Raw genomic sequence first — 60,948 nt, 5'->3', positions numbered from 1 at the left:
TAATGGGGAGCAGATGATTGGCTAGGCCTTGGAAGATGATTCTTTCATGTTCCTTATGGCTCAAAAAGTTAATGTTCAAAACATTATGCCTGTTTGGGATGCTTTTGCAATTGCATTAGACTTAGATATTAATTTCTAAAAATCATCCCTGATAAGCTGTTTTGAGATTGATTTGTTGGTTTTGGGATGGATGGGTAGGTCATCAAAAGGTGCTATATCACACATCACTTGGGCTATCCGATTGGAGTTGACATTGATTCTTAGACTTGCTTGCATGCATGTATTTCTACTAGGATTCATGACAAGATGTGCATTGGAAATCTCAGGGTTGTCCTATGCATTTTCACCTCAAAGTGGTGCACTCCATAATGGTTAGCATGATATGTTTTTTCTTGCCTTTATTACCATGGGTGACCAAAGCTTTGCATTAAATATAATAGCCCATTAGATTTATGCTATGAAATAAGCAAGCAATAAGCCAAGACAAACTTGGATTTCTTGGGAAGATGCTACTATTCCTAAGAGGGGCAGGGGGGTAGACCTATTAGATGTTTGATTACATATATTCACTAGGATATGGCCTTTACTCCAAGATATGTGTGAGTCTCAAGAGTAGGTGGCAATGGCTAAAGCATTGAGGCAGTTAGCGGACTTATGCATGGTAGAACCAAGATTCATGGTACATGGTGGGATGTAGTGAATGGTTATCTATAGCTTTGGGTGGCAACTTCACCTCTCCTTTCTCATTCGACGATCTCATGGCAAGAGGTGTTGGCACATTTTACATGGAAGCACTCTAATCAGTGGTTGTAGCTGCATTCTATGGTAGGTGATGGACTGGCTACTTCCCAACTTCTACAATGGCTTGACAAAATTCAATTGAATGGCTCAATTGGGGTTATTGAGAATTGGGGATGCGTAATTGCCATTCAGAGGCCATTTATTGTCATTTCAAAAAATAACCAATACTTTTGGGTTCCTCGTGTACAGTCCGACATTCCTTAAGAGGACAGTGAGCAACCTTAGTTGGATTGGTCATTTAGGAAGCCTCAAGATATAGTTCAACATATAACAATCAAGTATACCAATGATGGTGAAAGAGAAGCATTGGCTCACTCACAAGGCTAATTGGGTATGGCATTCCTAGAAGAGTAGGGCCTCGTGGAAGGAAGTACATTTGAATAGTTGTTGCTCTAAGATCCCTTATCAAGGGAAGGTGTTTATATAGTGCATGCTCGTGGGAGGCCTACCCACAGGAGACCAATTGCAAAAGCAGCGTATTGCTTCTGGTAATTGTGTGTTTTGTACTACATGCTTGGAAATTTCTCTACATCTTTGCATTTCATGCCCATTAGCACCAAAGGTATGGGGTCTCATTTCTTGCATATGGACTCTATTGATCAATAGGCACGTAACCAATTAAAGACTGGGTTTTTGGCAAGATTCTGCATGGACTAGAAAACCTAGAATATGTGGTCTTCTTTCATCTTTTCAGATGGATATTTTTGGCATTTTATTTGACAAGGAATGGCTTTCATACTTGATGAAAAGGTTGGTATTAAAGCTCACATAGGTTATCAAAGGGCTACTACTATGGCAAGTCTCTTCCTTAAGGTCATCCCATGTGCTGGAGAATGACATGGCTATATATTGGAAGAGGGGGCACTACAAGCTACTACACTAGTTTAAAGTTCTTAGGGAGTGAAAGTTTGGAGTTCACTTGGTGGCCATATAACATAATTTTTTTTTTGAAATATATCTTATTACGAGAGAGAGAGAGAGAGAGAGAGAGAGAGAGAGAGAGAGAGAGCAATGACACAACAATTCATGTACAAGATGTACACTATGTTCCACAAATCTCCAAAGTAGAGTAATTCCAAAGTGGGTATATACAAGTAAAAGGTTAAGGGGATAAGGTCCCATATATCCCACATGCACATGATGGTGCAATTTCAATTCTTAACAAATGCAACTTGGAGGCATCATGCATGTATCATGTATGCACATGCATGTATCCTGTATGCACATGAGTAGTGCAATTCAATTCTGAACAGATGCAACTTGGAGGCATCATGCATTTTTAAAAGCCATGAAAGAGGGGAAATATTTTTGTTGTTGGATGATTGTCATGGTTACTCATTGATTCATGTCTAAAACAATGTGATAAATTATATTCACACTATGGGAGGAGGACAAGAATAAATGATGATACTAGCTAGTATAAACAAATGGAATTTCCTCGATTTTGTAACTAGGTATACAAATTTATTTGCACAACTAGTATTCATATATAGTCGCATGCATATGCAAAGTCTTTAGTTCTCGTGAAAAAAAACTATATAATTACTATCAATTGTTGACATGCATGCAAGTGCCTGAAGAGTTATTGACAAGGATATGAAAGGAAAGGCCATACAAGATGATCCTTAGATGGAGGTATGCAAAGTCTTTAGTTTTAGGGGAAAAAAACTATTTTTAATATAATTACTATCAATTGTTGACATGTATATGCAAGTGCTTGAAGAGTTATTGACAAGGAGATGAAAGGAACGGCCATACAAGATCATGATCCTTAGATGGAGGTATTAAAAATGTGCTAAAATCTAGTAGGGCCCTTCATGCCATACATTCACCAATGATGTGGCCTCCTGTGTTGGTCTCCAATGCTTGTTACTTGGGTTCACAGTTGGTCCCCTAATTACATATTAATAACTTAAGTACCCTTGGCATCTAAAAGAGGAAAAGAAAAAGGGGGGGGGGCATAGATGGGAGTTTGATAATGATTTCGTGTTGTCAGGAGAGGTGGCTTGCGCTCTCCTAATTAGTCCACACTAGTACAAAGTATGTGGATGTCAAGATAAAGAAATATCATTTAGATAATGTGTTTGTTGTGACTTGAGAAGGATCCCATAAAGATAGACCCTTAGACCCATAATGTATTTGTTGTGACTTGACAAGGATCCCATAAAGATAGAGCCTTAGACCCCCAATGTTGTCGAACCATAATGGCTATGCATTAAGTAAAAGGTTTCCATAATAGCTATAGTGAGGTTGACTTGCTCTCTCCTTGATAAATTCTATGTGCAGCAATGTGGGAGAGAGAAACTTTAAAAATATAGACAACTGAATACTTACATTACTTAGTCCAGCTATGAGACAATATTTTACCATTTTTCAATTGGCCACATCCAAAGGAGAAATTTGTCATGTTGGGAAGGAAGGACGCAAGGTCCTAAGAACTTGGCCTAACAATGTGGGCACTGGTCTCAAGTGCTCATGTCCTACTTCAGTTGTCATAGGTCCTATAAGAATTCATAGGTACACTTAGGCTAGGTACAAGGGGGGAAGAAACCCCTACCTTTGCCTACAGCGGCTTGCATGGGTGAGAGTGTGATGTTAACTTATGAGGTGACTAAAAAGCTATCTTCAAAAAAAGCTGGACCTTTATTTGGGTGCTAGTAAGAGGATGTCGCAAGTAGATACGAGGTTGTTTGTGGGAAGGTAGATGACATTGCAAAATGTGTTTTGTGGCATACGACTTTGCGTAAGGGAGTTGTTTGCTTCCTTTTTCCTTTATGAATGCCTTTCTCCTCCTTGTGACGATAGCTCGAAATTTTTGAGTCATTGGCACAACCTCTTGGAGTTGCTTAGCTATTAGATTCATATAGGGGAGTGGGGGAACTTTGTTGTTGCCATAGTGGCATGCAATCGGGGTCCCTATAGGTATGTTCTAAGGAGTTAGGTAATGATCGATAATGGTCGTGGCTTGGTGTTGTAGACATGCTTGAGTCTAAGGTAGCAAGCCTGGCATGGGTATGGTCTTATGGAAGGCTAACGCATGTGTGACATGGGCCATGTAACGATGATGGGGGTGAGGCCATTTCGAGCTTGTGCCTGTGTGAGAGAGATGGCCAGGCATGGGGTTACTATGCGAACTTTCTTCTTACCCCTGCATATGGATAAAGTGTTCTCGTGCCAAATTTTTTTGACTCTGGCTTGTCTGGTTTCAGAGGCGAGAGGGCAAAAGGGGGATGGGGAAGAGGCAAAAAGGGGGGCAAACGAAAAGGTTGTTTGGAAGGGAAGCAAGGATGACGTGGAGGGGGTGACACGTAGGGTGCCACCTGGCCCACGGGAACTGTCTGCTCTCCTTGGGAGAGTCTTTCTGTGTTGCTTTCATATACTCTTTGCCTCTATGGCTATGGCTTTGGCTTTGGCTATGGCTATGGCCCAAACCTCGCTCAAGCTCCTCTGCCCATGGCTATGGCTTTTTGTTGAGACCCTTCACCTTCTCCCAAGCTCTGGCTATGCCTCCTTCCTTTTGACCCTTCATCTTTAAGAAGCTCAAGCTCTGGCTATGGCTGTGGCTGTGGTTGTGGCTATGGCTATGGCTTCCTCCTCATCCCCTCTTCTAACTCTCTGTTTCTGACTATGGCTCTCTCCTTCCCTTGGCTATGGCTTCCCCCCCTTCTTCCTTCTGATCGCACCCTCTAGCTATGGCTATGGCTCCTCACACCCCTTTTTCAAGCTCTGCCTAATGGCGATTGAGCCAGCCTCTCTCCTTCCCCCAAGCTCTCCCTGATCCTTCACCTCCATGGCTTCCCCCTGACTCTCGCCCAATTCGCCCTCCATGTCTCAACTCCGTTGCCCCTATTGCGGGGGTAGCGACGGCCGCTGCACCACCTCCCCTGCCTCTGGCCGCTTCGTCACCGAGTGCAAGTCCTGTGGCCGTGTCATGGCGGAGCACCGCTACGAAGTCGAAGAGATCTTCGTAGAACGAGCCCAAGACTCCCCCCTCTGCATCGTTACCCCTGATTTCAGCGAGGACGATCGCTACCGCACCCCTCCTCTTGAAGACGACCCTTTTGAGAATATTGGGTTCATCACTGCTTTCAGCACTTGGTCCCTTGAGCTCGCCCCTCTCTTCACGACTACAACCTCTAGCTTCTGCGGCCACCTGGCGGAGCTGGAGCGTGTCCTTTTGGATCCTCTCTGCTCGCCTGGAGTAGTTAATCCAGAGTCTGCGGGCGGGACTATGAGCATGGTGGACAATTTGAGGGCTTACTTTCAAATTGTGGAAGTGTCTTCTTTGCTAGTCCTGGAACGAGACATTTCTGATCATGCTCTTCAGCTCTTCCGAGATTGCTCTTCGACTGCGTACATGAGGAACCGAAACATCGAGGCTCTTGCAACAGCAGCATTGGTGCAGGCTATGCGCGAGGCAAAGGAGCCTCGCACTTTACAGGTTGGCCCCTAAATATTCTTCCGTTAGTTTTTGTTAATAATTAAAGCGATATTTTCTTTACTTTGTCTTCAAGTCTTTTGCTTCTCGTGAAGTAAAAATTGTAACTTTCTTGAATAAATTTCAGGGGTACAGAGTTCACTTGTGTACCTTTATGAAGCATTTTTTTCAATCATGTAAATGTTTTCACAGAAGGCCAGGCATTCATATATTCTTAGGTAGATAGGTGGATTGTTTATGGTTATGCACTGGATGAAAGGACGTCTTCTGCCTCTTGACAGACTCAAGTGTAATGCTTCTTCTGCCTTTAAATACATTGGCAGGAAATATCAACAGCAGCCAATATTCCCCAGAAGGAAATCCACAAATACATGAAAGTCCTTTCTGATGCTCTGAAGTTGAGCCAGCCTATTAATAGCAACTCTATTTCTGTATACATGCCACGTTTTTGCAGTATACTCGAGCTGGAAAAACCAACACAGGTCAGCATGCTTGTTGAAGTCATCTTGAATTTAACGGAGATTCATATGGACTGAAGTTTCTATTCGATATTTGTGCTAAAATGAAATGTTAATATTCTGGATCTGTCACATCGGTAAATGAATTCTTAGGACCTGGCAACTCACATTGGGGAAGTGGTAATGAACAAAAGTTTTTGTACTCGGCGGAATCCAATCAGCATATCTGCAGCTGCCATCTATTTGTCATGTCAACTTGAAGACAAGCGAAAGACACAAACAGAAATTTGCAAAGCAACAGTACTTACGGAGGTGAGGTTTGGTTAATGTGCAGTTTCCTCGTCCTATCCTCTGGTGTGTATATTTTACCTGGTTCTTTGTTGGTCTTCAGGTGACTTTGAGGAAAGTATACAAGGAGCTGTTGGAAAATCTTACAGACCTTTTGCCTGCAAATTATACTCCAGCTGTTCCTCCAGAAAAGGCCTTTCCAGTTGTAGGATCAGCTCTCGGTCGTGCCTGTGGAACCAGGGGGCCTACCCCAGGTGGAGTGGTGTCAAGCATGGCTCCTCTTGCAGACTCCTCTGTGGCAGCTAGTGCTTCTGGGCCTGTTCTTTCTATGAGCTCGTCAACTGTCCGAGGGACTGGAGGTGGGAATAATGAAATGAGCTCTGGAGCGGCTAGCTCGTACATGCTACCATCACCATTGACCTTGGTCCAGGGATCAGGCTGTCTTGGATCTTCAAATAGCATGCCGACCTCTCACATAAAAAATCCAGTTTTGTCTCCCATCAATGGTAGTGGAAATACCAACCATTCAGTTGCCCCCTCGGTTAGCACTAGCCCAGCAGAGGCTGCATCCCAGGATAGAGCCAATCCGTCTGACATTGTGAAGGGGAGAGACTCTGAGTGGGCCAAAGAGGAGAGAGACAGGATGGATACTGACTCAACAGCATTTGGAGCATTAAAGTTGCCTTCTTTAGCAGAAGGTAATAGTTTTGGACATCCATTCAACCCATTCCAGCCTTTTTACCCAGACTTAGCCCCTGGTTCTTGGCCCCTTCAAGCTTTGTATGGAGCTTCCCCAGTACGGCCTGATGAAACTGTGTCTGGAAACAGAGATGATAGAGGTAGGGAAGATGGGTCATTACGTTTGGGATTGAAAGGGTCGCAATTTATAGGTGCCGCTCCCAGCTCAGCAAAGGAAGGCACCGCAGCCATGTCTTCACCCATGAAGCCATTTCAGTTGATGGGGTTTACGGATCCATCCCTTGTTGAAAGGGATTTGAAGGACACCCGGGAGAGAGAGAAGGTGAAAGGGCAGGAGGCGGTAGAGTTTGATAGACGAGGTGATGCAAGCAGTCCCCCACTGTCTCAAGCTGCTCCTAGATCTTTGGCGGGAAATTTTAACTTTGTTGCACCCACTGCAGCAAATATAAGGTCACCTTCCTTTCAAGGCTTCCCTCTGGGGATGTGGGGTTTCAATCCAGCAGTTTCCATTGCACCAGGTGTCTTCCCCCAACAGGTGTTGTTGCAGCGTGGAAGTTTGTCACAAGGCTTGTCACAGGTAGCAGAGGTAAATTCAGGTGTAGAAAGGGGAGCTAAGGCTGATGCGACAGCAGGTAAGTTGTCATGTCAGGGCCTTGTAGATTCAAGCGCTGATTCTATCAGCCAATTGTCATCCGGTCTAGTTACATCATTTACTACAAGCCAGCAAAGTATGTCACAGACCTCTCTCCCGGGTTTATGGCCTCCATTGCCTCATCGCTTTATGTCATCCACAAAGGCAACTAATGTTTCAGGTGAGGGGAATGTTGAAGGTTCTAGTGGTGTAAGGAGATTTGTGGGACCTGTGGATGGGGTTGAAACAAGTAGCGGGTTCTCCATAAGGTATCCATCCAGTGCAGCAGGTATTAGTCTGCCACCTCTGCCAACTACAGATTTTCTGCCCAAGCTGAGCATGGGAATCAATACTGGAATGCAGGCATCATCTCCCACTGATGGAACAGCATCACAGAGGAGTGAGGAGAATGGAAAATCTATGTGATTCATATACAGCTGCTGATAATTTTCTGGCATTGATTGTCTTCCAGCACATTTCTGCCTGCATTTTCACCCACAAAGGTGGCATTTTAATTACGGAAAATTGAAGTTTTGGTCTCTCTTGTGATTCTATGACTAATAGAAATTTTCAACTTCAATGGTTCCGTCCCCTTTGTTTTTTCACTACCCTCTTGCTGATATGGAGGCTTCTTCGAAAGAAGTGATAGAAATTGGGGCGTTTTCCATGTGTGTGGAGTTTTGAATACAAAGTGTGTGGTCATATATCCATCCATGTGATCTGCACCCACAATGAGGCACTGCTGTTGCAAGTAGGCATTGCAGAAGCATGTAAGTCACACTACTTTAGGGCTGGAAGCTGTGCGTGTTGATGATGATGATGATGATGATGATGATGCTGATGACAATAACGACAACACTAGGAAGAACTAGATATGGTCTCACCTCTCCCTTACGTTGACATTGCACTAAAGATCACATGGATAAAAAAAGATTTGCAAGCCATGTCAAGGCATGATACATGAGAACAAAATTTATACAAATGAACTAGGTGAATGTGTATTTGTTTCTCTACAATTGTAGTGGTGGTACGTGAGTTAGTAAGAGATAAATAAGAGAGCAAGAGAGAGCGTTGGCTTGAAGGCACGTGGATTTTCTCTCTGTTTTTTTTAAATTTCTGGGTGGCTCACTTGCATAGCTTGCTGTAGTCTACCCATCTCCATATCTTGTGAATATAGTCACTTAGAACTTTTATATCGTGTGACATCCCTACATACATGCAAGAATTTGTGCATCCATACATAGTCATGCATATATCCATGCATGTATGCATGTTCTTCCCATTGTGGTAAGTTTGGCAAGGGAGATGGGAGCTAAACAAAACTAGTAATGTTATTCGCAGCCCACAATTTGATTTTAAATAGAACTTGCAAATTTGTTATCCAAGGAAGTGTTGGAGTGCTTGTATAAGAGCACCTATTTCCACGTCCTTTGAGAATTTTGATGCCGGCAAAAGTTACGTATTGTGTTCTTGCAATTATTCTTTGGGAGGGGTGCCTAGGTGAAACAACCCCTAAGCTAGGGATCTAGGATCTCCTCTATGTGCTAACATGCGAGCATAGACCAATATCAGAATAGAAAGATGACACACATGTGGTATTGGAAGTGCATCACCACCCAATTGTAGTTCCCTCAAAATCACTCTCGAGCTAGAGGTCAAACAACCTTTGATCGTAATTTATCCCAAGGCTATGTGCCCCATACCATGCAGCCCCATCTGTGCACATGTCAATGATTACCCAAATTGCATCATGCTTATGAGGCGTGCATGGTAAACCTACCACAAAATCCATGGAAACACTACCATTTATTCTCAAGTATTTCCAAAGGATGCAACAATGTTCGATATCTTAGGCCAAAAGAATGTTCTTTTTCCAAAGTTCTTTGTACCCCTAGATATCTGGCATTGTTCTTAGAGCATAAAAAATATCCAAGAGAGGGCTCCCTCTCATATACTAGAAACTGTAATTACATTCTCCAAATCGGAGTACTCTATAATAATTTGGTCTTCTCATCGTTTGCTCTTTGATGAAGTGCTACCCTCTCCTTTGTCATCTTTCTTCTTCTTCTTGTCATTCACTTCTTTTTTCTTATGCTCCTTACTCCAAGGAGATTCCTTTGGCATGTGGCCTTCCTCTTGGATGTAGCTCAGCATACACTCAATAGAATCCTCTAGGATTTCACGATCTGTCTTGTCCTAGTCGGAATAATCCATGTTTATGCCATGTGTGGAGGGACACAGCCCCAGGGAGCGATGGTACATCTACCTCCCCATCTTTTATAATGTCATACTGAAAGTACAGCTCCCAAGTATGTTACCAGAGCTTCTTTGCTAGGGGCCATTGGGAGTAGTAGAGAGAGAGCAACAAGTAGTAGTAGAGTGGAAGGAGGGGAACGATGAGAAGGGAACGACAAGAGAGCGACAAAAAGGGAACGAGCAATAGACTGGAAGGGAATGGCGAGAGATATAGCAAGGGAGTGGTGTGAGATAAAGAAGAGAGGAGGGGAGACTTCAAAGGTTGAAGGAGGATGAAGTGGAGAAGGGAAAAACAAAGAATCAAACGTACAAGAGCCGAGGAGGATAAAGCGGATAGGGTGATAGGGGATGTGATTGGCAAAGATTGTGGAATAAAAGGAGATTGGATGCAATAAATTTTTTTGGAATTATCATTTTGGAATATATTGGCTTGTCAGTAGTGAATGTGATTGTTTGTACCCTGAAATTTTTTATAGTTCTTGTATGAGTGCCATGTAATGTGTTTTATATGCCCGTATTTGGTTGCTTTTTTCCAAAAGACCATAAATGGAACGCCCTCCTCCCTGATGGTCTTCCGTAAATCCCAATCTGCTTCCGCATGTTGCCACCATTCGGCACATGGATACTCTGCTATCACATGTAGCAAAAAAAATTGTGCATGATGTAGATTGGATAAAGTTTAATGTCAAAGTGCAAGCACGCAGGTGGGGTCGAGATTGATTGTCATGGGATTAGCATTACTTGAGGGTTGCTCGAACCAACTACGGGATCTCTGCAAGCTTTGGAGAGACCGCTTCGAGCCAGAAATTGACAAGGAGAAGACTGTCAAAGACATCATGGTTTGTGTAGATATCTTCTTGGACCGTGGGTACATAGTCCAAGAAGAGTTTCAATATCTATTAGAAGATGTGCAAGATGAGGTCTTGAGTGACCTGTCTAGCCATGAGGAGGAGGACAATACGAGGTGATAGTAATGCCTCGCATGGGGGAGCTCCTTAAGTCTCATAGATACGAATTAAGGGATGTTGTTAAGGAGGGTAAGCACAAGCCAGGGTGGGCGGACCCGAAGGATTGGAAGAGAGCGAAGAAGGATTACAAGGAGAATCGAAATGCATTTGAGCCTCAACGGAGGGTGGTGCGGATACGCCTAGAGATCGTAGGTCCTTTGCACCTAAGGACCGATTGCAGACTCAACAACGAGGCATGGGTGGTAAGTATATATTTATTCTACTGAATTTCTAATATGTTCAATCTGTCTTGTCATTCATATCTAACTGATTGAATTTGGATCCACAGGAATCTGTGATTGGAAGGCCTCAAGAAAAAGAGGAGTATAGAAGGGTGTTCAGGATTGGAGCCAAGGCATGGTTAAGGAGGAGGAGAGAGAAGCCATATCGATTGGGAAAGGGTGGCGACACATCATGTGAGTATACCCTATTCCTCGTCATTATCATTTGACTATCACCATTGTCTTCAATCAATGCTCTTAGTTTTTCTAACTTGTTTCATTCTTAGAGAGGCACGTTCGACCCATCTGGAGATCCGTATCTGAAGAAGAAGTGGTTAGGCTCGCTAAAGAGGAGGGTGAAGGATCAAGCGCATACAGAGAGAGACATGGCGAGGAGGGTGAGGAGGACAAGGAGGGCGCATGCAAATAGACCAAGGGCGAGGAGGAACAATAGTATGATAGGACATTTAGTTGTTCATTATTTTGGCACTTCTACTCTTTTATAGCGCTGCCATTACTTTGTAGACCTTCTTTGCAAAATTGTAATGTACACCTCCTCATTTGTAACATTTAATCATGATTTTGATGAAAAAAAAATTATGCGGGGCAGGATGGGATGGAAACAAGCCCCATTCTGCCTCATAGAATTGTTTTTTAGCTTTTGTAAAAATGTCAATATATACCGATGCCTGTACCGACTGCCTGTACCGACACTAGAGTGTCGGTATATACCGACAACTACACCGACACTATCAGCCATATTTTACTGACAATGACATCAACTCCCATATCGACGATTTCTTTGCGCCGTCCACACCGACGAACATTCCGACACTTTCCACTTGTTAAAAAAAAAACTTTGTATTTAGCGTTGGTATCAGTGTTGAAAAATGGCCTGTGTCTTCAAAGTGTATCGCATTTGCAATAGTTCAACGATCTCATTCAGTCTCAATTCAAGTTCAAAATGTGTAGATTAGTTTAGACACCAAGTTCGTCAAATTCTATTGATAAATGCAAAAGTTACAAATTGAGCAGGTCATCTATATGTAATCTGTTCCCTAAACTTTGCAAAAAGTGGCTATAGCCAATCATGCATTGGCTCTCCTACTAATTACACCATCTACATTAACATGTGAATGGCTTTTTGCACATCCATTGATTGTTAATGGTAGATACTGGCAATGCAAGACTATTCTCAAAGCGAGCTCTCTAGATCTTGGGTTGCTCAAAACCAAGGATTTAAAAAGTACTTTTTTAAAAAAAGTACATATCTTTCGATTAAACTTACACGGCCTAATGCCCTAAATGCTAAAAAACACAGTTCTTTACACCGGCGTGGAGCATACCGCGTGGTTTGTAATCTTACCGCACGGTATAATATCTGGATTACCACGTGGTATCGAGCCATACCAAGTGGTATGAGCTACCCTGCACGGTCCCCCATCAATACTGCATGGCTTTTTTTAGGGTGCCATGAGACACCGCATGGTAACACACTGATACCGCACGGTAGATGTCATATCGACACGTGCCATTGTGGATCGTCCGTTTCGAAACGATGCGGCAATCTCGAACGTTGACATATCGCGCAGTGTAGAAAGGTAGCGCATAGTGTAGCGGCAAAATCCTATAAAAGTACCCTGCCCCCGCCATTATCACCCTACTAATTACTAGTTGCTTTTTGCTGCAGTCTCTCTTGAGTTCTTGGGTGAGTTTCTATAGCCTTTAGTGTCGGTAAGTTGGGCCAGGTGATGAGTCGGATTCACCTCACCTTGGCTGACTGTCAGTAGGCTGTTTGAGAGAGGGAGTCAAAGAGGGAGTGAGTGAGAGAGAGAGAGGGGGGAGAGAGAGAGAGAGAGAGAGAGAGTAAAAGAGAGAGAGAGGGAGAGTAAAAGAGAGAGAGGGAGAGTAAAAGAGAGAGAGGGAGAGATGCTTGTTTATGTATCAATCAGGCCAGGAGATGATCCGCTTTGGCCAACTGGATTTGCCTCGCCTCCATTGATGTTTGTAATAATAAAGATTGAAGCCAAGTGATGGCTCGCATGTGCCAGTCGGTTGCCCCCATTTCGATCTTCTTGTATATCATATCTATCTATGTACATAGATGTCAGTAGAGCCGGGTGTTATCCGAATGATGGCCCGCTTTTGTCATTTGATTTATCTCGATAAAACTCTTCCCAACCGGATGTGTGATTGGCAAAGCTAATCTAGATCATCTTGGTTATGTGATGCTGTTATATGTTTCCTATTCTTGCCTCCACCATAGCTGATAGATCAATTGACACTCGATAGTGACTACAAAATTCGCTCTATAATAGTAGATCACGTAGTGATTGCTATAGTAGTGGATTATGTCATGAGATACAAATTAATTGATGTAATATACCATTGCCTTGGAAAGTTAGTAGTTTATTCTAAGGATCGGAAGTCGTGAGTCAAAAGTTATTTAGAAACGTTAATGATGTTGCATGAGGGTTGCATGTTCCATGTTGCTTTTGAGTAGTTTAGTTTACACTAGCATTGCAAATTTGCATGTGTATTTTGGATGTTCATTATTTTGAAGTCTAAGAGCTTACAAAATGATTGTTGCATGCACTAGATCACTACACACCCATCCTTGATGGCAACACAAGAGCAATTGAAGACTGAGATTCAGATGCTTGTCCGTAAGACAACGATCGAACACTTAATAGGATTGAGTGATGAAGAAATCCATGCCCATGCAAGCTCAAAATTTTACGCGATCAAATGGTATCCTGAATATTTGACCTTATGTACATGAGTTGGCCTAGTTGAATGGCACGGTCAGATGTTAAAGTGATACTTTATCAATTTATCCCTCAAGTGTTTGAATTGTATGCAAAGGTGAGCAATGTAGCCTTGCCTGTCAATTTAGAGAATAAGCTTGCACTCTAGACAACTGAATGGAAGGTGTCACAGATTTCTAATCGTTGAAAAATCACGAACGAGAAAGGGTCCATTGGAAAGGCAACAGCTAGTGCCTTGGCCCATATGACCAAGATGGCTAGTGGATTACAAGAAAATGCCAATCCAGCCCAAGCTGAAGGGAGAGCATAGATAGAACTATGTATTGCATTTGCCGACATGTGCTCCCACACAGTACACTTTCCATTGAAAGCATTGACCTTGCATGAACTAGTGGGCAAGGGAGGAAAGGGAGGGTATTTAGAATACAGGTTGTGTGTGTCCAAGGTCTTAGGCCAACATTGTTGAGAGTTATGGTGCCATGAGCACTTGTAGAGCAAAGGTATGAGTAAAGGGCAAGCTGCCACATGGCATGGAGGACATATCCCACATGTGAGCAAGCATATGGATGTAAGTACCGTCACCTATAAAAGGGAGGTTCATTTGAAGTAATATCAACCAAGCACTTTGCACTATCTCAAGGTTCTCTTTATGAGTCCAAGCTAATCTATCTTGGAACCTAATTGACTTGAGGTACATGTCATGAGCACTCTCTTCATCATGTTTCCACATAGGTTCCATCCACCTTAGAGTGCTCCATAGATCCTGAGGCACACATGTTTTGTCATGGTATCAGAGCATAGGTTTAGCTCTCCTAGTTTAGCTCATTAGGAGTTCACTAGGATTGCTCCCATTCCTAGATTAGTTGTAGGCATGCCTTAGGAACTTATGAGTTCTCCTAGATTAGTTTTAGTTTTAGATTGAGAGAATTCCATCCATGAGAATTTGAGATATCTCCGTTCTTGTGAGAGCTACATCAATTTCAGAGAGAGAGAGAGAGCTTAAAGCTCTGAGTGGCATATCGCGGGCCACTAGGTTCCTCCTGCAAAGATTGCTTTCAGCAAGAGCTTCGAATACGATATGCTGCAACTTCTATGCTGAAAACATTTGAAACAGCTTTGGTAAGCTACTACTAAGAGTTTCTTGACGGCACGATTGAGCCAAAGGCGGCCAAAGCTTCATCAATACCAGACTTGGCTGGGGTTGTTTATAAAAAAAAAAAAGGCAGTGACTCAGAGCCTTCGACTTAGAGCCTTGTTCATAGATAGCAAGAAAGGCCACAAATTTTGCAGTCCCAGTGACCCGGAGCCACTTTACTGAGCTGCTTCCAACGAGCAAGACGCTCCATATGCTGCAGCAATGACTATGCAGCTCCATCTGCTCTCCACAACTCAGACGCTTCTGCCTCTCTAGCAGCAACAAACTCTCGGCCATGCAAGCTCCTATCTACAACTAGCACCTCCAAACGACTCGCAGCACCTAAGAGCACTGAAACGACCCACTCCTACAAGGCAGCCGCAACACAGAAGGCTCTCATATGCCTCAACAACTAACGGACTCCATAGGCAACTAAGGCCCTCCGTCAACAAAGACCAACATCCACTTCACCATCAACAACTTAAAGACTTCTAGCTCACAGACCAGGCTATATGGGAAGCCCACGCGGGCAATAGCTCGAGCCACCGAATGGCTATGCGATGTGCCAAGCAAGAGAGAAGTTTGTGGTTCCTCTACGAAGCCTACAACAATGGCCGCTCTTAGATCCCTTAGCGCCAATGCCTCTCCTCACCCGACACCATCAGATCGACGGACGGAGCCATCTCTTCTCGAAAGTCTCAAAAAAAAGACACATGGAAGATAGAAACTAACCACGGTTAGGTATATTTGACCTTCGGTCAACCAATGGATAAGGTTGGTCAAGCTAACCCTAGCCAGTCAACCCAATATGCCATGGTTAAGTTAGAGTTAGGATTGGTTAACTGCCACATAAGCATGCACAATCAGCAGTGCCACCCAAGCACAGTCCCTTTGTAAGCACAGTAAGGAAAAGTGATCATATTTTCGAGCTCTATGCGCTTGTCAGATCAGAATCATTGTATGCAATTAGACACTGCCAATATTGAAAGAAATCAATTGGTAAGAACTTTGCAACAAATGGAAAATCAAAGCATGAATGCACACATCATTGTCATAAGCATGCCAAAAGCACAAGTGCATGAGATGACCATAGCAGAAAGCATGGCATCCACACACAAAGCATCAAGGCATATGGAAGAACAAAGCATCATGCATGAAGCTACACAAGGAAGAAGATTGCAGATTAAAGAACCAATAGGTCAACTACACAGTATCGTCATCAAGCCATGAGCCAAAAGGTGACATCAATGGAATGTATTGAGAAACAAAAACCTTGCCAACCTTGCCTATATTTTGTAAATCAAGCCTGACCACCTGAGAGTAGCCATGTAGGCACCCAGGGGAGGATTTGATCTTGTAACTCACATCTGACCACCTTGCAGTAGCCAAAGGATCATGGCACCAAGGGGAGGTGTTGAGAGTTATGGTGCCATGAGCACTTGTAGAGCAAAGGTATGAGTAAAGGGCAAGCTGCCACATGGCATGGAGGATATATCCCACATGTGAGCAAGCATATGGATGTAAGTACCCTCACCTATAAAAGGGAGGTTCATTTGAAGTAATATCAACCAAGCACTTTGCACTATCTCAAGATTCTCTTTATGAGTCCAAGCTAATCTATCTTGGAACCTAATTGACTTGAGGTACATGTCATGAGCACTCTCTTCATCATGTTTCCACATAGGTTCCATCCACCTTAGAGTGCTCCATAGATCCTGAGGCACACATGTTTTGTCAAACATTGTGGTATGCTAGCAAGAAGAGTAATAGAGATGATGCCCATGCTCATTTGGCACTAAAGAATGAGCTAGCGATGATAGTTGTCCATAGAGCTATCTGTCGAGTATTGGGGTACTCACACCCCCAAGACTCTGGGTTGTCGAGGGGTCGTCACTCCGTTTTTCAATGGTGGAAGTGTGCACGATATGCTGATGTGTCTCCCACAGCATTGCGGGACATATGTGAGATGGGTTAAGACCACACATCCCAAAGAATAACCTCTCTTTGAATGGAACTCTCCACTCACTAGGTTGCGAGCAAGGTTGTTATGTCATAATGGATTGTCCATTATTGCTGCTATTGCCAGTGGTTTGAAAGCAAATCATGAAAACCAACTACTTGTTGGACTTCACAAGGGATGACAAGTCTGTCCGAGTTGGGATTATTGATTGGGTAAGAAGCCTCCACTCGAATGAAATTCGATATCCGCAAGACTCAACTTATTCTCCTCCAAAGGCATTTCCATGGTTAGCGCTGGAATTATATGCCACTACAACTACATGGGAAAATCCCAAGGGCGCATGGGCACTAGAGTCAGATTGTTTTGCCGTTGGTTGGCTATCTAGGAAAATTGCCAACTTTCTCATAGATGCTGCAGATGCTCTTAGTGACAACTTAATGAAGGGAGACATTGCAATCAAGCTCTTGGTTGATTGTGAAAACGTGTTATGCAGGACTAATCCAAAGGATTGACCTACCATGGGAGCAATTTTTAAAAAAATGCATAGTTTCAATGTAAATGAGGATGTGGCAATTAGAGCTAGATTCTCAGGAATGCAAACAGTACGAGGTGGGCACACAATATATATAAGAGATTGTACTATGCGGTATGTTCATAGTATCGCTTAGTATGTATAACAAACCCGCACGGTACTTGTAATAGACCGTGTGGTATATGTATCACTACACGGTACATATAAATACTAAGCGGTATACCTACCTTTGTATCACACAGTAAGTGGTTTTACCACGTAGTAACAGGATGTAGCCGATCCGTCCCGGTACTAGGCTATAGCCGGTCTCAATAAAAAAACATGGCGGGGCCGGTTTAAATCGCTCCAGGGGGGGCCAAAAAACATTTGAAATGTTTTAATTCACCGATTTAAAACTCCCGTTTTAATTGCATCCCAAAACCTTGCTCAAAACCTATGCAAGCAATGCGTTGAGGCGTTAGTGTTCTTCAACATGCATATCATCTTTTGCTACAATTCACTAAGGCATTGGTTTTCTTCAACAAGCCTATCATTCTTTTCTACAGTGCATCAATTGTTCAAAAACCACACCACAAATCATGGGAATATCATGATGGAAGTAAATGTGATCTCTCCACTAAGAGGCCATGGGCCTAGGTTCTCCTTTATTTTATAAAGAGATCATCATAACTCATGGACTATATGATATGGTAAAGGTGAACTCTGCACTAAGAGGCTCTATGCCCAGGTTCTCCTTCATCCATTCCCATAAAGAGATCATCATAACTCATGTACTGTACAAAATAAAAAGAATATCAATATACTATATTTAAAATATTGGAATGGAAATCCTTAATGCATGCAAGAGATCTAATGAGCCAATCTTTGTTTGCTCAGTCCAGACGAACTAACGGGTCTTGTAGGTGGTTGGTTATTGAACCACAAGCACTTGTGTTGGTGCTGATGTGCATTTAACCTTGAATGTTTGAGGCTTGTCAGCAAAGTTGATGCAATGATCTAATAGGTACCATGCATACAATTTTTTGCAAAATATAATGGAATAGTTCCAATATGTGGCTTCTTTCTATGCACATTCTCAGAATTTCTTGATGCATCTTTTCTTGCACTCTCTTATCCAACTACTCATGGAGCAGCAATGCTTTTAATGTGGCAGAAAAATGTTTCACTTGAGGTACTAGATGCCATGGCTCCCTTTGGTCCCTTGTCATTGACATTTTTTCTATGAAAGAAAGCTTTAAACTCTTACCACTTTGGCAACCACATGTGAATCTTTGCCATTCCATCAATAGGTAAAGTAACAAGTTCAAAGCTAACTAGCAAAGCCATTGACTGATTACATATTCCCCTAACAAACAAGGATAACATGCATACACAATATCCTACACTATTGAACTTTGCTCTCCCAATGACTTATTACATATTCCCCTAACAAACAAGGATAACATGCGTACATGATATCCTACACTTTTGACCTTTGCTCTCCTAGTGATATTTTAAGTTTTTTAATTTTGTTTAAAAAATGATTTAGTGTTTACTAGTGTTTAGATAATTTTGTTTCTTACATAATGATTGTTGCGTGCTTTAGATGAATATTCAACTATCCATCATGGCACCCAAGCTTTCATTATAGAAGATTGAGCTTTGGACGTTCATTCATAAGCTTGCCTTGCTACATATCAAAGGTTTGATAGAGGAAGAGACCTATCCATCATGGTACCTAAGCCTTCATTATAGAATATATGAGCTTTAGATGCTCGTTCATAAGCTTGCCTTGTTACATATCGTAGGTTTGTTTTATAAAGAGATTCAAAATGTCATATCTATGCCACATGTGAGAAAATATGTCATATCTATGCCACACATGTGAGAAAAAATGCAACACAAAAAATCACAAGAAAACTAGTCATCAATTTAGACTTAAAACAATAAAAACTTGGGGGGCTCACTACATATAAACGGCCCTATATATAACTTGTGTTCAAGGCCTATCTGTAAAATCCCTTGTTTGTAAACTTAATACACCCTTTTTCTATTCAGTCTACGAATATCCCCTTTAGATGATACCCCTATGCATGTGAAAATTATGTAAAAAGGGAAAGTGATTCTATTGAACCCACGTGCTACGCTCCCCCCCCCCCCATAATAAGAATACCAACATGTGAATGCATAACATACTAACAATAATAATTAATCATTGAAAAATAACTATACTAACTATAATACAAATACCAACAAGTACATACTAACATACTAAGTATAGCATAAGCTACTAGTAGATCATTGAACTCACAAAACGACATAACACAATCATTAGAAAGGTAAACTCCAGTGTGTCCCCATATGATGCGTCCATGACCCTATTATCCAACATCAATATTCATGTGGTTGTAGTTTAGGGCACAATCCTTATACGTCACAAATGACAACAAATCCCAAGCTCATGTAACCAATTGTTAATGTATATGATGGCCTTCAGTTCCAAAAAAGTGTCAATCTTTAGCCAACACTAACTCAATAATAAAACCTAGTACCCTTGACATTTGCACAAAGGTTTAGCTCTTGATGGCCTTTGTATCATGTCTCATTTCACAATTTTATCCGCTCTTTTTTATCTTTTTCAAAGAAAACTTAAAATGGTAGGACTCTAGTTAAATTCGAGTTTGTCAACTGATGTAGCTAAGAGTCACATGCAAGCATTGAACGTACTTAGACTCGCTACGAAGATTTCACTAAGGCTAGTCTACGCATGTAGGTTATTATGGAGCACGATGGATAGATAGATCTCTGGAAGGCTATTGTGAAAGGATAGTCACACATTAACATTAAAAAGAGTGTAGATGTGCATGTGGGCATTGCCTCCTAATATAATAGTGGTAAGTGTTGCTTTTGGATGCAAAGAGGACTTCCCAAAAAAAGATACGTGTTGAAAAATACAAAGCAGAATCCGTTTCTCCACTATAGCACTACCTCGAAGCTAATAAAATGTAAAGGAAAACGAATTTATGGATACCCTAGGAGAGCACACCCAAATGTGCAAAGAGATTCCCAAAAACTCAAGGAAAGAAAGACATGTGTTAAAAGAACAAGAGAAAGTAAAGAATGGTGAATTGTTTGTGTGTGGGAGAGAGTTCACATATGCGTAAAGGGAAATGAGCTTAAGGATACCATTGGAGAGTGAACTCAAATTTGGAGAGAGATACCCGAAAAATGCAAGGAAAGCGAAAAGATGATGAAAGAAGAATGGTGAGGTGTGAAATTTTTGTGTGTAGAGAAGGAGAAGAGAATAATTTTTTAACGAGAGTACAAATTTGGAGAGAGATTCCCAAAAAACCAAGGAAAGCAAAAAGATGTTCAGAACTGTGAATTATTGGGTGTGGAGAGCACAAACACAATCTCACATATACACCTCGAGGTTAGGGATGGACTTCCTTTGCGGGCCAAAGGGGGGTTGGGCGGACCACCCCACAAAAGGGGTATTGGGTGCCAGCTGGGTTGAAAAGTAACGTTTACAGTCAATGGGAGAACGACTCGTGGAAAAGGCCAAAGAGCGCTGACGTGGTTGAACGGGAATATGCCGCGTGGAAGGACGACGGCAATGGCGGAGGCTCCCGGGCGCAAAACGCCAAAACTGGAGAGAGAAGACGTGTTCTAGAGAGAGAGTGTGATAGCCATAGCCAGGTTGGCGAAGCTTGCTCGCCCATGGCGATGGCGACTCGCTCAAAATGTGCTCCAATTCGGCCTGGACAGCAACGCGAAATCCGACCGTCCTCGCATATACGCTGTTGGCGCTGCCTGCCTGCCTTCCTGGCAGCCACCACCTCCCTCCTCGCATAAATTCGAACGACGTTCGCCACCCCCTCACCTCGGCAAAATTGCATGAGTACTAGAGAGTAATGTTTTACCCAAGAGTTTAGGTGCTCAACGATCGCTTCATCATCATCTCATCGTTCTCAGGAATCCCGTCCATCCAATTTTTTCCCTGCACGCCCCGGCCTGCCGCTTTGAATCGTTTCCACCTCAATCTTTCACAATCATTTCTGTCGTCACAACCTCCCATCAGTAATTTGTCGTCAGCGATCCCACATACACGTACTTTGGCTCCCACGAAGATCGCCCAGCTTGGTGTTACGTCATTCGCGTTTCATCAATTCAAACACGTGTGATTTCCTGATCAAATCTTTGGACTATCCAAGCTTGAGCTCCGAGCTGATCTATTCGAGGTAGAGCCAACATCCAGCAGCACGGGTGATCGACCATCGTCCATTAACGAATGACAGGTTGGAGCTCGACGTTAATTCAGGCGAGGTCGTTGGGCGATTTGGGTTTTGATTCATTCCAAGGAATTTACTGCAATTCGATTCATTCAAGCGCTCTGCAATTGAATGACGTTCAAGCACTTAAGCGATCTGAGTTCGGATTATTTCCCGTGTATGATAAAAGAATCGATCATTCTGTAGTGATCGGCTTAACTTTAACAGAAAACAGTTGCCTGTGCACCCTAGATCCAAAAAGTCATGCACATCAGTAAGAAGCTGAATCAATCCAGCCCCTGGAAAGAGATCGTTGTCTAATCTGTGAGCCCAAAAATTGGAATGATCTGAAGATTCAGTGCCTCTGAAGAGTTGATTGTATAACCTCGCTACCCAGAAATTGCAGCTTGATCGGAAGAATCAATCAGCTCGGAGCTGGTTATTTGGTGTAAGTCCTTTGCAGGCCAATTTGGGTTCTAGCCATACGCATGCCAAAGACACGATACCTCCCTGTTGCCTCCCGCCTCACCCACCTCTGCATGAGCCACTGCAAGTGTAGGAAGCTCTACTTCACTTCGGGCCAGTTGCTTCGATCTATCCTCATATTCTGCTCCCTCCGCCTCCCCATCTCCAAGGCTCTCCACCTCAACCTCAAGATCTGTCCTGCGCTTGACTGTTTGCAGTACGCTGAGAAGTTATGGCGTCGTCATCAGAGAATCGATCTCAGAATAGCTCCCTCGAACCCGGTGAGCACCTTTCGACTGGTTGAAACTTGCGGAAAGAGTAGACGAAGATCCGTCAACCTCTGTCATCTCATTGTTGTTTTATCTGTGATTCATCTTGCATGGACATTTCTATGCAAGGAAGTCGTCAATGTAGCTTCCTAGCTCTAGGTAGAATCTTTTATTCCCGTTAAATTTTTCACGTTGCCTCGGCGGGTCGGCCAATGTCCGGCGCTAAATACAATTCTGTGATGATTGGGATACATATCACAAATGGGTTACGATTCCTACATGTACAATTTACTAGTTCAGTCACGTGCTTAACTCGGTCCACTGTGAAATTTGAATCTTACATCTTGTAAGCTTGTGTCAACTGCTAGCATGTACAAGTTGCTTTATATTGTACATTAGACGAATCTTCTTTTTGTATTAATGAAATCTAAGGGCCAAGGGGTATGCTGATGAGAGCTACGCCGACTGTGCAGCCATCCGAACTCCGAAGCGTAACAGAAGCTCTTGTCCCTCGGCTATCGTTATCGGCGGTGGGATCGCAGGGCTGGCGGCAGCGAGGGCACTCCAAAGTGCTTCTTTCAAGGTTTATGCTTTTGAAAATCGTTAACAAGGGAAGGATAGCGAAGGCTCGGGGAAGAAGACCTAATTTAATGACTTGGGCCCTCTTCATGGATAGGTTACTGTGCTCGAGTCAAGAGATCGAATTGGCGGGCGTATCTGTACCGATTATTCCTTTGGATTTCCTGTCGATATGGGAGCGTCCTGGTAACATCTGGAACCGTTTTCTTCCACCAGGCAGTGTGCAGAAATGAAAGCATCTCTACTATTTCGCAACTTTTCTGAAGGTGACAATATCGATTTTAATGAAGCTTACTTGTAACGTGATTCGCAATGTAGGTTACACGGAGCTGGTGAAAAGAACCCATTGGCACCCACGATAAGACGATTGCGTTTGCCGTTGTACAAGACGAGTGGCGACAATTCTGTTCTCTATGATCACGACTTGGAAAGGTCTGTTCTCTCTTTTCTCTGTGTTTAGCTTACTCGTGCTATCCATCGAATTTATAAGGTTTCACTTTCTGCGCTGCTCTCGTTATCAAACGTCTGGGGTTTTACTAACGTGAACAACCTTGGTTGGGCGCTGCACCTAATAGCGTACGTGCAATCCACTCGCAGTGGGCAAGTTCAATTTTTCTGGTGGTGTGCACGTGACAGAGCGACAGAACGGTTTTTCGATCGAGAGTTGGTGAATCGATTCGATTTTTGTTGCTAGCAATCCTTGAATAATATAGCTCACACATTGAAATGAATAAAGGAAAAATGTAGAATTTAGAGATTTATCCCTTTTTGTCCTTGTTTCGCCCGATCGTAGTCTACAAATGCCCACAAGCTTGACTTTGAGAGAGAGCGCACGTGCTCATGTGAGCGCACTCATTCAAATCTGGCATAGTGTTGATCTAAAACGATGCAAAGATCAGGGCGGGGGCGGTTCTCATATTATCCAACGTAATGAAACCATCCAATGGCGCCCATTTGATCATATTTAGTCCCATGGCCTATATTCCTTCAATGGTCATATCCTCAGTACATTAATAGATACTCGCATCTTCTCCGGTTCTGTTTCCTGGAGCTTCCTTGCGTCTCATCTAAAGAAACAATATTTCGGCCTCCAGTAAAGGAAGGCCGAAATTTTTAATTTTCTCTTGATGCAATTTTAATATTCCGAAAAAGAAATCTAAATTTACCCAGACTTTCTAGATTCCCGTTCTTGCGGACGTGTGCCTATGGAGAGGAGAGCTAATAGGTTAATGCATGTGACTTAGGGTGGCCATCATGGTTGCTGAGTAATTAGTATGCGTGCTCATACGTGGCAAACCCTGCAAGAAAGAGAGAGCATGGAAACGTTAAGATGGAATCCATCAACAGAGATTACGCTGTCAACCGAGGCCGTTTATGGGGAGCGAGCATCTCACCATGTTCCACCAGCATAGGTTCAATAAAAAGAAACACCCCGGAGCTTGAGGTCTAGACTGCCCTTGCAGGAGGTGATGTGCCTAACAATAAGCTACTTGCATCCTATTACAAAAGTAAAGTGGAAGGGGCCCAAGGTTCCCATGCAGTGAGCCCTTCTCTTATATAGATACGCCCAGCCTTGTTATAGTCCGCCTAGATAAAATAGCCCAGTTCGTAGAATAGCCATGGTGCTCCAACATTAACAGCTCACATGTGATCTTGGAATAGCGTACTAGTCTATTGTAATGCCATGTGTCATACATAACACATGACATGTAAGAAATGGGATGGTTAGGATCAAATGGTTTCTCCATATTTATGTGTGACGTGAAGTAGATTTGACTTGTTAACGGTTCCCCCGCCTCTCTTTTTTTTGGGCTGCTGTTCCCCGTTTTACATTCCCATATACATATGCATGATATGAAGCATGTGTTTGCAAAGAAAAGGGCATTTCAACAAAGTAAGGGGCAACGAGCTTATTTATTTGGTAGAAATGTTGACAAAGTTATATCAGGCTCAATCGTCAAGTGCTTTACTCATTATCTAGGCGACATCTGCTGCTGGTTACAGGATTTCATTGCAAATAGGAAGAAGCAAGAGAAAACAGTAGGCTTGACCATTAGCCTGTGTATTCTCTCTTGCACTTTCTTTCTTTTAAATAGGCGGGCTTAAGGGCACTTGGTCTAACTGTGTCACATTTCTCATGCATGGCAAAAAACCTGAATGTTGAGCGTTCCTCCTTTTACGTAATACACATAATAGAACATGAATCCAATCTGTAAATTATTCATCCTAGTTCACGGTGCCATGCAGAACTCTTTTGTATCTCAAACTAGCTTAAATCAAACTAGATGTATATCTGATCATAAATGGCAATTGAATCTGCATGTCCTTCGAAGATGAGTACTGAGACACCTTCCTGTGAAAAAAACCATCAGTCCTAATTCTAAAAAGTGCGGGTTGTTGCTGGATTCAGCTATGCTTTGTTTGACATGGATGGCAATGAAGTGCCACCGGCTCTGGTCGCTGAAGTTGGAGAAGCATTTGAAGCTCTTATAGAGGAGGTATGTCTGCTTGGCACTGAGTTCGTGTAGAAGTTATCTTAATAAACTGAGCCATATGCATTGGGATGCTTGGAACACTGAATAATTGTTCGCAAAGAGCTTTGATCTCAATGGGTATATCTTCTTGCAGTCAAGGTCACTGCAGACTGAATTCAAAGAGGACATTTCTATTCTAAAGGCATTTTCTGTGGTATTGGATAGACGGCCAGATTTGAGGTGAGGACTGTTCTAGTAGAAGGGTTTCTCAATAAGTTGAGGCTTTGTATTTTTTTCTGTTGCTTACGACTGATTTTGAATTGAAGGATCTTTGCATTGACAGGTTGAAAGGGCTTGCTCAGAAGGTCCTACAATGGTACGTATGTAGGATGGAAGGTTGGTTTGCTGCTGATGTAGATAACATATCCGTGCATGCCTGGGACGAGGTAATTAAGACCCAGCTTCGAATGTCTTACAAGCCCCTCACAGCTAACGAGAAAAATTTTAAACCCCGCCTTAATGATGCCAGGAGGAACTCCTTGAGGGTGGACATGGGCTGATGGTCAAAGGCTATTCACCTGTTGTACTGGCTCTTGCACAAGGCATTGATATTCGACTTAATCATAGGTAATAGCGACGTGTTCCTTTTTGTTGGGGGGGCATACGGTAAGACTGTCATCCTGTGAAGTTGCTGTTGGTAACTTTTAATGTTTTTTGGAGCAGAGTAACAAATGTATCGCGCCATTTTCCCGGTGTTCAAGTAATGACACAGGATGGGAAAGTTTTCAATGCGGATACAGCAGTCGTAGCTGTGCCACTAGGTGTTCTCAAGGCAAATTCGATAACGTTTGAGCCAAGATTGCCAGAGTGGAAAGAGGAAGCAATTAGAGACATGGCCATTGGCAATGAGAATAAGATTGCATTGTTTTTTGAAGATGTCTGCTGGCCCAACGTCGACTTTCTGGGTGTTGTAGCCCCAACCTCATACGGTTGCGGCTATTTTCTGAATCTGTACAAGTCCACGGGTCATCCTGTCCTTGTATACATGCCTGCTGGTCGCCTTGCTAATGATATTGAAAAGATCTCCGATGAAGCTGCTGTCAATTTTGCAATGTCGCAGCTCAAGAAAGTTCTACCTGATGCATCTGAGCCTGTAAGGTTTCTGATTCCTGAACCTCAAAAAATAAGGCTGTGCAGGCACCCTTTTTCAGTGTCCATTCTTTCGCCTGTCTTGCCCATCTTTCTTTTAGTGTCTCACCTTACTTTGCATTGTTTAGCTTTTGGTTTCATCACTTTCCGGCCTGTTGCAGTTACAGTACCTCGTCTCACGTTGGGGAGCAGACAAGAGCTCCTTAGGCTGTTACAGCTACTGTGCTGTAGGGAAACCACATGATTTGTACGAGCGAATGCGCATCCCAGTGGACAACCTATTCTTTGCAGGCGAAGCCACAAGTCGCAACTATCCAGGAACAGTTCATGGTGCGTTTTCGACCGGCCTAATGGCAGCTGAAGACTGCCGGAGACGGTTGATTGAAAAATACAGTGAGCTAGCATTGTTTCAACCAACAATGGCAGAGGACATTGCAAGTCAAATGATTCCCCTCCAAATTTCAAGAATGTGAGATAGCTTACCTGAGCCTTGTATCATATTATAAATCGGAAGAACCTTGCAAGAGCAAGATTTCCTGATCTATTTTCTCTCGAGTCATAAATGGCCATACCCACTCACACACCCGGAGACAAAGACACACATACATGGCCATTTACAAGGAGCAACCGCCAGTGGCCTAGGCTGACAAGTACTAGGGGTCTTCCCAAGGATATTGAATGCGGACAACCAGCTCAGATGGGCAAACGCCCAAACCACCTGAGCTCCCACTGCTCTGCAAGAGAGCGTCCTTGTTGTTGTCTTTATTAGAGGTGCAATCTTTGTTATTTTTACCCTTTCTCTTCCATGATGTAAATCAAAACCTCAAATTGGGTAAAAACTAACAAGTATTTGCAAACTATAAATCTCGGAAGTAATTTAGGATGTGTTCTTATGTTTTTCCAAATGGAGAGCTCACATAGCATTAGGAAATTTCCTAATTAGGATGTATTACTTCCATGACCATAAGATTTCAAGCACACATAATTTAGGAGATACAACACCACATAACATATCTCTAGAGGCTTGTTATACGCTATGATTTTTTCCTATCCCCCATGGATTCACACCTTGAGGATTTGTCAACGAATGGTTACAACTAGGTAGAAAATAACAAATAATTTTGAAAGAACACTAATTTCACCATTACATTGAAAAATGGAAACCTTGAGACTTAGATTTAAAAGCTATGAAACATGGCGTAGTATGCCTCTAAATGATGACATATGTTCTTAACATGGATACCACTACTGATGTTGTTAGTATAATCATAAAAAATTCCAGTAGGTTAGTATCAATATAACCTACAGTGCTTCAAGGTCATGGTGCATTGTGGTTTTTCATCTTAGGTTGTGAGTAAAGTTTTGAAAGTTTGGCCATTCCTAGCTAGTAATATTTTATTTTCTAGGAAAAACTCAATGCCAAGGGTTTTCTTATGGTATTTTTGGTGGAAAAATCCTCATGATTCATTGGTAATTTGAGCGTGCCCACCACATACCTAAAAGTTTGGACTGGTTTGTTAGGGTGATTCCAATATTTTGATAAGCCACATACGATTCGACTTCCACCCTTAAATGTTAGTGCAAGTATGTATTCTAACCAATTATGGATCTATTCCATGAATACCATACTCAAAGAAATTTGCCATGACAATGATCATGGTGGAATTGCTTGCTTGAAAGGCTCATATAAAAGACAAGCAATTATATGCAAATGAGTTTTCCATTTTTAGAAAAGAAGATAGAATAGAACAAGATTTTAAAGTTTAAAAGAAGAACCAAATACTAGATATCTCATATACAAAAGTGCTACAAGGATACCCGTTGGGTACATTAGTAGCTCTACTACCATTAGACCCTATTTCGACGCTATTTTTTGATGCTTATTACTTTTAATTTCTCATGTAAAAGTTTTTTCGTCGATATTTGTCCCAACAAGACACGTCAACATTTTCATCGAAATTTTTGTTAGCATCGATATTAGTATGTTTGCCAAAAAAAGTGTCGATATTAGCATTGAAATGCTTCTAAAAAAACATGTAGCATCAAAAAAAGCATTGATATTCAAACATCAACCTAAATTTGGGCAATGTGGGGTTTCATCCTACCTAAACCTTGCAAAAATTAAATCAAATTCAAGTGTTTTCACAACCAAAAGTATGTTGCATAAATGTTGTCCTCCGTTCTTTAATCAATTGAAGCGTTACTGGAATCTTCATTGTGAGATTGAAGCTCATCCTCCTTATCATCCATGGCTAGGTCTCGCACATCTTCAGCATGTAGATCGAGGTCTCCAAAATCAGTGTCTGAGAAACCCTCTAAAGAACTCAAACTATCTTCACTTCCAAAACTCTTGTAGAAGGGGTAATGGCATTACTAGCTTCCACAACCCATCTATTTCTTGATCTTCCATTTCATTCTCTACTTCCACATCTTCAAATACATGTCAGTTTCTAGGTGCAACTTCAATCACAAGACACCATTGGTTGTCCATTCGATTGGGTTAAAAGACCACCTAAAACTAAAATCCATGAAATGTTCATGCAAGCTTTAATGAACCCAAATTTTTCTTGAGTCAATGGCAAAAAACCCACTTGGATCCTTCCCAATTGTAGCTTGAGCACCTCTGCAAACAACTTTGAACCATTTCTAATCAAATATAAATACTTGGAATTTTCCAAAGTTCACTTGTAAAATATCTTGTATGGTTCCAATATAATCCATTTTGCCTGCAATAAGATTTATATCCCTCGTATAGCTCTTCTCTCCTACAAAAAATTGGCCATGACTCCTCAATCAAATGTGTTGTGCCTTATCCCTGTTTGGTACTACACCCACATCGCACTAACAAATGGTATTGCAAAGGTACTGGATTCTCGGTAGTTTATACAAAAAGTTTATAGACAAATGCAAATTCCTCTTCCCTATCTATCACAATCTCCTCTCTTCAACTAGCAACTTCAAGAGCATCTTCTAACCAATCAATGTTGTAGTTAGATGGCATTTCTGATAACTCCAGGGGATATTTCCTACCTCTATTGAACCTTTGCCACATGATTTTCTTTTAGCTCTTTCTTCTTCATATTGTTTTGATCCATTTATCCACAATTGTAAAAACAACAGGTGTTTAGGGAGGGGAGGGAGGAAGGGAGGAGAGGGGAAGGGTGGGGAGGGAGGAAGAGAGGAGAGGGGAAGGGAGGGGAAGGGGGAAGCAGGAGGAGGGAGGGGGGAGGGGAGGGGGGAAGCGGGAGGAGAGGGGAAGGAAGGGGAGAGAGGAAGCACTAGGAGAGGGGATGGACAAGAAAATCTATAATGTAAAACATTGACTCTTGTACCAGCCAGCCTCTGCTATGCTTCCCTCTAGTCTAGCTTTTTGTCTTATATACCCTTTTAACACCTTTATAAACCATTCCAAGAAAAACATCCATCCTCTATGCAAAGTGCCTGCATATACCACTTTATCTACCAAGTGCGTGAGGAGATGCAATCGGATGTCCATGATACTCGTTTGAAATGCATTTTTAATCAAACATATGACTTTGATGGCAAAAAGTCTCATTTTCAGAATGGATGATTTCGTGATCTCTTTTGATGATATCCACCTACATTTATATGTCAGTAAGCAATGGAACTAACTTTTGCAATAAGAAGGAAAATTAGACATTCATTTGTAGACCCTCCAACATACCTTACAAATACAATGGGCTTGTTGATAGCCTCTAATACTCCTTTAGTAGATCCCCACAAAGAAATTGGAAGTACATAATATAGAAACAATGATGTGCCAGTAAAATTGAAACAAGAGTTAAAAAATGGGTCAAACTCAATTGGAAATAATGTTATCTGAATCATTTTGTGCCAATCATGAGACTTTAAACCTCTTAGTTTTCCATTTGAAACAAAGGCACCCTTTAAGTTACGCATGTACCCGATTGGGGTTTTCATATGCGTCAAAATAATGCTCTTCACCTAGGTCTCTTTTGCTCCACACCTATGGTGCCTTTGGTAAAATCACCTTGCCGGCACATCTTCATTATGGCCAAAAGTCTCTTTTGGTTTTCATTACTATTCAAGTCAGCTTGTGCCTTTAAATTGTCTTGATCCCCAATCACAAACTTTTTGACACATTTTTGAATATATAAATTGGGTCCAATAAATACGTGCCTTTATGTTTACTCCAATAAGGAAGAGTGTAAAATATGTAAGGACTTGGGATGCTAGGTTGAGGTGTTTGGACTCCATCTTTTCGGGAGTAAAAATTAGCTCTTATTCCTCCAGTCATGAGATCCAGCGATTGGGAATGCATTTGGCATGATCCAAAAGTATCCACACGATATGGATGGTCCATAGGAAGAAACCGCCTGTGTTATTCATAGAGTATTCATATACCATCTTTGAAAAATATTTTGAGTACCAACTACACAAACTATCTCCACAATTTGGACATGCAAATTATCCAAACACTTGGAGAAATGTTGAAATAGAAGGACATAAGTTAGATCCTTGAGAAATGAAAGAAGAACACAGTCAATCACAACTTGATTTTGGTGAATCGAGAGGAATATAATTTCTATACCTGAGAAATCATGCAATCCAGGATAATCATGCATGGTCCACATTAGGATGCCTTTTACTAAAAAATAATGTTGAATTAAAGGCTTTAAAATGTCATAAACCTGCATACCATTCCATAAAATTTGCAACTTCCACCAAAGGAGCCAGATATATACATCCATGTTTTTCACCTTGTGCATGCTCGGTACAATGAGTGCCCACATGAATGCCCCTTCTTTATGGTCAACCAAAGAGGAATATTGTACATTGTGACTACTTTTGGCCATGTGGACCATGATGTGGACTGATGCCCAAAGGTAAGGAATTAACACCATCCACAACCAACCTAAGACACAATCGATAAGGATCAAGCCCAAACTCTAGCCACTTCTTTTCTACATGTCTCCAACCCTTTCCATCCATAGGATTCTTAATGTTCCATCCATGGAATGGTTACAGAAATGCCAACCCATAAGTCTAGCTAATGATCTACAATGAAGCAGGTGAGAGATGCATGTTCAGATAGGCATGTGTCATAGTACCTTTCTCGAAATCTTTTGTCGTTGTGTGTTTTGTCAGTATCGAGATGCATGCATCACATTGTGGACAGGTTGTAGAGTACTTGTATGTTCCTCTATAAAGGATGCAATCATTAGTACATGCATGAATTGACTTGTAATCCATTCCTAAAGAGGCAAGAATTTTATATTTTGAGTTGGGTATTGTGTTTACTTTTGGAATTGGTGTTTGGAGTGACTTGAGACATTGATCCATTCAATGAATTTGAAGCAACAAATTGGAAGGACATGCATGAAACTATAGTTTGGAGTACATCATTATTCTTACTAAAAGAGGGACAAAATGCTAGAGTATGACCATCCATAAGTTTCTTGTAAATTTAAGATCACAAGAATGGCTGCAAGATGAGCCCCTTCATATAGCATGGTGCTTGCTTCACGTCACCAGCTCTCCTCTTCAGGACTCATGTTATCCCCCCTAAACACTTTGACAAAGATAATATCTCTTTCATTTTGGGATGAAGAAGCATCAAACTAAGTGCTTATCTTGTCCATTATTTCATCCGCATTTAGTGCATTCTCCTCTTCAATGCTTCTATTCTGTTTCTCTTCTGGCTCTCAATTTTCCCTTAGGGTGTTTCAATATCCTTGGGTCAACATTGAATCATGAGGATGATTGTAGAATGTGTGCTTTCAAGCTTCCTAGAATAATTTCATCTCTCTAATTGAAAAGAATTTAGTTAATCGACTCGAAAAAGTCACAATGTCATACAAGCATGGAATTTTAGTCCATGAAATGAATTTAGTGAATTGATTCACAAACCTTGCAAAATGAGACTTGTTACCTCGTCGTTCAACTGTATCTTAGGTAAAGGCTAGAAGCGACCATATCTCTTTATGTGTGCAATCGATATGGTGTGTGGTCTCCTTATTTGTCCTTTTCATTGCACACAATCACACAAGACTCATTGATAGAGATCTCCTCTTCTAGTCTCTTCTTCGCATTCCAATGAGCTTAACGACATCACAAAGGCAATACTTGCCCATTACATCAATATGTTATGCATCATCCTTCCATCTGGCAAAAATTGCAAAAAATGGACCGTAACTGTGAAGTTTTTTGCCAATGCTCTGTTTCGTTGATATTTCCATCAATATAACCTCTGTGAAACTTTACTAGAGTCAATATTTGCATCAATATTACTATCGCTAAAAGGCATCGATAAACTATTTTATAGATAGGACTTTATACACTAGGTTTTATGATCCAAAAAATGTCAAGCAACCTCTTGAAACTGATGGGAGGAAAATATCATGTACTCATCATAGAGTTTGATGTGGATAAGATACCATTACAATGTAGGCTAATTGTTTTACAACCGATAGTGAGAATTTGTTTCTTAGGAAAAAATGTCTTGATGGTGTTTTAGCTATGAAAATGGTACCTGATGGCCATGATACTTTATATGAGCCTTAAAATAGGTGATTTTAAGGCCTATGCAAAGTATCATGGCCACAGGTACCATTTGCAGGCTAAAAGACCACCCAGGCATGTTTTCCTATGTCCATGCGTGATGCATGGTGAAAAACAAGGAAACATGATATCTTCATCATGAAAATGGTACCATATGCCACATAATTTGTAAAAACCTTAAAATAATATATCTTAAGGTCTTTACAAAGTATCATAGCCATTGGAAACCATTTGCATGGCTAGAAGACCATTGAGGGGTCAATGTTTGCTTGGGTGTAGCCAATCATGAAACTATTTTTGGGGCCATTTTGGGGCCGCGACGCGATGCACTCCTGGGTGAAATTTTGCATTTTGCGCAAACCCGCGCTCTCATTGAAAATTTTCCTAGCGTCATGATGTCGCATTGGAGTAATAATGAGATGCAATCTATTTATTCTGAACACTGCAGAGCTTGACACACGGTAGCTCTACACTACAACATGCATCTCTGCACTGCTTCACGCAGCGTAATCTCTAGCCTCTAACCACCTATCATTGTGCAGCCTTTTGCCGTAGCTTTGGCACCTGTCACTGGGCAGTGTGCCCATGCAAATCATTAAAATTCAAGGGTGGCTTGGCGTAATAATGAGACCCAATCTATCATTCTAAACAGTACCATAGCTCAGTCTCTAGCTTGAACACCTATCATCGCGCAGCCTTTTTCCACAGCTTTACCACCTGTCACTAGGCAGTGCGTCCATGCATATCATAGGTTGGCTTGGAGAGACCATAGCGCTGATTTTTGGTGTAATAATGAGACACAATCTATCATTATAAATATCATCTCAGTGCAATCTCTGGCGTGATGACTTATCATCACCTAGAATTCAAGGTTGTCTTGGAGCGATCACCGCATTAGTTCTTGGAGATATAGCTTTGTTACCTATTTTTATGTATTCCAAGAGGAGGTCTACGATGACCACCGCACTGGCAAACAAAAGGAGATCCATGATAGCCACCACACTGGCTCTTGGAGTTATATATTTGTGTACCAAGGAAAACGTATTTCCTTGTACAACCAAGGAAAATGCAATTGACAATATGGCCCTTGAGCGGACCCCTTTAGGGGCAAGGGTCATATCAACATGCGATATTTGTCCAGTGGCATCCTGGATATTGTATAATGCATGTCGATATTGCCCTTGCCCTTAGAGGGGAACCCTCAAGGGCCATATCGTCAATTGCGTGGTGGGTCATTGGAGCCACTTTAGCGCTATTTTGGTCCTAAACCAAGGATATTGTAGTCCTACTTTACTGGTATTTTGGTCCTTGTTGAAGTAAATATAAATGAGGGCAAAAGTATGCAGAGCCAACATGGTGACTGGAGGCTAGTGGTGCCATCTAGATAATCAACTACAATTCATCGAGCTAAAGTTGAGCAAAATAGATTACAATGTACATCTACATACAATAACAAGTTATATAAAAATTATATTGAGCAAAATAAAGGATCTTACATTTATAAAAACTCACCAATTGCTAACAGCCTTAAAGTCCAAAAGATTACATCTAGCGATCATAGCCATTCAAATATAAAAGCTAACAACAATGCATACAGAGAGCCTCAAATTGAACAAAAATGGAACCCATATAGCACAGCCATAAAGAGGCCAGAGGTGAGCATGTCATCTAAGGTGGTGACATGCAGATATGGAGGGAATCAACCGTGGTGGGAACGAAGGGTGTCCACTAGTGCCAGAATTTCTACTCCATGTGAGTGCAACGCAATCACCTTATATGAGAAGGCAAATAACATTGGGATCACAGTGCATTGAGGGGTGGTAGTAGGCATGGTGAAGATGAGTGGGTGAGCAGTAGCAGATGAGTAGAGGAGTAGATGAGTAACGAGAGTTGGAGGAGGGAGCATGGAGCAAAGTAGAGAAAGTGCAGAAAAGAGCTAGAGGAGGGTGTGCACGGATCAAAGTAGCAGAGCACGTGGAGCAAAGTAGCAAAGCAGGGACGGATGAGAGCAACGTAGTGAAATGCCAAATGCCACGAATCTTATATATTATAAAGTTCGAGCCACCGTGGTGGCTGGAGCCCGAGGTTCCATCCATATTAATTGCACGCCACTGTGGTGGAATCGTAGGTGCCACCCCAGATGGGTTGGTAATCATGAAACAGACAGCCGGTGCTGGGTGAGCAAGCCACTACGATGGCTGATAATTAGTTGTCAGCCCGGTGGAATCTTAGCCACGACAAATGTGGCTAATGAGAGCCACCACCACCAGGCTGTGATTACCACAAAAGTATATCATGAAGCCTAACACCTCTAATCACTCATTACCATGCACTCTAGTACTCTATTGAAGCATGCAAGCCTAGTGACTGGTAATTTACTGCCCTCGTAGTAACCATGCATGCAAGCTTGGTGGTGGTAATTGCCAAAAAAGGTGAGATCCTAAGTGGATTGGAGTCTGCAAATTCCACTACTAGTAGCAAGGAACAAATTAACTTGAGACGAGAGTAGAGTAGCAACACTTCAAACCAACAAAATATTTGCAAACACTCCTGCTAAATTAACAGCGTCCCCAGGACCATCAAAGTTCATACTTAGATTTCCTATCAAAAAATGGTATGTGCCTCTGTAGGAAACATCTTTGCTTTTCTATTTCTTAAATGACATTGCAAATGAGTTCAGGTGGTGATGCTTTATGCTACTTTTTGCATGTGCGTCTAGTTTATTTGTCTCTGGGACCTGAGGATGTCAATGCATAGACATTGACGCAACTAACCCATCAAGAAAAAGAGGTAGACATTGTCAGAGATTACAAGGTTGCAAAGAAAAGAAAGCAACAACAGAAAGAAGGGCGAAGCGAGCTATGGAAAATCAAGGAGATGTTGTATCTGACATGGACAAGAGACGAAAGATAGCAAAGCAGGTTGTTTCCTTCTTTGAAAAACAAACAAGATGAATAGACTCAAAAAAGGATATCTTCATGCAAATCTTGTTTCATCCCAATATCAAGCATTTGCATAGTGCCAACGAAGAAGTTAAGTTGTTGCAGAAAACAATCGTAACCAATATACGTAGAACCTTAACCCATGTCAAACAACCACGGAGCCATGATGTAGTTTTCTTCAAAACGTCTACTATGATGATGTTGATGAATACTAATGGGCAAGAATGCCAAGATTTCAACATTGCAAAGGCTTCCAAGCTTTGGGTGTCCATAGGAGAAACTTCTACTCTACAAAATCTTGCTTGCCCATCGAAGAATAGGGACTGTTGCCGCTTTCCTCCTGCCAAAGACAACAACAACAATGTAGCAGCATTACACAGGAGGTTCAAGATACTGTGTCTACATTTTGGACTCAGGAAACATGGGTCTCCCCCAATAAATAAGATATTTGTAGAAACAGGATAAGCAGAAAAACCTATGTGAAGCACCCTATCCATCTTCTTGAGAAACCTCAATTCTAGATTCACCTCCCCATGATTCCTCGTCTGAGTCATAATGAACTGCTTCTAGATTAGTTTTTGCCATGATGAACCACTTCTAGACTAGTTTTTGCCATGATGAACTGCTTCTAGACTAGTTTTTGTCATGATGAACTGCTTCTAGACGGGTTTCAGCCATAATGAACTGCTTCTAGATTGGTTTTTGCCATAATGAACTGCTTCTAGATTGATTTTTGCCATGATGAATTGATTTGAGCTTGCATTCTCACTGCTATATAACTGCTTGGAGCCATGTAGACTCCAAGTTAAGGAATCACACATTCAAGTGGGATCTTCTGTTGGACTTCTTTGTCAATGCCGCTTGGTCCTCTTACGTGGTTGTGTCACTCATAGCTTCTCGTTTGTGACTAGCTTTTGCTTATGCTTTACAGTGTGGTTTAGCAATGTTAGAAGTGTTTTCACATGTGCCCAAATTGGGCCTGTCACTTTAGAAGTGCTCTTGCAAGTGCTTCAGGGATGTGTTTTCACTTTAGAAGCTTCTATGGCATTGGATTCATGCTCAATGGATTGTTTTACCATGCTTTCTTTTTAAAAACTATTTTTTCACAGCTTGATTTTTTGACTGGTTGTCAGTACTTTAGCAATGCTTTGTAACTGCTTTGGTAGTGCATTGCATGTGCTTGTTATTGCTTTGGCAGTGCTTTATAATTGCTTGTCCTTTTCTTAACTGCTTTATGAGTGCTTTTCCACTACTTTCAACTTGTAATGTGCTTTGCATGAAATTGACAAGTTCTCTGTATGTGCTTTGTGACTACTTTGAAAGTGCTTTAACATTGATTTGTGGCTGCTTGTACACTGCTTTCTATTTGAGGAGTACTTTACATGTGCTTTTCAGTGCTGCGACAATGCTTTAGTGCTGCTTTGTCACTGCTTGCTTTTGTGATTGGTTTGGTAGTGTTTTAGCAAAGCTTTGTATGTGGTTTGGCATGTTATTTGCATGTGCTTTTGACTTTTTAGATTTTGCTAAGAATTGCTCAGTGACTGCTTTAACACTGCTTTCTTTAAAAAGAGCTTTTTGATAGCTTGGTTTTTAAACTATTTGTGAGTGCTTTGGCACTACTTTTGCAGTGCTTTGCATGTGCTTGTTACTGCATTAGCAGTGCTTTATGACTACTTGTCCTTTTCTTGACTACTGTATGAGTGCTTTTCCACTGCTTTCTACTTGTAATGTGCTTTGCATGAAATTGAAGAGTGCTTTACATGTGCTTTGCATGTGCTTTGGTAGAGCTTTACATGTGCTTTGGCAGTGCTTTGCATGTGCTTGTTACTACTTTGGCAATGGTTTACGACTGCTTGTCCTTTTCTTGACTGCTTTATGAGTGCTTTTCCACTGCTTTCCACTTGTAATGTGCTTTGCAAACTTGTCCACTGCTTTATATTTAAAGAGTGCTTTACATGTGCTTTGGCAAAGCTTTACATGTGCTTTAATAGTGCTTTGCATGTGCTTGTTATTGCTTTGGCAGTGCTTTATGACTTCTTGTCCTTTTGTTGATTGCTTTATGAGTGATTTTCCATTGCTTTCCACTTATAATGTGCTTTGCATGATTTGTGGCAACTTGTCCACTACTTTCTATTTGAAGAGTGCTTTGCATGTGCTTTGTTAGAGCTTTACATGTGCTTTGGTAGTGCTTTGCATGTGCTTTACATGTGCTTGTTACTGCTTTGGTTGTGCTTTATGACTGTTTGTCCTTTTCTTGACTGCTTTATGAGTGCTTTTCCACTGCTTTTCACTTGTAATGTGCTTTGCATGATTTGAGGCAACTTGTCCACTGCTTTCTATTTGAAGAGTGCTTTACAGGTGCTTTGCATGTGCTTTGGCAGAGCTTTGCATGTGCTTGTTATTGCTTTGGCGTTGTTTTATGATTGCTTGTCCTTTTCTTGACTGCTTTATGAGTGCTTTTCCACTGTAATGTGCTTTGCATGGTTTGTGGTAACTTGTCCACTGCTTTCTATTTGAAGAGTGCTTTACATGCCTTTGCATGTGCTTTGGCAGAGCTTTGCATGTGCTTTGCATGTGCTTTACATGTCCTTTGCATGTGCTTATTACTACATTGGCTGTGCTTTATGATTGCTTATCCTTTTCTTGACTGCTTTTTGAGTGCTTTTCCACTGCTTTCCACTTGTGATGTGCTTTGCAATCCATTTCTTCATTCATAGTAGTTTGCCATTTTGGCTTGTCTACTGCATCTTTGAAGTACATTGGCTCTTCTGTAGCCATGATGATAGTCATAAGAGCATAGTTGGTGGTTTCAACCTGAATTACTTTGCCTTTCTGAGCGTATGTCAATTTGGCTGGTGGTCTGCTTTCCCTAGTAGGCCGTCTGAGCTGTTGTGGCTCTGCCTGGGGTGTTTCTAGCAATTCTTGCTCTTCTTCATCAACCTTTTCTGTAGATGATTGTGAAGTCGATGCTTCTATCTCCTGTGTATTTGAGGTTTTCCATTTTGATTCCTCATCGAAGATTACATCTCTGGAGATAATGACCTTGCGGTTGATGGGATCATACAACTTGTATGCTTTGCTTTCTTTACTATAGCCAACCATGATGCATTTGCATGACTTCACATCCAATTTCCTCCGATTATTATCATGTATGTGGGCATATGCTATGCAACAAAATATGCGAAGATGTCCAATGTGTGGCTTATGTCCAATGAATGCTTCATAAGGTGTCATACCTTGTATCGGTGTAGTAGGAAGCTGATTAAGCAAGTAGTTCACAGTGGCTATTGCTTCCACCCAATACTGATTCGAAAGATGCTTCTCACTAAGCATTGCTCTAGCACTATCTAGTAAAGTCCCATTCTTCCTTTCAGCTCTTGCATTCTGCTGAGGAGTATCTGCACATGTGAATTGTCTTCGAATGCCATGAACTTTGTAAAAGTTCATGAATGCCGAAGACGTATTCACCTCCTCTATCTGATCTCATGACTTTGATCTTTCTACCTGTCTGGTTTCTACCATGGCTTTCAATTCTTGAAATCTGGAAAACACTTTAGATTTCTCTTTCAAAAAGTAGACCCAACAATATCTGCTACAGTCGTCGATGAAAGTCAAGTAGTAAAGTGAACCATTGATGTTGTGGGTCTCGGCATAACCCAATACATCTATATGTATCAAATCAAGAATACCTCATGCTCGAGAGGTACTTCTACCAAAGTTGGTTCGCTTTTGTTTGCCGAAGTAGCATGCTTCACAAACTTTTCCAAGAAACTGTAGCTTAGGAATCCCGATTGCCATATTTTGATTCCTGAGATCTAACAAGTACTTGAAATTGACATGACCATGTCTCTTGTGCCATTTTGTAGATAGTGGCATCTATTGCGGTTGAGCTGTCATGGCATGCTTTTTTGGTACTGTAGCTAGCATTCTGTACAATCATCCTTCCTTGACACCTTTTGCTACCAGTAGCTGACATCTTTTGGAGTTATCTCTGATAGTGCATTCATCTCCATCGAAGATGACTCGATAATTGTGTTTCGTCATTTGACCTACTGATAAGAGGTTCTTGCTAAGCTTCAAAACATAGAGTACATCTTTTAGCAAACCTTTCGTACCAATGAAATTGTTTATAGGCAGATTGGGGAGAAGAGGAGAGAGGCATGGCTAGACAGCTGTTTTCATGATAGTTTTTACCACCTTCCAGTAAACTGTCGCATGCACCAAGTCAAGCCTTTCAAGCTATTTCTTTCCCCTTCTTTTATGGGCTGATTTAATCTGCTTCCCATAGAGACAATGCTCACAAAATTCAAAATGAGAAAAACTCAAATGCGGTACATAACCCAAACGGCATAAGAGTTTCATTCCATTTTGGCTCATGTGCCCCAACCTGTAATGCCAAGAAGTACTTGGCTGCTTGGTTATTGCAACAACATGATCAGGCACCCCTGATCATGTAAGGGATACAAATTCCCACAATTGGCACCCCTAGCCAAAACCATAGAGCCCTTCTGAAATTTTCAACTCTGAAAGCCAAAAGTGGTTTGAAAACCAGCATCATGTAGCTGACCCATTGAAATAAGAATCTTGGTCAGCTTAGGCACATGTCTCACATTTTTCAAAACAAATGCAGACCCATTTGCAAAAGAAATCTTTATGTCACCTGCTCCCACTATGTCACATGCATAGTTATTTGCAAGATGCACACGACCTGTCTTTCCACTGTCATAAGTGGAGAACCATTCCCTGTGGGGAGTAACATGGAATGAAGCATTAGAATCCAAAATCCAATCTTGGCAATATGCATCATCTGAAGTGGTAAGCAAGTCTGTAGGTAGACTAGACATGAAGAGAATGTCATTGTCACTATCATCAGTGACTGCATTACTCTCCTCGATCTTCATTTTTCCTTTGTCCTCCGTTGGACTCTCTTCCTTCTTATTTGCACCCCAATTTACATTCTTTTTCTTATCCTTTTGCTCTCTTTTCAGCTTGTAGCAATCCTTTTTCATGTGGCCCTTCTTGCCACATTGGTAACACTCAATGTTCTGTGCCCTGGATTTGCTATGAGACTTGTCTCTTTCTTGGGAGTTCCCCTTGAGTTGTGATCTGCCCCTTTGCACATTTAAGGCTGAATCCTGCTTGTTGCCATCCATAGACTTTTGTCTAATCTCCTCAGCTAACAAGCTACCCACAACATCATCAAACTTTAGTACTCCACCAGGTGCAGAGTTATTGATAGCTATACCGAAGGTATCTCATGAGGATGGCAATGAACATAAGAGAAATATTGCCTTAGTCTCTGCATCAAAATTCATCTTCTGATCCTGAAGCTAGCTGAAAATAATATTGAATTCATTCAAGTGAGAAGAAATGGAGACCCCTTCCTTCATTTGCAGCTCAAACAACCTCTTCATGAGGTAAACTTTATTAGAGGCAGTTTCCTTCTCATAAGTGGCACATAATTTCTTCCACAAATCTTCTAGTCTACTCATTTACTACTGTGAAAGAAACTGACTCTGCAAGATGAAGTCTAGTAGAAGACTTTGCTAATGCATCCAACTCATTCCAATCATCCTCAAACATATCTGCAGGCTTAGCTTCAATCCCATTTAATCTGCTTCTTTTGAATAAGCACATCCCTTATCTGTTCTTTCCACAAAGAAAAGTTTGTCCCATCAAACTTTTTAATGCTAAAAAACTCCTTTTCAGACATGGAATAGGATGCCATGATGCGAATGAAACAAAATCCCAAATGCTAGTACCTGTAAGAGAGAAATCACACCAAATACTAGGTGCACCCAATATGTCTGCCTTAATGAAGGATAGTGTCACCAAAACTCAAGGCTCAAAGCATAAAAAATGCATCTGACTCATGTGCATATACTATGCATCCAAATGAGCAAATCTGGCCCAAAAGAAAATGTCAACCCACAATGACAAAACAATGGCAAATATAATGCCAATAAGAGCCAAATGCCTCAAGCATAAACACCGTCCATGGGCATAAGCATCAATAATGTCTCATCCAAGAGATCATAACACAACCTGTGCATCCACTGCAATATGTCAAAGTTGTCTCTCAACATAAAATAGCATATGTGTGCTAAACGTCCATTAATAAAGCATCCCACAAGGCAATCTGGGCCTATCAGTGGATCCAACAAGGATCGCAAATGCATCCAAATGGCATGTAAAGCATCCACTGCAACCCAATGCAAACCACAAATGAGCGCACAGGGCTCAGACTGTAACCAAAGTGATCTGCATCAGGTATATCCAAGAAATTGGGACCCCATAGTAATGACTGCTAGTGAAAATAGAACTTGGGATGTCTCAAAACATGGGTGTCACTGCATAATCGAACTCAGCAAGACAATCTGCAAATATCTCTCTTCTACCACACCTCCAAAATCTCATCCAAGGATGGAGTAAGAGCCAACCCTTGTATTTACTTGCAAAATGAACCTTAGGAAACTTAACCTTAGCCAAAATGCCACATGGTAATCAATGAGAAGGTCTTGGAAACTTTGAGAAATTTTCTTCAAAGAGACGATGGAAAAACATAGAGAATCACAACTCCCTCGATCCTTCACGGAATGGCCATATGTTTCAGATGACCCCAGATCCAATGGTACAGACAGCTCTGCAAATGGAGGCCCGGATGTTGAGTTTCCACTCACACAAGCAATGACAAAATGAAGACTTTGGAGTAGACAGAGCTTCACTACAGCTTTAGAACTTCATAGAATCGGAAGTAGCTTCATAGGTAGAAGTTTTTGACTGCTCTAAATCCATTGGGAGTGTCTGAACTGTAAATGATGGCCTGGATATGGATACCCAACACACGAAATTCGCGCAGGAAATTGAATTTCGTCACTTTTTGCAGGAGCTATAACTTTTCATTGAAAACTCGAATGACAGAGATGTAAAAACAAAAAATGAAGTACTCAAAGTCTTCTACAACTTTGCTTCAGATATCAGGACGAGATTCAGCCTCTAGAGAAAGATATATTCATCACAAGACTTTGAGGTCTAAAATAGACTGTCTTTTTGCCTCCAAAACTACTTGCTAGCTTGCAAAAAACCACTCAGAGAACTTTCCAAAGGTTTTTACAAGGTCTCTACACATATGGATGCCAGTAAAGACACCCAATAGAGCTTCTTCTTCCTCCCATAGAGCTGTAGCAACAGACTTCGGGCTAGAGTCCAAGATCACACCCGGGCTTAGCTAGAAGACTCGTGCTCTGATACCAGTTGAGAGAACTCAACAACAGAAGTGGAATTGAAGAAGGTGAGAGAGAGAGAGAGAGAGAGAGAGAGAGAGAGAGAGAGAGAGAGAGAGAGAGAGAGATCCAGAAGAGAGAGTCACACAAGTTTTGGTAGGTGCAAAACACCCTAATCTTCTATGTCATCCATATATATATGTGTTTGAGTATTGTACATAACCAGGGTTAAGGTACAATGGCCTTTAACCCCCACATGAACTATGTGCTTGGATGCCAAAGAGGAGAGCCTTAGTGTTATTTGTATTAGGAACTTACTTGGGCATTTCAAAAGCCTCTATTTTTAATGTATTAGAGATTGTAAAGAAGAGATCCAAGCTATGAAGACTCTTTCTACTTGAATGGAAAGATTATAATACAAAATATGTATTTTTTATCACATTCTCATCCTTGCAAAGTACCATGGCATAAGTACTTTTTTAAATTCATATATGGTTAAATTTGAATGTGTCCTTATATTATAATGTTCCATAATAGCAAACTCAAAGATTTCAAAAATAGGTGTGTGAGCTTCACGACTTACACAACATCATGAGCTCCATTCATCTCCTTTACATCACCATGCCGTTGAAGCCCTGGACCACATCTCCAACACCTTCCACATGCATGACATTGTGTCTTTGGGTATGAAAAGTCAATATCATCCGTGCCCACTATTCTCATATCATCCTCACAAGCGAATTTTAGCATAAATAGATGCAACTGTGTGATAATCCAAAGTAAGAATTTTCATTAAAACACTAGGGAAAAAACCTTATAGCTCAGATTTTCCTCTGGAAAGCTCCTCCACTAGTTCAAGATGCTTCTTTTCCTGCATATGGATCACATATTGAGCCTATGATTGTAAATTCACATGGTACACATTTGAGATCTCCTCAAATAGTACCATCAATAGTCACAGAGTGTAGAGAGAAAGTGGAAGGCCATGATAGGAGGTGATCAAGGTTGAGGAGGGATAGAAGGAGGATGTGCGATCAGGAATGAGGAGAAGCAAGAGGAGGACCAAGTGTGAGCATGAGGGTAGAGAAGTAGGCATGAGCAAGAGGGAAGAGAAGCAAGAGGAGGAGAAGGTATTAGCATGAGGGCACATGATCATGCGCTATAAGGAGGGAGGATTAGGCATGAGCATGAGGGAAGAAGGGGATGGATGGGCATGAGGGAAGAGGGAGGAGGAGGAGGAGCAGGCAATAATAGCAAGAGGGGGGAGAGCAGAGGAGCATGTAGGACAGGAGGAAGAGGAGGAGGAGGAGGAGGAGGAGGAGGAGGCATGTGGGAAGATGGAGGATGAGGAGAAATGGGATGTGTGGAAGAAGAGGAGGAGGGAGGGAGGGAGGGAGGGAGGGAGGGAGGGAGGAGGGTGGGGGCAGGAGGGAGGGAGAGAGAGGGAATTCAAATTCGAGATTTTGAAATTTTGACTTTAGGAGAGGTGCCCCTCCCAGGTGTAAGAGGTGGCCCCCTCCTAGGTGTACGAGGTGTAGTAGCTCTCTCTCTCTCTCTCTCTCTCTCTCTCTCTCTCTCACATACACATAGCTTTGTTGACTTGTCTTGCTCTTCAAGCTCTTTCTTACCCTCATGGTTTCAAGCTTCTATTATGCACTTGATGTACAATTGTAACAATCTTAACCAAATTACATGCAAGTATATGAGGGGGATTGCCTTGTCACTTGTGTGCAAATGTAGATGATTGTGGAAGCTCCTTACAAGGTTTTTTGTTTTAGGTTGTCATCAATGTATGTCATCATAGCCTTATGTAGTCATTGATTCAAAGTGTTGTGACCCATTGTTAAATTGTTGCTCCTACTAACTTTATTTGTTGTAAGGATGAGTTGTCCATTGGCATGTTGAGGTCATGTCTTTGAGTCATTGTTGTTAGTGTTTAGATGTTCCTATTTGCCATTGAGTTTGCTATCATACACTTCCTACCATTGTGAATGCTTGTCTCCCTTTGTTTGGTGAGCCATGCTTGTTGGTTCTATTTGATTTAGGTGCAATGCTACCTTGTGTCATTGAACTCTAGCTATACTTTAGCTCTATCTACTACTTATATATGTAATAGATTTCCTCACCTAGATAGTTTCACACTTAGTTTTTGCATTGTCAAATTTGGACCTTATGCACAGGCATCAAGGGCTAGTTCTAGGTCATAGTAGATCTACTCAAACTACTATGAATTGAAGCTTTTTATTGTTTTATCCATTTCATGGACTCATGATTCTCTTTTCTCCACTGAAAATTCTCTTGGCATGCCTTAATCTTTACAAAAGCTCTTTACTAGTTTGTTGATCCCCTTGAAGCTCTTAAACACTAAAAGATGTGCATAATGATGGAGCTAAAGCCAGTTGGTGGCTATAAGATCTCCAAATGTGGGAGCGTTTTCTTTATCTTCTTCTCTTCGCCACAAGGTATGTGAAAGGAGACACCAATTATGGTGTGAAGTAAATCTATTTTGGGAAATCTAACTCCCATATATTATAAGATGGCACATGCACCACTAGAACGGAATTTATTCTCTTGGGCGGGTACATAAATTATACTAAAAAGGTGGTACTTTTATCATCTCAAAATGCACATAAGAGGTCTATGTAGGTTATAAAAATTCATAGGTAGGGGGTTTCTTAAATATCCCTTGAATGCATGTGCTATATGGGGTTTTTACATAGTGAACACCTTAGGACTCTGACATAACCAACATACATCTTGAAAGAATGCCCATGCCAAGCACATAGAAGTGTATTAGTATTTCATTTGATGGATATTATTATTTGTAAAAGTGAATGTTATTTATTATCCCACTCTTTCATAACTCGCAACATTTTCACAATAACACCTCAAACATAATAAATCTATCACTTCCAACGTTAGCTTGGATTTTCTCAAATTATGCATTGCAAAATTAGGGGTATCGAAGCACAAGATATGCTTATCTTATCCACGATGTTGCCTTGAAATAAGCCGCATAGGTCAGCTTAGAATTGTTGATAACCTATTTTTGGCCTATCAACGGCAAGGCCTTAGTGATTATTTTGCATTTTTTTAGGAATGTGCAACGCGCGAGCATAATCAAGAGTGTGTCTTAAGATAGAAATGGTTTTATAGATCGCTAAGGGTAGGTATTCTAAGGTTTATTATTTATTTATTTCTGAAATTTTGTGTAATTTGGCTTTGCAATCACCATGCTCAGGCTTCTTTCTTCCTTTCACTATGCTTAGCTGCTTCAAGTCTTCTATCAATGCTGGTCCTGCTTTCCAGAATCAAAATGTAAGGATGTGCTAGAGGTAGCGTGGTTCTTTCACAAGCTAGAGACTCCATTAATAGAGTCTCCCCATGTCCAAGAAAAATAAGTTTATTCACAACATAGTACTCATTGGCTTTTTATAATAAAAATTTATTTTGATAGGCATGACTTGACCTTTTGAAACCTCCCCTTTCCAAACCATCCCTAAACTAGAACCATGCTCGTACATTCTAATTGGTCCAACTAGATCCCTTTGAGTTCCCCTCCATGTTTGCATGTTTTCATCTTTCCCCCAAAGTAAGGAGAGTGCTAACACTTGGTATTTTGATAATGGTGCAACTAAATCACCCTTGTGCTAGCCATACTAACGAATAAGCTGAGGCTTTATGTAGACCAACCCTGCAAGACTCAAGGATAGTAGAGTCTTATCTCTAGCATCCATGTGTCTGCCACCCTCAGGTGAGAGGACTCTCACATGTGCCGAGGGAGAGGAGATGACTTCATGCTCCAAAAGATCTAGTCTAGCCTCAGTCCCACTAAGCCCAACCAATGTGCATCCATTAGCCCCATCATATAGTCCTCCTAATGCCAAACCTTGGAATGCCAAAGAAGGGGTCGACACTCACAACACCACCAAGAGCTACCTCAGAAAAAAACATTGCCAAACCCTACATAAACTCCTCATCAATGATGAGCCCTTTCTCGGGAGGGGAGCCTCTAGGAAGATCTACGGATGAAATTGTTGCCGCTCACCCCCTATATTGGGGAGGTTCTAAAGAAGCCCTTTCTGGAGCAAAAGCTTCAAGGGCTCCAATCATGGGTTAGGCCACACACTGGCAATTTGCCTAGCAAGGCTCTGCTCTATATCTCTAGGTCTATGATGAGTTCTCCCTCTACCTAGGGCAAGATCACCATCTACCATGGTACTATTTGATCCTACCCATAAGAAACTGTGTGCAAAGTACTTGAGATGTCCCTAAGCAACCCACACAAAAACACCAATTAGAGGCTATGTACCAAGCCGTGACCAAGAGGACCTCATTGGCCGCAATGGCCCATCTTACTAGTGAGCATTTGGCCAAGCTCAATGCAATAGCTTGAGCCAAACAATCTTTAGCACTCAATAGGAATGTCAATCATCCTAAGTACCTCGCTATTTGAACACGTGAAATCCAATGAAAGCCAGTAGAGGACCCCCAATCCAAGACCACCTATATTTCCTTGATCATTGAAAGGAAGCCAACTGATTTGGTCCAATTGATCCTAGCCCCAAACATTTGATAGTACACCCCAAGGGCACCTTGAACTCCATCTAAACTCTTCCTCATGCCCTCCACTAGAAGGGACATGTCATCACCAATTAGTTTGTGAAGAACTTGCACAATTTCATTTAAAAGTAAATGCTTGAAGAGGGAAGAATGTTATGTACCTAGATGCTAGTCCTTGAATTAGTGGACTTAATCTAGCAAGGCTAGGTGACCCTAGATTTAGGAGAAGCAAGCTAAAGTGAGTCTCAAGACATGACAATCACAAAGGTCCAATTGGCCATCTTTAGCCAAGGACCTATTTATAGCAAGATGCTCTTCTATATAGGGGTGGCCAACGCTATGGTAGATGTATTCAATGTGCCTGAACCACTAGATGGTCTAGTCTAGATCAAGAGCCATCTTTATGAGATGCTATGCCGAACGGTAGCTAGTCAAACACCAAGGTTATAGACATGGTCAACTAGCCCGCATGCTTGGGGATGGGTGAGAGGTTAGTTCGCCTACTATTTGCCTTACTATTAATGTTGATTGTATTTTGATTTGTACTTAGGGATAGATCCTTGAAGGGAGCCTAGTTGGCCAAAAAATAGTGTTTAAGCCAAAGACAAAAGCCAAGCTATCTTAACATTCTTCATCTTAGTGGGAAGAATTTTTAGTAGTTGAATATAGAGGATACATGCAATGTTCTTCACCTGCTTGCAAGAACACCCCACAATAAGATAAGACCAATGCTTGCAATTAGGATAACACAAGATAGGGCAAAGGTCAAGGAATGTTCCAATGCTTGAAAGCTAAGCTAACACTCTTCTATCAATAGGAGAAGTACCCCTTTACAAGGAACACGGAGACAATTCAGGAAGATTAAAAAAGAAGTGCGATAGTAGCCATCAAACCCCAGAAGTTCCTATGGAGGCAGCCAAGCAAGGACTTAAATCTTTGGTGGCTCAGTACTATTGTTGATGAAGATTTGATGTGATTGCAATATGACGTCACGAGGATTGAGACACCCATTAGCATCATTCATCCTGTCAAACACAGCTTTCACTTTCTGAATCTCATCAGCGTGGTTGCTATACATCACAAAAGTGTCTCTAGACACTTAAAATATGATCAAATTCAATTTGATTCTTCACTCTACTCTACAAGGGAAGCTATTTATGGTTCATATGCACTGCTCACAACAATATGTTGGCACAACACAGAAGACAGCTGAAAGATAGAATCAACAGAACCCATTCAAGCTTCTTAAAAAAACTGGCTTGCTCTAGAATTCAGGCTCCTCAACAAAACTTTGACGTTGGACATCTGACTGACTTGGAAGACAGCCCTGGTTAAGTTTTCCTTTACTGGAAAGAGGCTTTCATCTTTCTGAAGTCTCGTCTCCCATTTTAGCTCGAGAAATTGATCAGCACCCTAATGCACAAGCTTCATGAAAATCAACACAGAATCTTGTCAAACCAACCCCATGTGGGATGATATTATTTGTTTCAACCCGAATTAGACCAACTGATTTATAGAGATGAGCAATAAGCAATGGCGTCATGCAGCACCTAGTGAAGGTTTATTGCCCTATCAAGGTAACTTCATGATGCTGTTTCATGTGCATACGCAATCATAAAGGGATGGATATATTGCCCAATCAACATAAGCTCATCATAGCATTGGTACTGTTCAAGGGTCTGTAACAGCTATACTCACCATAAATGACAGTATGTTGGCATAAGTCAAAACAAGAGCACGTTAGCAATCACTCTGTAAAACATGGAGAGATTTCAATCCATTAGGCTGGATCTATTCTTATTTTTGGGGGTCCAAGGGCCTACTTACAAACAACCACAAGCATACAGTTGGAATCAAATTATATCATTTGTACTAAAGGACGGTACAAGATGAGTGGATTTTCATCATCAAGCTTTTCCCTTCCTTTTTTTAATGAAATCGCTCCATGAGGAGCTATACCAAGTTCTCAAGGGAGGCGAGCAACATTCCATGTGAATGGAAGCCTTGTATCTGGCCTGCCAGAAAATCATATCTATAAACCATTTTTTCTGAAGACAGAGAAAGGCTTCCAGCCTGTGAACCTGATTTCAGGGTGTTCCACCCACCCCTGGAAGATCTCTGCAAGAGGAAGCTTCCCCCAATGAGGTAGCTAGAATGCACTTAAACCTTCATTCTTTAGGGCACAGCAAATCCTCCATTGCTCTTGCAACAACTCGTGTCCTTTCTGCACCATAGCAATAAATAGTACATACCATCAACCGGATGCTGCTTTCATCACTGTAGTGCTCCTGGTGGAAGGTCTCACAGCCGATTGAGGTTGGCATTTTGCTGCCAGTACAGATGTACTGTGGAGCTGCCCAGGAGAAACAAGACCAGCTAAAGGTCTTTGAAGATAGAACTACTATCATGGGGAAGCTCCCTTGTATACCATAATCCAACACTTCTAGTTCTATGGAGACGCTGCCATTTCATTTTCTCCAGGCCTCACAGAAGTAAAGGGTCATTTTGGGAATGTCCTAACAATCCCCAGCAAACAGCATTTAGCAAGTCCAGTTACCTTCATAGAGGACAGCAACAATTACAAAATTGCAGACAATGAAATACAGAAATGCCACACGGGATGCATACAAACCTACACACCTCCATTTTTAGAAGGCAAAGCAAGGCAATATGACAAGTCCTGCAAAACTTTAAAGGCTGCAGCAAAAGAATTGCCCCTAAGCCTCAGGGTTAGACAGCTGCTTCTGAGCATTGTATACTTCAACATCAGTTTCTTCCATAGCAAAAACCTGGCCAGACACTGATAATAGTAATCTCAAGGGCCTGCGAACATCAAGCTCCTCTAGTTTCAAAACGTACAAATTGGACCTACTCATCAATTAATCAAAACCCACACCTCTGAACAGAAACACAGATAGGAACAGACATACCCATCCCTAATAAGTTATGCAAGTGAACTTCCATACCTTATTCACCATCAAGACTACGAGTAGCTAATAATAAAACTGAAGAGCCAAGCTCTTTGGCTGCAATGTGAAGATCTCAAGTTCTACAAATTAGAAAAGAAGAAACTTGGAACTGAAATATACTTGATCCTGTAAACAAAAATTTGGATACATATAATACTCCTAAAAACCTCGATCAAGTTCCCACATCTTCATCCATACCAAAAAATCAGACCAGACAATAACAACACTAACTACATCAGCAGCCTCCAAAAAAAGTGAAACACATAGGCTTCAGTCTGCTTAACCTAAATTGGTTGTTTGAAGGACGAATGCATGTGTCAATAGAAATAGAATGCATGTGTGCAATGTAAAAGAATGTGTAGAATGGCACAGGCTGCTGTAAAGCTGGACAACATAATTCCCTCAAAAGCCTTCATAAGGATGCTCTATAACAACAAACGGTACTGCCTTGAAGCCATTGGTCACCTCATGACGATAGAAACAATCACAAACCATTGAGAGGACCGTGCAACTAACACCGCAATATTTTCACTAATCATTCAAGAATATATGTGAATGCCAACAAATAGCATCGTGATAATTGTTAAGAGCTATCCGACTCCCACCAGAATTAAAGTAATAAAGATCTTCAAGTAAAAGAGCACCATAGTGATCTGCCTCGTAACAACCTGGAAGGCGGCTTCTAAAAGGGAACCATAAACATGCTCCGGACAGAATGGAAACGTTGTCACAAACCTGCACAGAATAACGAGTTATTGACCCACTCATTTACTAAAACCTAGGAGATGGCATAGGAGTGAGGGACTCGAACAACCTAAGAAGGTTACTATACAGGAGTTCAAAGTGTAAACCAGTACCTCTCATCTGTACAAGAAAGTATCGGATGAAAAATGAGGATGCGCAGGAAGCGCACTTGACAATTTACGTTCAGCAGAGCTTTAAGGGGGGGAGAAATGCATTTCGAGTAAACAGCTGAGAGGATACGGAAGCTTTCTGAGGTAGGAAAAAGGAGGACATGGGAAGGATAAGAAAACAGGTGTGAGAGAGCCACAGTCCGGCTCAAACACCGTAAACAAATGCGTGAGGTAATCAAAATGAGCTTCTGCAAAGCTTCACAGCACGGCCAATCAGTCTTCGGAAGCCACACATCCCCAAGCCGAAAACAAAGCCAGTGGATCGACACAACAAACCGTCAGTAAGGATTGATCGTCATCTCATCTCTAACACCAAAAACGCCGCCGCCTCACGTTCACAGCTAAGTTGGGAGAACGAGCCTGCTGCCTACTGGAGGTGGAAGCACGGGAGTTTCGAAAAAGGCCCGAAATAAAGCTTCTAATCCTACCCCCCGACTGTCGGTTGCCTCCCAAAAATCGCGGGCCTCGCCTCCTTGAAACATCTGTTAGAGTATTAGCAGGTTCCCCTTCATCGTTGCTAGAAGTAGAAACTGCTGCTGCTGCTGCTGCTCTTCGTGTAAAATCTGAGCTCGAAAATGCTCCAGAGGTACTTGCCGTATCTGCGTTCACGGTCTCCGCTGCTAATGTGTGGTTGTCCAGGGGTGCGGGGCCTTCATCGCTTCTGCCAACGCCAAACAGCATAAATGATCGCACATGGATGCCAACACCAGGGATCCCCACAATAGCCAACCCGCGCTCGCCTCCAGCTTCAATGGCATCTGCTCTCGTTCGGATCACCAGCGAGTTCTCTTCTGCATTCCGTGGCTGGACCTCGGTTGAGTCTTCAGTAGGCATCTCATGTCGGCAGATTGGGCAGGAGCTATGCAATGCTAACCAGGGCAAGATACAATCAGAATGGTAGAGGTGCTTGCAGGGCATCTCCCTAACTTCCCCTCCGATTTCGAACACCTCCTTGCAAACTGCACAATGGATTTCGTCAGCTTCCAAGCTTTGCTTGCTGATCGTCAAGGTCGGCATAGCTTCCACGGCAGATTTGGAGGCCGGCGCTGATCCATGCCTCTCGCCATCCCCTTCAATAAGCTGCTGGATAAGAAGCTCTAATCCCGGGCCAAGAAAGAAATCGGGCACATCAACCATTCTTCGGGAGCCTGTGCCTGAGGCTTCACCGTCGTTGCCTGCAGCAGCAAGAGCTTGCACAACACCCTCGCCTCTCGAGAAAAGGCTCTGTACCTGGTCGATGATCTCGAAACCGCTTCGGCCGATCTCTGCACCGTGTCTCTGCTGCAAACCTCGGCCTTCTCCAGTCCTCCAAAGATCCGGCTCACGGGAACCGGACCGGCTCAAGACGGACATGATCTCCAGGATCTGGACGATGGAGGAGCGGTTCTGCGGGGCGGCGGGAGGTCTACGCTGGAAACGACGACGGAAGCCGTCACCACGGGAGGATCGAGGGAAGCCATTGGAGGCAAGGGAGGGGGAGAGGAAGAGCTGAGGGAGGCCGGAGCCGGGGGGGAGGCCAAGGCCACCGATTTCTTCGACGAAGCCATGACGGCAGAGGGGGCAGAGGAGGCGAGGGGAGGGGAGGCGAATGACACGGTTACAGGAGTGACACCAGAAGGGGGAAGACATGGAGGGAGGATGGCTATGGAGGTGGAAGCTTTTGTGTTTGGCGATGGAGGACGAAGCTCTACAGAAGAAGAAGAAGAAGAAGAAGAAGAAGGCTATGGAGATGCAAGCTCTTGTGCCTGGTTATGCTGCTGCTTGGCTATGGCGGTGAAAGCTTAAGAAGATAGCTTTTTGCTTCACACAAAAAATCAAATGCAGATTCCTCTATACGCCTCTTTGTTGACGACGACGTATAAATATACGGCCTGTCGCTTGCATAAACGACGTATAAATATACGGCCTGCGTGCCGTATGCGTACGGTCACTTGCATAATCGTATAAGTACACTCAATTAACCTCTCTTGTGCACTTAGCCCAGAGTTATTGAGGAGCAGCACTAGCTCAAGTTCTCCGCCCCCGACGCAAAGGCCACTCGGTTAGTCTTCGGGTGTTTGCCCCCCCCCCCCCCCCCCCCTCAGTTGGCTGTTGGCTGCCCGCGTTCGATTCCCTCGAGACGCTCAAGCAGTTCGGGTGTTTGGCCACCTCAGTTGGTTCGTTCCCGTGCAAAGAGAATTCGACCCATTCAATTCGGCAATAACCGCGAGGAGGAAGGAGCATTGTTATCCGATTTCCTTGAGAAGCTCAAGCGGTTCTGGTGTTTGCCCGCCTGAGTTGGTTGCTTGCTGCCCACATCCAATGCTCCTGCTTGTCAACATAGGCTACGGGCAGTTGGATCCTCGTAGTTGGCCATGGGGGGGGGGGTGTGTGTGTGTGTGTGCGCGCGCGCGCATTTGTGTGAGGAGAAAAAAACCTCATATTTATTGCCTCACTTTTATTCTCAGAAGTTTATGCTGGGCAAAATCTCACCCGGTTTGTGGCAACAACAGAAATCTTATGCTAGGTAGAATCACACCCGATTTGTGCAACAACTGAAATCAATATTTTTTTTAAAAATGTTGATCTTTGGATTGTGTGGATGCATGTCGACATCTGCATATGCATCAAAGCTCGTTGTCGACCAACATTTCATTTTTCAAGTCTGAAAATATATCACCCTTGCCCGCAAGTCACATCAGCCTAGAGAAGGCTTTGTGCAAGCCCTTGATGCAAGAAAAAGCCATTTGAGTCCACATTTTTTGTAAAAGAAAATGGTCACTAGCTACTCGCTACTCATCATTTTCTTCATTTTTTTAATGCCTCCCCAAGGGATTTCACTCATATCATCCTAGCTACCTGATAAGGTCGATTCCCATTGGATTGTTCCCAATGTGGACTCCTCGATGCCTAGACTGCAAGCTCTCTGTTATGTTGTTGTCATCACCCACCGTCGCCTTTTCTCATGCACAATCCGTCGAAACCACCGATGGCCTATTGAGTGGAGAGTGGTTTGAACATTTACAAAGCTTCCTCCAATGCATGCATGCAAATCCAAGCGTCATGACATGATAGCTTATAAATTCCAATAATTTTTTGCCAAGTTGCTTGAGACCATGCCAATTTTCACTTTTAACCAACTTAGTTAAGCACTTTACATAAAAGGCACTCCCATAGCCATTTCCTTCATTCTTCCCCTCTTTTTGCCTTACATTGGTAGCTTCAACCACTCCTTGACCATCCTCACTTATACATATCCCACTCTGAGTGCACACTGAGATCCCACGTGCTCAGGCACTCCCATACGCTTTTCCTACTTTGCCTAGCTCCGTGCACACTACTAGATTGGTTGGCTCTCATTATTTGGCTTTTCCACAACTTGTACCCACATGTTGTTCTTTCTATCATTGTTGAATGACCATATGTATGCAACTTTTCCCTACATGTCCCACACTTTGTTGCCCTTTTAGCCACGTGTCCTTTAGATGATTGTCCTAATGGCCACATGTCCACAACTTATGCCCCCCTTCCTATTCTTGCATTTGTGCCCATGCTAGGTGGAGGCTTTGTGAGCTTTCCTACTACTCTTGAAAATGCCATCTTGGCTCTTGTGTTTTCATAATTCGTATATGCTTTTATTATCCCTCTTCACGCTTGGCTTTACTTTTATTCTTACATCAATGTTAAGCTAGTTACATCAATGTTACAAGATATAAATAAAATAGAACTTAAGAAAGTAAATCTCTCAAGGCTTTCAACTCTTGCAAACTTAACAAATTTGTGAAAACACTAGGGGCCCTTCTATAAAATGTTCCGGAAGCGTAGTCTGCCTCATGCTGGTTAAAGTCTCTACTCTTTCATGCACAACCCTCGACATTTCCCATCCACCCACCCCTAATCCCAAAAAGAAAAAGCTGGCTTTCCATCAACCGCCGACATATGCACATATGTAACAAGCCATGATGTGCTTTCTTTAACATTCATAGGAGGCAGCAAGAGTAATCAATAGGGAGTCAGGAAGTACAATATCTTATCCTTATTGTTTTTTTTTTAATAAGTACAAAGTTAGATAAAAAAGAAAGTCAAAGCCATCAAAAACATGATGCAAACTCTTTAACCTATGCACTCACACTATTAGAGAGGTCAAGTAGGAAGCTCTTGATCGCATCTTGAGACTTACTAGCTATAAAATAGGCGAAATAGTGGATGCTAATCATATCAACCTAAAACCAAGCAAATGAGAGAAGTAGAGATGCAATTATTACGAGTAAACCCAAGAGCACCTAGGCTCTCAAAACCTACTAGAAACGTATCCCTTCATAAGAACCATGAATGGTTAACTCATGCATAAATTGATCTCTACATAGCATCTTGGACTTTCCTTCACGCTCCTTGTAAAGTTGAATAGGATCATAGAAGATGAGTAACCTTTTCAAGGGCTTTCCCTGAAAGGTACAATGAGGATCACTAGGTAGGAATTGGCATAGCTACTCACAGGAAATGAAACTATGGAAGTCTGTAAATATGTAAGATAGCAGATTCATTCATGGAAGGGGATTTTAAATTTTGGGAACCTATGGGCTATTAACGACGGGATTTACGGATGGCAGGGGGTTGAAAAAAATACATATCTAATATAGCTATGGTATGTAAATTCAAGGAGGGGACATTTAAATTCAAAATTAAAACATGTATACGTACAGAAGAGGGACAAAAATTTATACAAAAAAATGTACATTTTTAAATAAAGGGGTACTTTAAATATGTGCTTGCTTGCACATGTTTTATGGGTGTTTACATAGTGACCACCCTGGCTGACTTGTAGGGAAATAAACAAATAACTTCTTATTCTAGTCATCTAAAACTACAGTATTTTCCACCTCAGTAAGGTTTCATGTGATTTAAGCCATTATTGTAGACCCATCTTTGTAAAAACGCATTCACAGTGTAATTTTGACAAGTTTGTAGCATAACAAAAGATGCAAACTCAAAATTCCGCATAAATCAATAAGGGATTTGAAGATGTACCAAGATAGATTTCGATATTCCATAGCCTCCCACCTTCCATTTATGATATGTACCAAGATGGCTAGTTCAAAAACAAGTATTAGACTTTGTGTAAGGATGGGCAACCAATGCTCTATGTCTAGATGATATGTACCTAGATGGCTCATTCAAAAATAAGTATTAGACTTTGTGCAAGGATCGGCAACCAATGCTCTATGTCTATAGCCCAAAACCCTATGGTAGTGCTTTGTCCCCCACACTTCTTTAAAAATGGTAGCCCATCAATAAAGCCAGGGAATATTTCACATGTGTAAACCATGTGGTTTACATAATAAAGTTGTAACTTTGATTAAAAGTTATAGATAACTTTTAATCAAAGTAATGCACTGTATCGATATAGTGTTCCCTTGATATTTTCGCCTCCCCTTTAAGATATGCTAGTCAATTGAGCATATGATCTATCCAAAAATTCATGCATTCCAAAAGTCTTATCCAAGTAGTATCTTTGAGATGCAAGGTAGCATTTTTTAATATCTAGCATAGCATGTAAGAGCAAATATGCACATGAAGGCTGAAATAATTACTTACTAAATTATGTGAATGTAAACCAAGCATCCTTAAATTCAATATCTAAACATCATAGGTATGAAGGGGGTAAATAAGTATATAAAAATGTACTTTTTTGATACAAAGGTTTTTATATATGTACTTTCCAATACCTTCGTAGGCATTACAATCATTAAATATTAATTTTCATGCATTTTATCACTCTCCTTACAAATCTTTGAAATCTTGACAAAATGGATAACAAGTGTACACAAAAGTTGATAATACCACATTAAAATGTCAAGTTTATGCGAATGATTTGGCAAACTATCCAAGCACTAATGGAAGTAGACTTTCTTGTTAATGAAAGATAAAGACTAAATGTCAAGAGCCACCAATGATGAGTAGCAAAGGCCAAGCAAGTGCCTCATACTCAGAAGCTAATTTGAGAGAAGTATGCAATTACTTCAAAAACTATACAAGAGGTATTGCGCCCATAGCAATGCCTAAACTAGTAAGAGAGTTAGAGGTCTCTAAATCTAATAGCATTGGAAAGACCCTAGTATATGAAGGTCTAGTTGGTGAATAAGTCACCACGAAGTAGAAGATGAAGTAAAGACAACAATGAAGAAAGAGAAGCCCTAGCACGTCTCTCAATTTTTGTTAATATTATTTATTGGGCATTGAATTTGTATTCTATATTGACCATTCAAGCCTTGCTATCTCTGGATGACTAACATGACTATCCTTAGAAGGATAGTCAGATGCCTTTTATTGCTACAAGAATTAATTTTACAATAGTGGTGCAAAAGGGAGTGAACGTATGGCTGATGGCACATCTCATTTGAAGAAAGGAGAAGAGCCCACTACGTAACAAGACACTAAATAGGCAATTATAGGTCTTGTGTGAAGATAGGAGAAGTGTTAGATATCAATGCTCCACTCTCATGTAACTACGCGGGAACCAGCTAACTCTACTTGTAAGCCCCCCATATGAGGAGAAGGCATTTGAGTAGCTCGGTTATCCGGTAGTTCCTGGTTTGGACACCAGATGGGGGCCATGTGTGGCCTGATGGCTGGACAGCGTCAGATAGAGTTGGCACACTGCCAATTAGGCTACATGCAAGTGCGGGAAGGCATCCCTTGACTGACCGCACTGAGGGTAGATGGAGCATTTCTCGAGGCAGCCCACTCTCGGGTTGTGGGGCCCATTTGGAGCCTCAGATGATCCCGAATGGCTGTGGGCCAAACGGCGACTATAGGTTAATTGCTCTGTTTTGCACACTGGTTCTATCGTTTGGTTGGTGGCCTATTTTAGGACCAACCCCCAGTCAACCGTTTTGGGTGGACTGGGTCGGCCACCCAATTGAGCCTAACCGACTATGACTAGTGGCTATATAAGAGCAAGCCCGTGAAGCTCATTTTATTACTGGCTACAGCAACCCTTATTCCTTAGCATTCAGCCTCTTTCTTTTACTGTTTCCAGCACGCCATTGAAGCTTCTTTCACAGGAGCGCACGGCTGGGAGGCAGCGCCATCTATTGTATCAGTTCTACAGTAATCAAATTTTTGATTCTCCATACTATCTTGTTTTCTCTCTTGCATACGAGATCCTGTTATTTGATGAGCACAGACGTTGTATTATTTTCTTACAAGAAGAGCCACTAAGGAGAGTAGACAGTCAATCACACGTCTCATTCGAAAACAAGAGAAGGGCCAACCGAGGTAGAAGATCAATGACCCAATGCTACTTTGTTACAAATAGATATTGTTCTCGATTGGTGTGCAGACATCATTGGGCATCTAATGACAAGAAGAACACTCCTAAACTCAAACTAGTTGATGCAAGAAAACTAATATTAAAGGCTTCCTTACACTATCTCATTGTGGGTCCAACTCTATCAAATAAATAGCGACTAGATCTTGGGAAGATGCATCATTATGCATGAGATCTTATAGATTCTCCAAGAAGCTCATGAAGGCATGGTAGGTGGACATCTTACAAGTGGGGGATTAACTTTTGGGACGTCCTACACTAGTGTATCTCACATCTAAAGTGTCATATCCTGCCAATCTCCTTACATACCTTCCTAATGGTGCTGCTACATTCCTTACCTTCCCAAAAATCCAAGCCAACTAATACTCTTTACCTATAGGATTCTCCAAGAAGCTTATGAAGGCATGGTAGGTGGACATCTCACAAGTGGGGAATTAACTTTTTGGGACCTCCTATAGTAGTGTATCTCACATCTAAAGTATGTCAATCTTCTTACATACCTTCCTAATGGTGCTGCCAAACTCCTTACCTTCCCAAAAATCCAAGTCAACTAGTACTCTTTACCTTGGCTCTTTGTTCATACTACTCAACATATCTAGGTAACCCAACAATGCCAGTCATGTTGGCCCATAACCCCTAGCAATCTTGATGATCTTACCTTTATCAAAAATATCAAGACATTTGTCCTAACCATACCTTTTTTTATCCGATACTTTATTTCAATATTTTCCTCTCATTGAGCACCACATCCTCTCCCATTAGATCAGTATCACCTCATTCATTGAAATACGATCGATGGAATTTATTTCATATTAGTTTTAGGATCTTGATGATCCAAATAGGACATCCATGAGAGAAGTTTCAATGTGGTAGAATAGGGTGCATAGATGCTAATGCAAAGCAATCCCATAAGGGCATTGAAGGAAGAACTAGACATGAAAAGGAGGATGATGAAGCATACCAAGAATCCAAATAGATATTCACATTGAGAAAATCATGGAAGCCCTAATGCACAAACCAAATCTCTAAAAAAATTGAAGGATACCTAATGTGTTCAGGGTGGAGCACTTGAAAAGAGTACCTCGTAGATAGCAACAACTTGCTTCAAAGTGCATCCCTGTAATTTGCTCCAAAAACAAGTGGGATGCTCACATATGTACACTTGTATCATGCAGCAACCCATAATTGGCTAGCAAGAGTGGAATGGTCAATACAAGGAACACTGTACAAGTAGTAGAATAGCACGTCACACAAAATGAGTGATAGCTTTAATCAAGTTCTCAAGGATACTGTCACACCTTGGCAATAATCCTTGAGGTCCCCCACAATAAATCAACATCTACCACCACTTAGCTTTGACCCAAACAATAATATAGATACTTAGGCCGCATTGCCCATATCATAGATTCAAGTAAATTGAAGGGTGATACATGTGTTGATTTGATGGTCGATCCAAGTTTTTGTGAAAATAGATTAGAAGATCTACTCCCTTAAAGTTTGAGAATTTTATGGCAACATCCTCTTGCATCATGCACTAGCTAAGGGTTTGGTATACACAAATATAGAATTGGCCTCACATATTATCATAGCTTATTCTTGTTGTCTTATTGCTTCTTGATTGCATGCGAAGTATAGTACTTGTTGTCTCAGTACTTTTATTGACTATATGCCAAGAGTTGCTTTCTTGGGCACCTTCTCAAAAATTTCCCCCTCATGGGTGAGTTTTCTCAACTTCTTGGGGTGCTTTGTACCCTGTCAATGGAAATCCGTAGGTAGGCAAGATTAGTAGTTCAAATACCAATGACACCTTTACCATAATGATTGGGTAAAAAGAATAGCAACACAAATTTTGAATGCATAATCATCCATAACCTAAGGATGGGTATTGAAATTGTTCAAGGAGTTGTTAACCTTGTTTGTTTATTAATCTAAGTAGTCTTAGGAACAGACTATCAAATTATGGAAGAACCATGTATTGAAACTTGCATAGTGGTGTAGTTTCAGTTTTGTAATAAAGGATGTCTCTCAATTAGCATCAAATCAAGGTAAGATAAAATCACTTTTAAAACATGTCGACAACTCATCTCTAGGACTTTGCCAAAAGA

General features: G+C 41.7%; 3 protein-coding genes across 5 annotated transcripts; 2 read left to right on the top strand and 1 right to left on the bottom strand.

The window, feature by feature from the left end:
• Positions 1–4,209: 4,209 nt before the first annotated feature.
• PBRP (plant-specific TFIIB-related protein) lies at positions 4,210–7,888 on the top strand. Its single transcript, XM_087369854.1, has 4 exons — positions 4,210–5,242; positions 5,563–5,721; positions 5,851–6,009; positions 6,089–7,888. Exons 1-4 carry the CDS (start codon positions 4,628–4,630, stop codon positions 7,739–7,741), a joined length of 2,586 nt encoding a protein of 861 aa, XP_087225980.1. The 5' UTR covers positions 4,210–4,627; the 3' UTR covers positions 7,742–7,888.
• A 2,665-nt stretch (positions 7,889–10,553) lies between these two features.
• On the top strand, positions 10,554–26,853 carry LOC147881083 (polyamine oxidase 2-like). Its single transcript, XM_087402333.1, has 11 exons — positions 10,554–10,781; positions 10,868–10,938; positions 22,611–22,761; positions 22,855–22,943; positions 23,076–23,189; positions 25,168–25,255; positions 25,386–25,471; positions 25,575–25,677; positions 25,761–25,858; positions 25,955–26,384; positions 26,542–26,853. The coding sequence occupies exons 1-11, from the start codon at positions 10,554–10,556 to the stop codon at positions 26,851–26,853; spliced, it is 1,770 nt and encodes a 589-aa protein (XP_087258459.1).
• Positions 26,854–49,374: 22,521 nt separating this feature from the next.
• LOC147881082 (E3 ubiquitin-protein ligase RING1-like) lies at positions 49,375–53,350 on the bottom strand. Of its 3 annotated transcripts, XM_087402264.1 has the most exons (3): positions 50,618–53,350; positions 50,292–50,440; positions 49,376–50,167 (listed from the first exon to the last, which is right to left on the bottom strand). In XM_087402264.1, the coding sequence occupies exon 1, from the start codon at positions 53,161–53,163 to the stop codon at positions 51,841–51,843; it is 1,323 nt and encodes a 440-aa protein (XP_087258390.1). In that variant the 5' UTR covers positions 53,164–53,350; the 3' UTR covers positions 49,376–50,167; positions 50,292–50,440; positions 50,618–51,840. The 3 variants fall into 3 exon arrangements, with proteins under 3 accessions (XP_087258391.1, XP_087258390.1, XP_087258389.1); XM_087402265.1 differs by having other exon boundaries at positions 49,375–50,167; positions 50,284–53,350; XM_087402263.1 differs by having other exon boundaries at positions 50,292–53,350.
• Positions 53,351–60,948: the final 7,598 nt, after the last annotated feature.

This window comes from Dipteris shenzhenensis, chromosome 31, assembly GCF_047967505.1.
Source record: "Dipteris shenzhenensis isolate YYH24624 ecotype China chromosome 31, Dip_SZ_1.0, whole genome shotgun sequence".
In the NCBI taxonomy this organism is placed as follows: domain Eukaryota; kingdom Viridiplantae; phylum Streptophyta; class Polypodiopsida; order Gleicheniales; family Dipteridaceae; genus Dipteris; species Dipteris shenzhenensis.
Note: the sequence above shows the minus strand (reverse complement) of the source record. Positions and strands in the feature narration are given on the sequence as shown.

Excerpts from the sequence above, each read along its gene's own strand:
- PBRP (XM_087369854.1), top strand. The coding sequence starts at position 4,628 with ATGTCTCAACTCCGTTGCCCCTATTGCGGGGGTAGCGACGGCCGCTGC. Across the intron at positions 5,722-5,850 it reads AGCTGGAAAAACCAACACAG|GACCTGGCAACTCACATTGG; the intron begins GTCAGCATGCTT and ends ATGAATTCTTAG. Across the intron at positions 6,010-6,088 it reads AAGCAACAGTACTTACGGAG|GTGACTTTGAGGAAAGTATA; the intron begins GTGAGGTTTGGT and ends GTTGGTCTTCAG.
- LOC147881083 (XM_087402333.1), top strand. The coding sequence starts at position 10,554 with ATGGGGGAGCTCCTTAAGTCTCATAGATACGAATTAAGGGATGTTGTT. Across the intron at positions 25,256-25,385 it reads TTGAAGCTCTTATAGAGGAG|TCAAGGTCACTGCAGACTGA; the intron begins GTATGTCTGCTT and ends ATCTTCTTGCAG. Across the intron at positions 25,859-25,954 it reads GATATTCGACTTAATCATAG|AGTAACAAATGTATCGCGCC; the intron begins GTAATAGCGACG and ends TTTTTGGAGCAG.
- LOC147881082 (XM_087402265.1), bottom strand. The coding sequence starts at position 53,163 with ATGTCTTCCCCCTTCTGGTGTCACTCCTGTAACCGTGTCATTCGCCTC.